This window comes from Mustela nigripes, chromosome 5 (assembly GCF_022355385.1).
Source record: "Mustela nigripes isolate SB6536 chromosome 5, MUSNIG.SB6536, whole genome shotgun sequence".
Lineage (NCBI taxonomy): Eukaryota > Metazoa > Chordata > Mammalia > Carnivora > Mustelidae > Mustela > Mustela nigripes.
Genome location: NC_081561.1, coordinates 89419109 through 89491197, shown reverse-complemented (window position 1 = coordinate 89491197; position 72089 = coordinate 89419109).

Sequence of the window (72089 nt, the reverse complement as noted above, 5' to 3'; positions counted from 1 at the left end):
GCTGTAATAGAGGTAACAGAATCTCCTGAAGAACAGCACAAAGAGGAAACCCGAAGTTAGGGGCACCTGGGTGGCTCAGTCAGTGAAGTGTCTGCCTTTGGCTCGGGTCATGATCCCAGGGTCCTGGCATGGAGCTTCATGTCAAGCTCTTTGCTCAGTAGGGAGACTGCTTCACCCTCTGCCTGCCTCTTTCTCTCCTTCTCTCTCTCTCTGTCAAATAAATAAATAAAATCTTAAAAATAAAACTCAAAGTCAAGCAAAAGCACTCAAAATCTAGCAAACTTTAAACTGCTACTGACTTCTGTTTAGGTGAAAACATACCCATAGAAAAAGCCTAAAAGCCTGAAAGAAAGGCTTACAATATGTGTGTGTCTGTATGTGTGTATATATCAGTATTGATTGACCTAAACTATACATTTTTAGCTGTCAAAAAATATATATATGATAGACAATTTTATTGTCTGTTTCATTATCTAAAGAGGCAAAACAATTATAAAACCCATATATACCTATGGTACAGATTTCGGAGCTACCAGAAGGGCATTTTAAAATACCTATGATTTGGGTGCCTGGGTGACTCAGTTGGTTGGGCATCTATCTGCCTTTGGCTCAGGTCATGATTCCAGGGTCCTGGGATTGAGTCCTGAGTCAAGCTCCCTGCACAGCAAGAATCCTGCTTCTCCCCCTGCTTGTGCTCTCTCTGTGTCTGTCAAATAATAAACAACATCTTTAAAAAAAAAATAAAAGTAAGATAAAATAGTTATGACTAGTATATTAAAGATTCTAATGAAAATGTTAGGCAACATGAAAGATCAAATTGGTAAAACACATAAATAAAGATTAATAATGATTTCTATGGATTTATTAGTAGACTCTAAACAGACGAGGAATACAACCTAGGAAAGAATTAGGCAGTTTGACAGTGAAGAGATCAATAGGATTTCTTCCCTACCCACCAGGGTGGGAGGTGGTGGACAACAAAAAGCAAAGGGAAAACAGTGGGGAAGAAAAAGATAGGGCAGAGGCTTTGAGACCTGGGGAATGATATGAATATCATACTTTAAGGTAAGTCCAGCTGTAACTTCTGAAGGAGAAGAAAACAGAGGGAAGTGGGATGAAGATATACTTGAACAAGTAACGTTCAAGTACATTGCAAATTTGTGACGGACACGAAACAAAATACATGGTACTCTCAGAGAGTAAGAAGTATTCGCAGTCACAGAAGTGTTTAGCAAAACAACACTAAAGGACTAAAATGAAAACTTAGTTATATCACATTGAAATTTCAAATACAAAAGACAAAGGAAAAAAATAAAGACAAGCAGAAGAAAGAGTCAAATTGCTTGGAAAGAAACAATGGAAGAATATATCAGACCTCATGCCTGACACCATGCAAATAAAAATACAAAGGAGTGACATTTTTAAAGTGCTGAAAGAAAAACTCATCCATTTCTTTGGTGGGAATATAAAATAGCACAACGACATTTTCAGTTAGTTTGGCAGTTTCTTTTTTTACTTTCTTTTAGAAAAAAAATTTTCTTTTGAAGTCATTATATTTTAATAAGAAGTTGCAAAGATATAAGGTAGTAGAAAGGTTCTGTGTATTTTTCACCCAGGTACCCTAAATCATTAGGTCTTACTAACTCTAGTACCATACCAAAACTAGGAAATTGGCATTGGTATAATATATGTATACAGATCTATGTTACTTTATAATGTGTAGTTATGAGAGCTCCACCAAAATCATGATAAGAAACAGTTCCATCCACAAATATCTCCCTTGTGCTGTCCCTTTAATAGAAGCCACAAGCTCCTCTCTCATGTCCCTAACACTTAAACACCACTAGTTTGTTCCCCATCTCTGTACTTTTGTCATTCAAGAATGTTGTATGAATAGAACAGCCCTGTATAACATTGTGATGTGAGATTCTTTGACTCAGCCATGCCCTTGAGATTTATCCAAATTTTTTCATGTGTCAATAATTATTTTTTTTTAATTACTCTTTAGTGTTCCACGTTATAGATTAACCTTAGTTTAACCATACACACATTATAGAGCATTTGGGTTATTTCTGTTTTGACTAGCACAGATAAAAGTACTATAAAAAATCAAATAAAGATATTTGTGTGTGTGAACTCAAGTTTTCATATCTCTAAGGATATATGTCCAGATGTATGATTGCTGAGTTAGATGGTAAATATATGTGTAATTTTTAATCTCTCAGAGGATCTGTACCATTTTACATTCCTACTAGCAATAAATAAAGAAAAAAAGTTGAGAAGACATTGGAAATTTAAGGTATATAAACTACTAATAAATTGATAAAAAGAAAAACAACTCTTCCAGAATGGAAAAATAATAGAAAGAGCAAAACAGAAGAGAAGAAAATAAAAATGGAAATTAAATGTATGAAAAGATGAGCAACTCAGTAGTAAGCAGGGAATCACAAGCTCACATACAATAAGATATTAATTTATAGTAACAGGTTGACAAGAAGTTTAAAATCCTTGCAATAGCGAATATTTGTAATGAGGTCAAGCCACTGGAACTTGTTACGTTTCTTGCAGAATTGTCTTTAGGCATCACCACCTTGAGGAGCAATTTGGAAGTATCTGTTAAGTTGAAGGTGCAGCTAAAAGACAATTTAATGGAAGAATCATGTCCTTTTGATGTACCTGTGTTTGCCTACTGCTACTGTAAACAGCTACTGACCTGCTAGTGTACTGACTTCTAACTTCACTTGCCTGGATCCCACTTTTCTGGTTGAGCCCTTCCATCAGCAAGAAATAGGATATCAGAAATGGATCCAGGAGCAATCAGGAAATGCTTGTGTTAACAATGCTGGGGACACTTTTTTTTTTTTTTTAACATATAATTTATTTAACAGTAAGTGCTTTTTTATTTTTTTAAATATTTTATTTATTTATTTGACAGAGAGAGATCACAAGTAGACGGAGAGTCAGGCAGAGAGAGAGAAATATAGGGAAGCAGGCTCCCTGCTGAGCAGAGAGCCCAATGAGGGACTCAATCCCAGGACCCTGAGATCATGACCTGAGCCAAAGGCAGTGGTTTAACCCACTGAGCCACCCAGGCACCCAGTGCTTTTTTTTAAAAAAAGATTTTACTTATTTGAGAGAGAGAGTGACCATACATGTCCATGAGCCAGGGGAGGGGCAGAGGGAGAACCAGACTCTGCTGAGTGGCGAACCTAAGAAACCAGGCTTAATCCCAGGACCCCGGGATTACTACCTGAGCCGAGGCAGATGCTTAACCAACTGAGCTACCCAGGTGCCCCTGACAACCCTCAACATAGGAGATGGAAGGGCAGTGGTTATGTGTTCCAGCCTCCTTGTGTTCTGGCAGAATAATCCTGAGGCATGTTCCATACAATCCCCAGAGGTTTTGCATCCCTGTTGCTCAGTGTGGTATTCAGCTTGTTAAAACATATTTTATTGCCCATTCTTTCTTTCCTGTTTTCCTTTCCCTACTTTCTCATTTCTGGTTCCTGGGATAGTCTCCAAAACAAATCATCTGTATCCAAATTCTTGACTCAGTTGGATTTGGCAGGTTAGAGGTTGGGGGGGAATGTCAAATTAAAACAGAGTAGAATTTTCACTGCAGCATGGTTTGTAAGAGTGAAAAAATGAAGATGTTTTATTTCGTTGTTTCACATCATCTTAGCAAGATAAATCAAGATTTTTTTTTTCATCTAGAAGAAGTAAGTATTTGTATCAGCTTAATACTCCCTGAATCTTTTAAATCAAATATATAACCTTCGAAGGGATCAATACAAGCTATACCAGTTTGGCAGAAGTATAGAGAACACATTCAAATGACTATCAAGTAATAGGATTAAACGCATGCTTAGAAATAAATACAGATACCAAGTTTTGAGTGAGTGACCATGGTAATATTCATTCCAAGACAATTCTGACAAATCAAGTAGAAAGTAAATTGTATTTTCTTTGGTGAATCAACGATTCAGTTTTATTATACTTTGTATTAGTCTGCTCAGGCTGCCATAACAAAGTAGCACAAATTAGGTGGCTTAAAAAATAAAACTTTATTTTCTCACAGTTCTGGTGACTGGGAGTCCAAGATCAAGGTGTCAGTATGGTTGGTGTTTGGTGAGAGCTTTCCCCGTGGGTTACAGCAACTGCCTTTCTGTTTCATGTTTACATGACCTCTTTGTACACACTTGGGGTGGGGGTAGGACACGAGGGAAAGAGAGAGGCAGACAAAGAGAGAAGGAGTCCATTACCCACTGATTGTGAAGAGGCTTTTAAAATTATATACAAACTACTTCTTTTGTATTTTTTTTCAGTGTTCCAAAATTTATTGTTTATGTACCACACCCAGTACTCCATGCACTACTTGCCCTTCATAATACCCACCACCAGCCTCACCCCACCTTCCACCCTCACCAAAACCGTCAGTTTGAGACAAATCATGAGAGACTATGGATTCTGAGAAACAAATTACCTTTTTAATCTTGATCTTGCCTTCTAAGAATTTATTACAAACTGATCATATGTGGAATATATGACTTGGAAGAAAACTTTGAGATTATCTACTCTAACCACCCAATGCAAGAGCTAGATTTATGTGTTTTCGGTAAGGTGTTAAAATTATATTATGTATCTAGGTGTAAGAAGCAGTGAATTATGTTTACTTGGATATTTAGAAAGTCATCCTAATATTGACCCATGACACTCTTATAACATCCATACACTAGATCTAAATCTGTCACCTATATCTGATAGGTGATATAATTTATGGTATTACCATAGATCTTATAATTTATGGTAATTCTAGCCCCAGAATAACTCAGGTACCCAAACTGAAGTGAACTGAACATGCATATTGCCTGTCAATTAACATATATCTTTCTATGTGTTTCTCATAAAGAGTGTTAAATCAATTTAGAAACTCTTTATCATTATATGCCATATCAGTATATCATTTCAAAATTGAGGTGGTTTGGTTGTTGTTTTGGTAAAAGTAAGAGAAAGAGTAAAATCGCTTGATTTTAGAATCCACTTCTCTCCTTTGGGATATAGTGTTGCTGCTATTGTTGAATTATTGGTATAGAGTAAGTCTAAAAAAATATGGTATTGTAAGAAAAATTCAATTATTATCACAATAGTTATCACTATTATTATTTCTACACTTCATTACTCTCAATTCAGAGATAGGATTCCTTTTGTATTTCGATGTAGTTCTTCTAGATAGTGTTCTTAAATTATCATCTCTAACTTTCTAAGTTATTTCCTATTTCCAATGGTGATAAAGACTGGAAACTACATATCCTAACTTAGTTGCCCTTGAGGTTTAACTGGTGAGAAGCTGTCTTATGAGACAGTAGAAGAGTAGAAGCCATTGCTCTCAGGTGGTAGTGGAAATAAATAGGTGGGCTTTGGCAGATGGCAGATGTGAGTTTTTATCCATTGGTTTAGGGAATCCTCCTGACAATTACCTTCTGTGGTGTGATAGGCAACTGAAATCGTGAATGGCTTCCTAAGATTCCTTCACTTAAGGATTTCTTGAAAGTAGCTTTTCTGACCTTCATCCCTTCACTTTCCAACAGTTGGTTTGGCCTCTAGTTTTGTGTATTAAACTCTCTAGATGTGAACTACTTATAGTGCCTTAGATTTTAATGACTGAGCCCTAACTGTTCAATAGTGGATATTTGGCATTCTTTGATACTGCTAGGAAGTACTTCTCTTTTATTCATATTTTATATGGTTCTGTGAGAAAAATCTCAGAATTAAAAAAAAAGGGGGGGATCGTGTTAACTGTGTACCTCCATCACACCCAAAGCTCTCATTGTTTTTTTCATTATTTCAGAAGCTCTTTTTTAGAATTTCAAAAAGCTGATGCTAGTGGAATTTGTAAGGTCAAAAACTGAGAAAATATATAAGAAAATAAAATTAGTATAGAGTCAAATCATTTTTATGAACACTCTATTCTGTATTCTTTATTCTTGATGAACATTTAATGAACACTGAAGTAAGATTACTATAGTGTCAAATCATTTTGATGAACACTGCCAAACTCTAGACTGGCTGGCTCCTATGAATCTGACTGGTCCTCATCCTTGGACATGTCCTCAGGAGTCCAGTTTTAGCTAGAATCCTGCTAAGTGGGATTAGTAAAAATCCCCCACCCTTGATATGTGATCACCCGGAATATCTGGTCAAATTCCTCATCTCCACTATTTCCTGAGTGATATCTGTTTACTCAAGCCTGTCCTAAGCAAGAATTGAAGAATTGTTAGGTCTATTAAGCCAGAATCCCTACTTACCTCTGATGTTTTATGTAGTAATTTTCCACCCATCAGTCCTCTAAAACTACTCTTTGGGTATAAATCCCCACTTGTCCAAACTGTATTTGGAACTGAGCCCAGTTATATACTGAGGTCTCTTTACCCCTATGATAACAGTTCCTAAGTGAAATTTGTTTTCTTTTGTTTTGTTTTCCTGCTTTAACTACTGTCTAGTTCTGGTTTTTCCTTGACAACTTAATTTTATATTATTTTCTTTTTTCTCAAACTTTATATTATAAAAGCCAAAAATGAAATTTATCCTAAATTGGGAAAACATTGAATAAATGAGATATCACCCTACGCTTGATCTTGGCAAAAATAATATTAGGATACGATGGAGCATGGAGGACTCTTCGAGTCTTCCAAATAAAATAGCAAATGTAAAGTTACATGGCATCACTTGAGGGTTGACAGAGGTTAGTGTTCTCATTCAAAACTAGAAAAAAAATCACCATCCAGTGAACACTTTTGTGGTTAAGCTGAAGGGCAAATATTTAATAAATGACAACAGAGACTAGCTCTTGCTGAAATAACCCTGGCTTGTATAGTGAAATAATTTTTTAAAACTCTGTCATTGGGAAAAGATAAACTTATTTTAAGATTTCACTTTACTCTCATATAATTGTTACCATTGCTGATTTCACCTAAATTATGGCAAGGATTAATTGTAGACCCTAAGCTCTGAAGGAAGTAGCTTAACTCTTTTTCCAGAATTCACTAACCACAAGTCCTAGAAAACTATGAAGAGCAAGTTTCACATTTCTGGTCTCATTTTAACACTGAAATCATTTTGGAAGGAAATTCGAAGAGCTTAGAAAAAACATCCAAAATTTCAATTTCTTCTTTGAAACCTTGGAATTCTGCCTGTTAATAATCTCCATGGTCTTTGCTTAGAATTTACCCGCAGCATCAACTGACAGGAAACTGCCCATCACCCTCCACCCTCCCAGCAAGATTGTGCCAAAACACTCATCAGAAACCACAGTCTCAAAAATAGATCCAATTGACGACTATGCAGTGAGTAAGAAACGGATGTACCGATTTAAGCTATCTTTATTCTTTTTCCCTTGTTTTGATGGTGGTTGTAAAAAGAAAGCAAGCTACGTAATAGCATCTGGGCCAACAGCTTGTATACCAAGTCCAGTCCTATGTAATTTCAAATATTTGAGTTCTTATAACATCCCTGAAAAGCATGGTTTACAATGCAAACAGCACAGACATACAGTACAGAACATCTAACTATAGTCATGCTGCTGGGCAGAGCTTGCAGCAACAGCAACAATAATAAAAGAAAATTCTCTTTGTACAGCTGAATGGCTGCACTAGAATTTTCAGTGTTCAGATGTAATTAGAAAACAGCTGTGAAGGAAAATCAATTGTTCTTGGTAGTCAATGGCTAATTTTCCACAATCAAAGTAAAGAATGCAATATGACATGTTTGTAATGAGCAAGTAATTGTTTCTCTTTTGTTTATTGTTTTAACATTTTTCCCTTTACTTGTGGGAGCTGTCATTTGCTCGCTTTAGGACAACTTCTCCAAGTCCTTGCTTCCTCCACCCATATTTAAATACTAGCAACTGCCAAGCAGGCTATATTGTCCAGCTCAGTTTACTCAAGAGTGCCTTGTTTATGATGGTGATTTGTGGACTAGCAAGGCAAGGCTGTCCTTGCTTTTATGAATTCACAATAAAGCTTCCATAAATGGAATGATTATTAAACACTAGCTTTTATTCATGGGACTTAACTTTGATTCATCCTGCAAAGGTCTCATGTGTCAAAAAGACGCAGTTCCCAGAATTCATTGACCTCCTGCTCTAAGTGCTTCTGCATTGCAAAACAAAACTAAACTAAAACAACCACATGACCCTTTTTTATATCCTTCTTCTATCATTAGCATAGACAGGAAGGGATTGCCACAGCAGATGGATAGAGAAGTAAACCTCTGTGGTGCACATTTGGAATAGAGATGGATGGGAAATAAACTAAAATGCTACAATAGGCTAATGAAAGTAAAATTGTTTTATCATGCAAAAGAGTCTGGTTGAGAAACACCAGGAGGAATAACACTCCTATGCTGTTTTCAGCTGATAAAAAAAGAAAAAAAAACTGGTATTATTTGGTGAAATTAACCTTTATATTATTCCTTTTTAATGCTTGTTTTTCTGGAGGATTCTTTGAAAGTGGAATATAATGGCAATTTAAGAGAGTGACATTGAATGGTAAATAAGAGTTGAATTTCAGTTGCTGTGTGATTTGGGGACCATGCCTAAATATTAGTTTCCCTCTATTTCTTTCTAAGAGAAAGATGATAATAAATAACTGAATGTGGAATCTTCCTTTTCCTAATAATTATGATATGAACTCCACTACTGTCTTAGTTAATATTTGCAAAAGTTTAGAGTTCTGGAGGAAAAGCATCCTTCAGTCTTTCAAAAATACATGATTATTAAGCAATAACCATTCAGTGATAACCATCTTCGTTATGCCCATTTATGCCCGTGATCGACAGATGTTTGAAAGTATAGTTGAATTTTTGTGAACTTTTTGTCTTCAGAGAGCCTGCTCCCGATTTTGTGTGGTGTTTATTAAATATACCATTTTATGGGCTCAAAAAAACCCCATTATAGACCAAAGTATCAGGAAAGTGTTTTTATGAAGCAGTCTAAATTATTGCCTGGGAACTAAAATTTTAAAACTACTTTTTATAATTCAAAGTTTGCAAATATTATAAATTTTAAACTGAAATGAATTTTTCAAATTGTTAAGGCACCATGAGATTTTAGGAGCCACTGTCCTCTGTGATTAAATAACTACCTACCTTAATACTTGCCATGTTAGGAGGAACACCAGTAACTTAATATTCCTGATACTCACATGGATCTTGAACTTCCACAGTTCTTGACCTCTGCTTTTCTTACCCTCAACACAGAATGTCCTTTCTTCCCACTTCCCATATTTTGGGAAAAGCACTGCAGGCAGTGTCAAGAGATGTTTGAATGATTTTAAATTTGTTTTTTAGACTGGAATGTTATATGTACGGTTTTAGACTTGTGTAAGAAAACCAATGGAAATTGGGTTTGAAGACGAAACAATAGAACAGAAGTCTAGGAAGAAGCAATATATTTGAAAACAATTTAGGTGGTATAATTAAAATATATTTTATAGAATCTGACAACCAATTGACGTGAAGGAGAAAGACAAAAGAAGAAATGGAGTTCTTAAATCTTCCAGGATAGTAGCTATTATATTATCACATATAACATTTATGTAGTATATCACATACTTCTTACATGTAACCAAGAGCTCCCCTACCTGCTGCCTTGGCTGAATATCTGGTCAAAATCTCTTCTCTGCTGGTCACAAGAATGTGACTGATGGTCTGTTCTTTACAGTTTGTCTTTCAGAAATTTAAAAATTGTGAGACAGTACACAGAGAATCAAGGCCCTTAGAGTTAAATTAGTTCAAGTTACTTCATGACAATCCGAAAAGGAGTCAAACATTCAACTCCTGCTGCTGAGATTCCCAGATCTTTCCTTTCCTTTACTTTTCTGAGGGACTGTTTCTTCAGTCCCTTCTTTGATTTTATGATCAATGCAGGAACTTTTCCAAAAAGTCCTAATGACTCAAATTTTCCCTTTATTTTATTCAATTGGTTTCTGGTACATGGAACTCACACATGTTAAAGTTGTAAAGAAATTAGTACCTGAGTTTGGGTTGCCAGCAATGGATCCTCAGTAAAAAGTATATGGCTTTGGTATCCTTCATATCAGACCAAGAGATGGCCATGAAGGAAAACGAAGTACAAATAAATACCCCCTGGATCGTAACATAATGGTCATTTTGACAGTGGCAAAATATCCAGCCGGATCTTGACTTCTAATCCTTCGAGACTATATCCCTACAGGCAGAAGCTCTTTGGAAAAGGTAGCTGTTTCCCAGACCAGTTTTTACAGGACATAAGCAATTGCAGAACCATGGAGAGAATCGCTTTAGATACATTGGAACATTGAACACAAATAATGACGCCCAAATTTTAAAAAAAATGTTGTATGAAATAATGGAATGAAACTTAAGCTGGACTCTAAGTAGGGACAAAAAATAAATATGGACTCCTTTGACAATAGAATAACATTCATAAAATCCAGACTCAGAGATTTGTTCTAAATGTTGTTAAAATAAATAATACAGAGGTTAGACATAGTACACAACTCAATTAGGTTTGTTATATAAAATTTGGCTGGTGATTAGAATACACTATCAATCAACTACATTAGGGATATCTCAGAATTTTTAGGTAATTTGGAGAGGCCTCTCACTTCCAATGACTTGAATTCTCCAGATGAAAAAGTTGCTATTTTATATTCTTTGTTAACAGAAGATGTGATTCTATGCTAGAAGGAGACAATTATTCTCTGAAATTCCATATCCACAGGGCCACATCTCTCATTGATACTCTTTGCTGGGTTAATAAAAATTCAATTTTAACATGGTCATAAAAATAAAATAAATGACTTGGGTAGAGGGGTTACATATATCAGTAATTATAGGAATTAGGTATAGCATGTCACCAAAAATCTTATAGGGTTTTGCTTAGTAACAATGAATATAATTTTTAAATGGGTTGGATTTTTTTTTTTCCTACACATCCTCTAGTAGATAATTATCTGTTATTTGCTTGGGAACCTTTATGGCTGAAACAAACTTGGAGTGAGTATTGATCTCCATTGTGCTCCGTATTTTAAAATTTAGAACTCTCCATGTAATACAGAGAATGCAGAGCAATGACAATGGAAAATGAGGGTTTTGAATTCAATCTTTCTTCTGCACACCCTCCTGGTCTGTATTCTGTTCCTGGATCCTTACCCATATGTCTTATTAGGTTAAGTTGAAATTTTTCTGTTCCTGCACAAGGCCAAATCTTCCATCTGTACTTTGGATTCCCTCTCATCTACTCAAGAATGTTTCCTCTGTAATTAACTTTTCACACTCCTTCATTATTAAGGTCTCCTCTCTATTACATCAGTTTTGTCATTTATAAAAATTTCCAATCTTAAAAAAAGATTAAAAATAAATCTCACCATGTAACCCCACCAGAAATTTCAATGCTGATTCTTAGCTTTTGTAGAGAACAAAATTATGTCCTCTACTGCCTCTCTTCCCGTTCTTTCTTGCAACCTATTCAATTCCAAAATATATTCTCACTACTCAATATGAATAATTCTTCTTAAAATCACCAATGATATCTGTATTGCCAAATTTTAAACTCAAATTTTAGTAATTTAAAACACATACCAGAAACTGGTGATCACCCTTTCTTAAAACAGTTCATGTGGTGTCAGGACATCATTCTTTCTTGGTTCATTATTCCTTCCTAACATCTTAACTTATTTTTCTTTATCTTATTGACTCTACATTTAGGAATGCTCCAAATTCTATCACTGATGATCATTTCTTTCTACATTTATCTTATAGCTGATTTTATCTAGACCCATTACTTTAATGCCATGCAAAAAATGATATCTTCTGGGGCGCCTGGGCAGCTCAGTGGGTTAAAGCCTCTGTCTTGAGCTCAGGTCATGATCTCAGGGTCCTGGGATCAAACCCCGCATTGGGCTCTCTGCTCATCAGGGAGCCTGCTTCCCCCTCTCTCTCTGCCTGCTGTTCTGCCTACTTGTGATCTCTCTCTTGTGTCAAATAAATAAATAAAATCTTAAAAAAAAAAAAAGTGATGTCTTCTAAACTTGCATTTCAATTTTTAATCTTTTTCCTGAAATTCAGTTTCTTATTGTCAAATAATATTTGCCTAGATGTTTGATAGGCTTATTATTGTTACCTTGCCTAACATCAAATTCTATATTTCTTTTCTTAAATCTCCAAATCTTGCCCCAAGAGTCAATATTCTCATTAAACCACATTTGTATATTCATTTACTATTGGGCTTCCCCCCACCCCAGATTGGGCTCTTACAAATAATGTTGATTTGAATATTTTTTTAACATTTTTAGAAAATATATATATGCTTTTGTCCTAGGGTTGCATCTTTAAGTGGAACTGGTAGATATGCACGAGATAAACTTTTATAGGTTAGGACCAAAAGATTTCTGAAGTGGTGTACAGATTTTGACACCATCAGCAGTATATGAACTCTTAACCTGAGGCATGTTCTGAACAATACTTGGTGCTTTGTATTTTTTTTTGTCATTCTGAGTAATTAATAGTATGTAGTTGTCATTTAATGCACATTTCCCTCATCATTATTAAAGTTTGATATCTTAATGTGGCTATTGACTATTTGGCACTCTGTAAGTACCTGTTAAAACTTTTGCCCAGCTTTTATAGGATTGACAATTACTTTGTAGAGGTTATTTAAATATTCTGGATACCAGACCTTTGTCAAAATTGTGTATTACAAACATTTTCTCTGTCTACAGCTTGTCTTGTCATTCTTTTAAATGTATAAATATAAATTTGTTTTCCCTTTATTGTTATTGATATTTGTGTCCTGTTTATCAAATTTTGCCTACTGCAAAGTCAAAATAATATTCACCTTTGTTTATATTTAGATATACAATCTACTTAGAATTAATTTTTGTGTATAGTTTGAGAATAGGGATTAATATTAATTTCTTTTCACTGGCATTACACTGACCTTATAGATCAGTTTAAGAAGTGTGGAAATACTAACACTACTAAGTCTTCAAATCCATGACCCTCTACCTCCCTTTTTATTTAGGTCTTCTGTAATTTAGCTCAATAATATTTTATAATTTCAGTGTAAATCTTGATTTGTCTTTCATTAAATTTATTGCTAGGTATTTAATGACTAACAAGCCCATTATAAGTTGATTCACCTCTTAGTTTTAGTTAATTTTTATCTATTGCTGATATAAATATAATTCATGCAAATTGGCCTTCTATCTAACAACTTGCTAAATTACACATTCTAATAATCTGTAGGTTCTTAGGAATTTTTATGACTATATAATTTCTGAAAAAAAATTATTTCTTCCTTCCTAATCCTTATACCTTTCACTTATTTTAATTGCCTTATTGTAATGTCAAAATGTTACCTAGAAGTGATGATAGAGAGTATATTGTTGCATTCCTGACCTCTGGGTAATGCTTTAAATATTTATTATTAAGTATAATGTTTGAAGTAGGTTTTCTGTAGTTATACTTAAAAGCAATAGCAGAATTTAAAAAAAAACAGTTTAAATGTCAAAAATAGAATTATGCCATGTTACATGTTTATATATACATATATAGTGCATGTATATATACACATATAGAGTACATCTTGTGTATCTATTCATCTGTTGATAGTCACTTGGACTGCTTTCATAATTTGATTATTGTAAATAATGCTGCAATAAACATAGGGGTCCATGTTTCTTTTTGAATTAGCGCTTTTGTATTTTTTTTTTTAAATACCCAATAGTGTGATAACTGGATCATAACATAATTCTATTTTTGACTTTTTGAGGAACCTCCATACTGTTTTCCACAGTGCCTGCACCAGTTTGCTTCCTACCAACAGTGTGTGTTGGTTCGTTTTTCGGCACATCCTCACCAACACTTGTGTTGCTTGTGTTTTTGATTTTAGCTATTCTGGCAGATGTGAGGTGATACCTCATTGTGGTTTTGATTTGCATTTCCCTGTTGATGAATGATGTTGTACATCGTTTCATGTGTCTGTTGGCCATATGTATGTCTTCTTTAGAGAAATGTCTGATCGTATCTTCTGCTCATTTTGAAATTGTATTATTTGTATTTTTGGGTGTTGAGATGTATCAACTCTTAATATATTTGGGATACTAACCCTTTATCGAATTGGTCTTCTCCCATTCAGTAAGTTGCCTATGAGTTTTGTTGGTTGTTTCCTTTGAAGTTTTTATTTTGATGCAGTCCCAGTAGTTTATTTTTGCTTTTATTTCTCTTGCCTCAGGAGTCATATCTAGAAAAATTTTGCTATGGCTAATGTGAGAGAGATTATTGTCTGAACTGTTCTCTAGGATTTTTATCATTTTAGGTCACCATTGTGGTCCAGGATCCATTTTAAGTTTATTTTTGTGTATGGTGTAAGAAAGTGGTCCAGTTTCATTCTATTGCATGCAGCTGCCCAGTTTTCCTAACACCATTTGTTGAAGAGACGGTCTTTCTCCCACGGCATTTTCTTGCTTTGCTATTTGGGGTCATTTGGGTTCCATACAAATTTTAGGATTTTTTGTTCTAGTTCTGTGAAAAATGCTGTTGAGATATTGGTAGAGATAGCATTAAATCTGTAGTTTGCTTTGAGTAGTATAGTTAATTTAACAGTATTTGTTTTTCTAATCCATGAGTATGGAGTGCCTGTCCATTTGTGTCATTTTCACTTTCTTCCATCAGTATTTTATAGTTTTCAGACTACAGGTATTTCACTTCTTTGGTTAAGTTTATTCCTACAATTTCTCTTTTTAATAATACTTTTATGATGTTTTAGCAATAAATGTATCCATTTTCAAACAATGACTTAGAAAGAGCTGCTTTTTTTCTATCTTGAAAGGAGTTATTTATAATTGCTACTACATCCTTCTTAAAATATAGATGCATTCCCCAGTTAAACTAATTTGTTTTGAAGATTACCTTCTGGGCAATTTCTTTAATAAATATTGTCTCTTTAGAATTTCTATATTTTTGGTCGATTATAGAGAATCATGTTTTTTCTAAAAATATGCTCACTAATCTAAATTTTAAAATTTTACATAAACATGATTGTACCTGCTTATTGTCTTTTGTCCATTGAATTTGTAATGATATATTCTTTTTCATATCACCTATTTGTGATTTGTGTTTTGATTTAATTTTCATTAGTCTTGCTATCAGTCTATATTTTGTTAAAAAGTATTTTTTAAACCGTATTTGATAACTTTTCATTTTGTTGACATGTTTTATCACCCATAGCTTTTTTGAATGTTTGTGGTCCCTCCTCTAAATTCTGATATTGAAACCTAATTCCCAATGATGGTGTTTGGAGGTGGGCCCTTTGGAAGGTGATTAGGTCATGATAATGGAATTCTCATGAGTGGGTTATGTCCCCTTCTAAAAGACAACAGAGAGCTCTTTCACACTTTCCACCATGTGAGGACACCCTGAGAATATGGCTGTCTAACCAGGAAGCAGGCCCTCACCAGATGCTGAATCTGCCAGTACTTTGATCTTGGACTTTTCAATACCCAGAACTGTTTATAAGCCACCCAATCTATGATATTTTTGTTATACTAGTCCAAATAGACTAAGACACTCATCAAGAGATATGTAATAAAGTTTCCCAAAGTGATTATATATTTATCTATTTAACTGTTTTGAAGCTATTTTCCTAGGTGTCTATAAATTCAGAATTATTTAATCATCCTGGTGAATTAACTATTGGACAGTGTCCTTATATATCACTTCTTAACTAAAAACTATTGTACTTAATATTAATCCAGATTTTGCTAGATTAGTATTTGTACTGTCATTTGCTTTCAACCTTTTTGAGCTCAGCTGGAAAATCTGCAGGGTACAGGGTTCAAGCTTACTTATTTGCCTGTTCATTCCTGAGATCTTATTTCAGTGTGGTGGCTTTACTGACAGTTCTCACCTCCAGTTTTGCCTATTTAGTCATGTGAGATGTCCAAAATTATTCTGGTTTTGTGGCTCTTGACATTGGCTTTCTGCAGCATATTTGCTGAGGAATCCACAAATCTGCTTTGAGAAACAGACATAAAATGTCAGCTTATCTCTCTGTGATTCCCTTATCTCTGAAACCTTGACACTTCCAGTTCTGTGAAACTCATCAGTTCTTTTATGTCTTCATTTAAAAAAAAATTATCCAGCTTTTCTTATTGTTCTTGATTGCAACATTGCTCTAATGCAACAGTGCCATCATGGTCAGAAGACAAAGTGTTAGAGTAATCTTTTAAAAATACATTCATCACATCAGTCCTTTATTCAAAACATTAACATTACACTCGAATTAAAGTCAAAGTCATTAGTAAGGCATAGAGTCTCTGTATGTTCTTGACACTCAGATCTAATATGCTAGCACTCATCTCCTACTTCACTCTTCATTGTGCTTCAACTATTTTGACCTTTTTTCCTACTCCTTGATATTCCAAGATTAGCATATACTGTTTGCACTTCCTGAAATGCCATTCTCAAATATTTGCATGACTCATTTCTTCTCTATATTTAGTTCCGTGATCTAAGGCCATTTTATACAAGACCTGCTACATCAGTTCATATCCTCCTGATGCTGTTTTATTTATCTTAACAGCCTGGTTTCCACTGTTATAATAGATGTTATTCGCATTTATTCAGTGTTTCTCTGTCTCTCTTTCCAGTAGATTTTACACTTCATGAAAACAGGCACATGCCTGCTTTGGTCACTGCTCAATATCCAGCATTTGCAAAATTTCCTAGTAGTGTATATGATGTATTTAATAAATATTTGTACATTATGTCAGCCTACATTTTCACCTTATTTTGCATCAATTTACCTAGAAAATTGTACCCTCTCTGTAGGCATAGAAAAATAAATTGATACGTGAATTGTTTTATATTAAAAACAAAAAGGAAAAGAAATAAATACAATGCATAATAAGAAGAAGAACTAAGACTCAACCAAACAAATGATCTTTACTATAGGATATGACAGAAATTCTGATATAGAGACTTCAATTAAACTGTGAGTTCCTGAAAAATATGTGTCAAGACATGTGATGGATCACATGGTAGGTAACAGTTTGAGCTCTGCAAGAGGAAAAAAGAAAGATATTTCAAAGTGACACAAGATTTGAGTCATAAAGCAGAACTTTGGAGAAAAGAAATTCCAGTATAAATTAGCCAGAAAAAGTATTTTATCTGTAATAGAATAATATTATGTAATACTTTTAGGATATTTAAAAATTAATACCTCATTTGGAAGTATTTTGAATGAATTTTCTCAGCATTGAAGGTAAAAACCAGTGAGTTAAGAGTTAAATAGAAGGTGCAGATGCAGAAAGAGTAAATGTAGAATACTCTCTTACTGAGTTTTGTTTTGTTTTGTTTTGTTTTGTTTTGTTTAGGAAAAAGAGTGGTGAAATCACTTTGCTAGGGGAGGAGTGGAGAGAAATTGCATGGAGAGTTTTTATTTATGGTGATTTTTAGGCATATGTTATAGGCTGAATTGTATCCCTTCAACTTTCATTGGTTGAAGTCTTAACCCCTACTGTCTCAGTATGTGACTGTATTTGGAGATAGGTTCTTTAAAGAGCTAATTAGTATAAAAGGAGGTTATTAGGATGGGTCCCAAACCAATATGACTGGTATTCTTGGAAGATAAGTAGATTAAGACACAAGGCATGAACAAAGGGAAGACCATATGAAGATACTAGGTGAAGATGGCCAACTATAAGCCAAGGAAAATAATTTGTCATCCATGATGGTACCTTCTTGGACTTTCAGTCTCCAGAACTGAGAGAAAACAAATTTCTGTTGCTTTAGATACCGGTTCTGTGTTACTTTGTTATGCAGCCCTAGCAAACCAATACAGCATGTTTTCAAAATAAAAGGAAAATATGGAAGAAACAAGATGAATTGAAACACTGTAGAAATGGAGACGATTTTTGTAGTAAAGTCAGAAAGGTAGTAAAGGGATGTGTCAGGAGGCAGAGTAACCAGGTAAGAAATGGAGAACATGTTTATCAAATCTTACTGCAATAGCTTTTTAGCAGGTGTAGTCATTAGCCATATCAATACACAAACTATACTTCAGTCTCTACTTACTAATCTTGAACATCTCAGGCTAATTTCCAACACTCCACAATTTACTTACTGATCAGGGAGTTTGGACTTTATAAACTATTTCACTTACATAGATGTGCCCACAAGAGAATTTCTTTTGTCTTTGATGACCCCTTGGTCATTTTCACATATATCTAACTCAAATCTATTGTCGTTACATTCATAGCTTTGAGTAGGAAATATGGTCAATAATAGTGAATTGACATTTTTAATAGTTACATAGATTTGTAGGAGAACATTTTCAAAAAGATAGCAATAAAAGTAAGTACTAAAGGAACCAGGACAAAAAGTAAGTAATTTATCTAAATTCAGTAAACTTTAGCAATTTGTAAAACACTACCACAAACCATAGATATCTAGAGATTTAGCAGAATTAATATGAGAACCAGAAAATTGTAGCTGACTGGAAAAAACAACATGAAAAATTTCAGCAAGAAAATATTATGGCTTTCTGTTTGGTTAGAAAGAGAGAGGAAAATCTGAGGATCTGGATATTGGGTCGAATAGACCATTGCTTTGGGCCAGTACAATATTGACCAGAACCTACATTCTCAGCAATGATATAAACTCCTGCTGGATAGACTAATTTTGGTAGATGTACATAGTGTACAGCTTTAGCAAATCTCTAGTTTTGAATCATATCAAGATGCCTTTTTTCTCATGTGGATTTTTCAGTAATATTTGGTTATGACTTGAGAGCTCCTAAAATCCCTATTTATTATAAATACTAAATGCAAAACTAAGATGCTTTCTTTCTTTTTTATTTATTTTCCATGCTGCTGATTTATGTTTACCAGTCTATTAACTAGACAGATGTGCCAGTGGTTTCTGAATAATTACTTTTGGAGAAAAAAATCATTGTTTATAGAAATGTTTAAAAATTATTTTCTGTCTTTTTAATTAATGACAATTTGTATCAGTCAGAGATTCCAAGGTCAAAGTTCCTAACTTCTTCACTTCTATTTTTTTCTTCTGTTTCTTATAGAATTTTGACCTCTCTGTCTTTTGCAGGTGATATTTAGATATTAAAATGCACAAGAGGGTATTGTAATTCTCTGCAGGCAGTGAATCTCTAGCCATTGAAATGTGTGTTATTTCACTAGGCTCTCAGGGACAGCAATCCTGGTATTACAGCAGATTATGAAGAACTGAAACAGCCTCACACTCTGATTAATAAAATGAACACTTCAAATTTGTTTATGTTAGATGTAGCCTGTAGTCGAACATGTATATTACATTTGGAAAATCAACAAAAACATTTAGTTAATCCTAGTAGCACTTGGAATGGTGGATTCATATATAGAATACTGAATTTAAAAATGCAAGTGTCTGAGTATAAATATTGAAAAATGGTGCAAAATGAAGAAAGCAAGGGTGGGGGTGCATAAAACAGACACTTGAGAAATTTTTCAAGCATGATTCTTTGTCTTCTTGAACTCCGATTTAAAGGTTGCTTAGCAACAGTGACAGTAACAGCTGGGACACCCTTGATCTTGTTGTGTAAACTATTAAAAATAGGTGATGGAAAGTGGCACCATGGAAACAATGACTATACTGAAGCAGGTGTCTGTAATGCTGCTTCTCAGTTTAATGTTAGAGGTGTAAATTACAACAAGAAAAAAATAAAATAACTCTACTTTCATTCTCTTGGACTTCGGCAAATTATATTTTCCCTTTTTTTCATATTGTTCTTGTGTCTTCCCAAACATGTTGATTCAATAAATTGTTGATATTTTAACTGACTTCTTGATACTGTATTTTGATTTCTAAATTCATTTCAAATTGCAATGAATTTGTTTCTAAGTTTATTTCAAAAGAGATTACATTTTTTTATAACCAAGTTCTCATGAAATCTAGATCCCAAATACCCACATAAATATGAATCAACACAGAATACTATATTAATGTCATTACATATGCATTTTTTCAGGTTTCTCATTTATTAATATTAAGTTTCAAAGCCTGAGAATCTTGTACTTGTTTATTTCAAATTAATAGAAATCACCCTTAAATAATCCCTGGATCTTGTTTTATAAATAAATGTTTTAATAACAACATAAAAATATACTCCTATTATCTATTTCCCACAGACTTCCTCTCTTACATTTATAAAAACAACAATAAATAATACCTCAATTCTCATTTTCAGATAGCTTTGTAGGATGCTTCACCTGACGATCTAGAGAATCTGCATAAACCTTGGTGCTGGTTAGAGAGGAGGAAGCCACCTTTCCAACAATGTCATCTAAATCAAGTTTTTCTGTTCTTCAAGTATATTTGCTTTTCTGAATATTCAATTGAGGCACCATTAAAAGGGTCACTGTTAAGAGAGCTCATATTTGAACATTTATGTATATTAATAACTAGAAGGGTCTGTAAGACCATTTCTGTTCTTGTTTCACAGATGGGTACTGAATATCAAAAAGGTATTAATCTTAACTAAGGACAGAAACTATAATTTGTAAGGTAACATATCTGATTGGTAATAAAGCTGAGATTTGAACCAGAGTATTTCTTTCTGTATTAAAATGCTAAATTTAGCCTATTATGCTGAAGATTTTGGAACATTGCAAAGATTTGATTATTATGGAATAATACATTTAAGTGATAAGTTTCATGGGAATTTCTGCTCATTTTAGTTTTGTAAATTCATGCAGTAAACATTTTTATTCATAAAACTCACAGAAACAAATATAAGATATATACATAAAGAATAAAATATTTCTTATACATAAGAAAATAATATTCTGTGAGATTAAGAGTTCACTTATGTCTTATGTCTTAATCTCACAAAACAAACTGAGGGTTGCTGGGGGAGGGGGTTTGGGAGAAGGGGGTGGGATTATGGACATTGGGGAGGGTATGTGCTTTGGTGAGTGCTGTGAAGTGTGTAAACCTGGTGATTCACAGACCTGTACCCCTGGGGATAAAAATATATGTTTATAAAAAATAAAAAATTATATAAAAAAACAAAAACAAAAAACTTCTTAAACTCAACACACACAAACGATATAATCATGTCCAAAAAAAATGGGCATAAGACATGAACAGACACCTCTCCAATGAAGACATACAAATGCCTATCAGACACATGAAAGAAATTTTAATCATCACTAGCCATCAGGGAGATTCATATTACAACCACATTGAGATACCACCTTACATCAGTTAGAATGGCCAAAATTTGCAAGACAGGAAACAACGTGTGTTGGAGAGGATGTGGAGAAAGGGGAGCCCTCTTACACTGTTGATGGGAATGCAAGTTGGTGCAGCCGCTTTGGAGAACAGTATGGAGATTCCTTAAGAGATTAAAAATAGAGCTTCCCAATACCCTGCAATAGCACTACTATACTATATTCACCCCAAAGATACAGATGTAGTGAACAGAAGGACCATCTGTACCCCAAGGTTTATAGCAGAATGGCCACATTTGCCAAACTGGAAATAACCAAGATGCCCTTCAATAGACGAATGGATATGAAGATGTGGTCCATATACAGCATGGAGTGTTATGCCTCCATCAGAAATGACGAGTACCCAACTTTTGTATCAACATGGACAGGACTGGTTGAGATTATGCTGAGGGAAATAAGTCAAGCAGAGAGAGTCAATTATCATACAGTTTCACTTATTTGGGGAGCATAACAAATAACACGGAGGACATAAGGAAATGGAGAAGAGAAGAAAGTTGAGGGAAATTGGAAGTGGAGATTATCCACGAGAGACTAAGGACTCTGAAAAACAATCTGAGGATTTAGAAGGGGTGGGGGTGGGAGGTTGGGGGACCCAGGTGGGTATTATGGAGGGCACATAATGCATGGAGCACTGGATGTTGTGCATAAACAATGAATTCTGTTACGCTGAAAAGAAATAAATTTTAAAAAAAAGATAAAAAAAAAAAGAAAGAAAATAATATTCTTGTTTGAACTCTAGAGAATCCATTGGCACTAAATTGAAAGGAGACATGAAGCAGTGAGTTGTGCTGACCTGAACCTTCTGGTCTTCCAAACTCCAAGTCTGGAAGCAGGTAGATGTGAACAGAGCTTTGGATTATACAGAACAATGGCCAAAATAATTCCGTATGAGATGGGCATTTGGAGAAAGGCTCAGTGTTTAAAATTGAAACACACGGTGCAATTCTTTATGCAAGAAGAGGGGTAGAAACCACTGCCCATGACTGTGGTTTACATTACCCACATAGAAAATGCACTAAAAAACTAATAATCATTTTAGCAAGGTTATTAGACAAAATATTAATATATAAAGTTCAATAGTTTTCATACCAGGTAATTTAAAATTCAAAATTGAGATATGGTATATGAAAATTGTATGCTTTTCAATATAAAGCATAAAGAATATGGAAATAAATATGATGTAAATATTATTAAACTTGTGTAGAGAGAAAATGATCAGACATGACTGAAGACATTTAAAAAGTCACATATAATTTTTATATGAAATAATACTTTAAAATGCTTTAATACTTTAATATTTTAAATACTTTAATGTTTTAAAATACTTTAAAATATAAAATATATTTAAAATAATAGTATTTACATAAAAATACTAAAAAAATTCTCCACCAAAAAATTATCTGTTAAATTGAATTCCAGTTAACCTCTCATTAGAATTTTCCTTGGAACTTGACCAGCCAACATTACTAAATCATAAAAATAAAGGATATCATTTTTTTTTTTAAATTTCAATCTTTTTTTTTTTTTTTTAAAGATTTTATTTATTTATTTGACAGAGAGAAATCACAAGTACACTGAGAGGCAGGCAGAGAGAGAGAGAAGGAAGCAGGCTCCCTGCTGAGCAGAGAGCCCGATGCAGGACTCAATCCCAGGACCCTGAGATCATGACCTGAGCCGAAGGCAGCGACTTAACCCACTGAGCCACCCAGGCGCCCTAAAGGATATCATTTTTAAATGAAGCTGGCAAGCCCTGAAGGGATACCTCTCACACACTAACACTGATAATAAAAAGCATACCTCACATTTGCCAACTAGAAGAAGCTACCTTACAATTTCTCCTTGTACATCAACAGCTCAGCCAACAAAACAGCTCTTCCCAGCTTCCTCCTTTCCCCTATAAAAGCAAGCCCATCTTCTCTGTTCCCCAGATTTGCCTGTAGTTTGCCATAGTTTGTCCTGAATTATAATTCCTCTCCTATTCCTGAATAAACTCATTTTGCTGGTAAAACCAAACAAAACAAACAACAACAACAACAACAAAAAAAAAACCTGTTTGTTTTTTAAGATCAGTAATTGTAAATGATCCCTAGGTGCCAAAGTAATTTTGCAAAAGGACGTGATGTGTGTAATGGCTCTACCTAACCCAATTATCAAGGAGATTCTTCCGGTTGGCTCTTTTATCATAAGTATGCTATCAGAAAAATTATTTAATTAGCTACATTTCTCAAATTTACTGATTTAAGAAAATATTCACTGAACTCATAATTATATTTTAAACCTTTCATTGTAGTTGTCAGTGAAAGTAAATTTAACTACTAAGCAGTCTTCCTGGCTTGGAAGAATTTAAAATAATCATCTATAATCATCTATTCCTCTCATATTGTAAAGGAGAGTTTTCAGTTTTTTTTTTTTTTTTGGACTAATTTTGAACTTTCCATTATTTTGAAGAAAAAAGTTAATATAATAACGACAATACTTTCCTCATGAATTGTTTTGTAAAATGTTTGGGTATTATCTTGTTCTAACTGTGCAGATGTTCCAGAAGAAACATTTTTGTTCTGTGTTACTGTTTTCAAATGTAGCAATCCTGTTTGCTTATGTATTTTTAAGGGGGACAGTTGTAACTGTTGCCTCTGTACTTCTCTCCTAGGCAGAACCCCTATTGCTTAAATTATCTAGGATGTCAGGCTCTGGTCCTTTCTGATTAACTCTCTATGAATCTGTGATCCATTTTTAACATAAATATGGTGTATATTACTAATCTTTTTATTCATCTTATTTTCTTTTTTCAGTGTTCCAAGATTCATTGTTTATGCAGCACACCCAGCGCTCCATGAATACATGCCCTCCTTAATGCCCACCACCAGGCTCACCCATCCCCCACCCCCTCCCCTCCAAACCCCTCAATTTCATTTCTCAGAGTCCACAGTCTCTCATGCTTCATCTCCGCCTCCAATTTACACCAATTCACTTTTCCTTTCCTTTTCCTAATGTCCTCCATGTTATTCTTTATGCTCCACAAGTAAGCAAAACCATGTGATCAAAGGCATATTGTTAATCTTATTGTCAGTCGGTTCAGCATCTGTCTTCTGCTCAGGTTATGACCCCAGGGTCCTGGGATCAAGTCCTGCATTAGGCTTCCTGCTCAGCTGGGGTCTGCTTCTCCTTCTCCCCTTGCTACTACCCCGTGTTCATGCTCTCTTTCTGTTACTCCCTCTGTCAAATAAATAAATAAAATCTTAAAAAAAAAAAAAAAAGAATCTAGCTCCTATGGTTATCCACTAGGATAAGCTGAACTTTTTCTTAGGTTTTAAATACTATCAAATTGCCTCATTCAGTGCTCAAGAAAAAAAATTCAGCATTTCCTAGGAATATTTTAATTGTTCCTGAAAAAGAAGTGACTTTGTTCACAGTTGATGTGGCAGTTTACTTTTGTGGGGAAAACACTGAATTCATGAGCCAAATTAGCTTGCTTCAAATCCTAGATCGACCACTTATCAGCAATGTGGCACTGGGCAAATTTTTATTCTTCAATTTTCTTATTGGTAACAAGGATGGAACTTCTCCACATGGTTCTGATGAGGGTTAAATGACTTGATGTACATGAATCTCTTATGAGGAGTGTCTGACAAAGCGAGCACTATCTGGGTGTCAGTTGTGATGATCTGGTTGACTGAGCTGGTGGTCTTGCTCAAGCTCCAGAAGTTCCCTTCAGAAGTACTAGAGATGTTTAGCGTAAACATATGAAGCCTAATGAAAGAAAATCAGAACTTCCCTGTGGTCCAAACTCCAGATATCTATTTTATTGAATCGGAGGTCTAATCTAGATACAAAATATAGGAATAAATGTCAATCATGTCAAAGAAGCCATTTTAATTTAGATTTTTACCCTTTTAATTTAACTAAAAGTCTATTGTTTATATCAATTCTTGTAATTTGAAAATTTTTAAGCACATGTCAATAGGAAGTATGTACACACATATGACTGTATGTATATGAACATGTATATATATACACACACACACAAAGCAGTGGTATTTACAGCAGGACAACAATTAGTAAGCACATATGCAAAATATTTTACATGTATATTTGCAAAAGAATGTTCTAAGGAAGAATGTCGTGTTTATATCTGATTTTTAAATACAATTTTTTTTCTTGGAATTAATATGGACTGAATATGTTCCCTTCTGAAACCTTATCAGCAAAATGAGTATTGGGAGATGTGGCCTTTGGGAAGTGATTAGATCATGAGGGCAGATCTTCTCATGAATGAAATTAGTGTCCTTGTAAAAGAGCAGACAAATTTCCCTTGCCCCTTCAGTCATGTTAATTGTAGCTAGAAGGCCATTTATGAACCAAGAAGCAGGTACTCACCCGACGCAAAACTTGACTATGTGGGCACTTTGATTTTGGACTTAGTGGCCTTGAGATATGTGAGAAGTAAATTTCTGTTCTTATAAGCCACCCATTCTGTAGTATTTTATTATAACAGCCCAAATAGACTTAAGACACAAGTAACTTTAGACTTAGAGAAAACTTGCAACAATAGTCAAAGAATTTCCATATCTCCTTCAACCAGTTTTCCTAATGTTAACTTCCTATGTAACAATGTATTTGTTGAAACTAAGAAATTAACATGGTACATCAGTATTAACTATAGGTTTTATTCGAATTTTACCAGTCTTTCTACCAATGTCTTTTCTCTGTTCTAAGATCCAGTCCAGGATATCACATTACATTTAATTATCATTTTTCCTTAGTCTCCCCTGATATTTGGCAGCTTCTCAGTTTTGTTTTGTTTTGGTTTTTTTCTTGTTTTTCATAACTTTGACAGTTTTGTAGAGTACTGGTCAGGTATTTTGTAGAGTTTCCCAGTTATAAATGACTTTTATGTCACTGATGGTATCATCAATTCTTTTTATGTTCTATCTGATCTCTTTTGATTGTCTTTCTTGTATCTGTATAATGTACTATAATTAAAATATATCACTTTTTCAATCATAGTGTTGAGCAGACATCTTATACCACATATCACAGTCTCTTAGCTCACCTTTTTTCTCTATTCCTGTGGCATCTGGCAGAACACAGGAAAGAGTGATAACCTCACAGCACCTCAACTTGGTCTTGCCGTCTTTTTTAAGGCTTCTGTACTTCCGTGCATGGGGAGCCTGCCACGCCTGCTCAGCTGTGTTGGTGCATGTGTACCACCTCACTCATCTTTAACCAAGAAGTGACAGGGGATACAATGGGTATAAATCTCCCATGTTTCAGGCAGAAACTCCTCAAATGTATTTTATGTGATTGCTTCACCCTGTTCTATTCTATTCTATCCTATTATTCTATTCTATTCTTTGTATAGCTATGCAGTGTCTCCAGAAGGATCAAGTCCCAGCAGATCAGAGTCAAAATCAGTTCAAAGAATACCCTTAGATTGGTTTTTATTCCTTTTTATTTCTTTTATGTGTCACTCTTCCTACTTCTGTCTCCAGTTTCCTTCTTATAAGCTTCATATAAATATATATATATATACTCACATGCAATTTAATATATATATTCACATATGTATATATGTATTCATATATGTATTCACATATGTATATATGTATATATATTCACATATGTATATATGTGAATATATATATTAAATTGCATGTGAGTATATATATGTATAAATTGCATGTGAGTATAAATATGTATATATACATATATATACACACACACCATATATATATATGAGCTCAGACACAATAAAAGCGAATAATTGAATAATTCTTAAATTGCATGTGAGTCCACCAGAAAATATGTGTAATATCCTTGACCTATATTCATATTCTATAGTCTTAATATTTACTGCATCTTCTTTCTAGGCATTGGAGAATACATTGGAACAAGGGGGAAAAAGATATCTGATGTCTTTTCACTTTACTCCCTTAAAGACCTACTTAGGGAAAATGGAAAGATTAGAAATTCTACCATTGAAATTAATTAACACAGTGAAATCTTTTGGGTCTATAAAATTAAATAAAGTGAAAATAGAAGAAAAAAATCTCAGTAGACATATTTATTTAAATGTTGGCCTCTAAAATTAATCCACAAGGATAATAAAACCATAGATTAGGAAGATAAAAATCGGTCTTTATTCTCTTATTTTATTTTGTATTTGCACCAAGAGACTGTTAGTGGAAATAGTCATAACAAATTATTGTCATACACAGGCATCCTTGTCTTTTGCTGTTGGAAGAACTCAGCAATAGCACAAAGAGGGATATATATTGAAACTTAGTGGTAGATAATTGTGAAATATTTCTTTCTTTTTTTTTTTGAGGAAAAGAGAGAGCTTTTTGAGAGGAAAAGAGAGAGCTTGAATGGGGTGAGGGGCAGAGGGAGAAGAAGACTACCCACTTAGCAGGGAGCCCGATTCAGGACTTGATCCCAGGATCCTGGCTTAACCAATTGAGCCATCCAGGTGCCCAACTGTGAAATATTTCTTATGTAAGAGAAGGTAACAAACAAGGAGTAGGATTTTCCCCATTGCTATGGACTATCAAATCCAATGTTCATTCATTTCTAGAAAACATCTTTCATACTCTGTACAAGACACTGTTGTAGACCCTGGGTAGAGGAGAATGAACAAAACGTGTATGGCCTTTGACATTGTGAAACTACAACTAGTGGGAAGGGAAGTCTGTACTCAACAGAGGAGGGCTCAAATAAGTAATAATTTTAAAAAATGTGATAGATGAATTAAGGAAACTATTTCAATAGAGTACTCTCAAAGAGAATAATACATGTGGATTTATATTTAAATTAGGGAAGACTTCTCAAGAGTTAAGATTGGAACCAACACCTGAAGGATGGTTGACTTTTTCATCTGAAAGAAAAAGAATTCTGAAAATTAATGAAGGGAAATTTGAGAAACAAGATCTTGAAGATATATTTTTATTGTAGGGGTTACTAGAAATACTGCATGTTAGATGTTACTGAGACCCTTAGTGTTCAAATGATAATAAATTTTGATCCCTTTGAGAGAATGAGGTGGTAAATTCTCAGAGAAGAAAAGGAGTAGAAAAGACTAGAAGTGTAGTTATGTCTCTTAAATCCAATGATTGAAAAAAAAATGAGTTTGCACAAAATATATTAGAGTTGTTTTGTTTAAAGTAAAAGGGGAGTTTATAAAAAGATTTATAATATCAATTGCTTTTCTTTTCTTGAAGTTCTATTTCAGTAGAGTAGCTTATATAAGTATGATAAATATTCAACAAAAATAATGTAAGCAGTAATAATTTAAAAATATACATTTTTCTTTACCATATGGCTTTCAGAAAGAGAAGAAGTTAAGCACATAAGTATTTATTCCATGATTTATGTTTTTATTGCCAATATTTGTGTGTTTCTCGACTAAGGCCTACCTCCAGTTGATGTATCTGACAAAGAGGTGTTTGATTTCCACCCACACAAGAATTATCCACGTAATAGAAACTTCTGTAAGTTTCATAATCAATTATTATTTTAAACTTTATTTATAATTTGGCTTACCCGCTAATTTTGTGATCTGCTTTGGAAAGTAAGCTTTATTTTGTTCAGTGCCATCTGCCCAGTGTCGTTAATAGGCCTTCATATTTCTTAAATGCAAACGTTTCTTTTTAAGATTTAACATTGATTTAACATCAAATTTTCAAAAAGTCAAAAGCAAATATAAGCATACATCTTAGCTTCAAAGCAAACTCAGTTTTAGAAATATGTGAGGAAAAGATTGTGTACCTTTGACTAAAGGAAAGGTGGTTCAATTCCTGTTATACTGTTAGGGAGACTAAAGTTTGAAGACTAATGACCCACTTGTGGTCCCTCAGTTTTAAGAAGTAAGGTTAGGAGAAGATGCAGAGTATTCTGTCATAGAGTAGGGTTATTTCTATTAACATGGTTCATCTGCATCCCATGAATTGAGTTTATATTGATTCTTATGCAAAGTTACAAGAAAACTGATTGTTTTCATCAAGTAGATTCAAGCCTAGTTATACATTTTTTTTCTTTTTCTTTTTACTATGCTTTTCCTAATTCATGAGGTCGCTGCATATTTGAGTTATAATTATTATAATTATACTTCTCTTCTGAACTATCTTTACTGTTCCCTTGATGACTGTTGCTTAATCAACATGATGAGACTTGCCTAATAAACTCCTCCTCTTGACATTATAGTTAGATTCTCAGTGGGGGATAGTGTATTATAGGGGTTAAAATTGCAGGCTCTGGCACCAGACTGCACAGATCCCACTCCTGGCTCTATAACTTAGCAGTTGTGCAACCTTCAGCAAGTTATTTAATCTCTTTGAGCCTCAGGTCTTCACAGGTAATAGGAACATAATAAAAGTATATAGCTCATATAGTTGTTGTAAGGACTACATAAGATAATTCATACTAAGAACTAGAAAAAATTCTGATATATTATAAGCACCACATATAATGAAAAGAATTAATCATTTAATTCCTCAGGAATACTTCCCTGATCTTCCTGCAAGGTTAAATAGACTGCACTGTAAGTTCTTAAAGCATAATATAGCTCTCTTTTATAGCACTTATAACACTTGTACATTTCACATTTATTTTGATGATTTTTATTACATTTTACACACTCCTAATACTATAATCTCCATGACTGTACTGTGTCTTTTGTCTTTTTCTTTTTCTCATTAGCACATTACATGACAGCCAGCACAATACCTAACACGTAGTAGATACTCATTATATAAGTGCTGAATATATTAAAGAATGAATGGATAGATGAGTGAATGAATAAATTTACATATTTGGTAATATCCTGTATTTGTATCGTCTTCCCTATTCCATTTTACTAAGACCAAGTTATGGTAGGCAAAGTGCCAATTACTTCCTTTCCCCTTCCTGGTCTCATGCTATTTTCTCATGCTATGATCTGACTTAATTTTATTCAAATTCAATCAAGAATTAAAAGATAAATATTTTTAATATTTTTATGTAATTTTGAATTACAAATATGCACAAATAATTCACATTCCCTCTAGAATACAGGTGCAAGTGACTTTTGATAAAGTGTATTTAGTGAAAGCAATAAAAATGATTATTGCTTCTATCATTATAAAAACAATGAACCTTGGTGCTAATGAGTGTATTTCTTAGAAATAGTGTTTAGGAAGTTAAGAGAAGTTGTTCTCTGGAGACATTAATTTAATTGTAGATCAAAGTTTAATTTTCAAACTTGAAGACAAGCAAATATATGTTTCCTTTCTTTTACTTATTTATGGCTGAATGAGATTCATTAGGTCAAGTCACATTTCAATCAATCCTTAACAGACTTTAAAAAAAATAATTCTGTGTTCTTTAGTAGATAGAAGTTCTGATGGGTATGCTCCGTTTTGAAAATCTAAAAATAAAATAAACAATATACTTATAATTAATTAGGTGTTAATTAGTTTTTCTAATTGAACAACAGTAAATATATGTTTCCTTTTAACTGAAGAAATACCTTACAAACTTACCTTCTCATATAAATTTAAAAAGAATTAAAATAAAAGTTAAAAAATGTTTCTTAATTTCCTTAAGATATTTTAAACATTGATATTTAGAATCCTCACAGGAGTATATGTGTATATTATTATATATATTTATATATTATACACACACACATTTTTATAGCAGAGAATTGATACATCAAAAAATCTAGTAAGTTTTGTGATGGGAAAGAAGAAAGTATTTTGACTCTAAAATTGTCTGCACATATTTATGGTACTTATTGTATAAGACTATCTTCTGGATTCACTCAATTAAAAATTAAGGATGTCAACCAATAAAACAAATCATCTATGACCCAGTTAGGTAATGGCCCATTTCTCTTGGTTTGCTGTAAAACATAGGTTCGTTAACTCTCAGAACCACTGACCACAAAGAGAATTAACTGTCGGAGCCACTGACCACAAAGAGGTCTTTGCTTAGTAAATTTTAAAGTATTACCTTTTTTTCCCCAAATAAAATTTTCTAAGGTACCCAGGGTTTACTAAAACGTTCTTCAAATTCTAAGGGATATGCACTACCAACTTTATCTAAATCAAAATTAAGCTTATTTCAGATTATAGTAAATAATGTAAAGTAGCCTACTCATTTTATGTAGTCAACATACCTGTTAACAACAACAAAGACAGACAGTAATAAGAAAACTAAAGATTTTTATGGACCAATTTTGCTCTATTAATACAAACAAAAAAAGCATATGTAAATAATAGAAAGCTAAATTTAATTGTTTACTAAAAGAATTATTGATCAGTATCTTTTAGATTTTAATAGTAGAGATCTTGTGTTTTTTTTTTTTTTAATCCAAGGCATTTCTGTAATAGTATATATTACTCTTTTTTTTTCTTTGTTCTTAATAACATACAACATACTATGGTGCTTCCAAAACTTAACTATTCTTCTATTGAATGATATCCGTGTTGTTTTAGAATAGAAGTGTATTCTCTTTATGTGTTTGTCAGCTAATATTCTTTTATATGCAAGTAAGAGAAAAACCAGCACAAACTGTGGAAATATGTTATATCATCTACCTGGAAGCTTTGATATATAGATTAATTATATGATACTGTTAATGCTCAAACTCCATTTCTCAGTTTTTCATGGCCTGCTGTCCTTGTTGGTAGAGTGGTTTTCATCATGATACCACAATTCCTGACAGCTGGGGGATAAGATACATTGCTATTTTTGTCTTTTGGGCACCACCTTCAACAATTTCCAGCTGTAAACTAAAATATCTTCCTTTGGTCTGGATAGAGTCAGCTTTTCCTATTTCATATAACTTGCATAGAAGACTAGATATCTGAACAAATATGTCATTCTCTTAGGGAAGGCGATTGTGTAAGTGAAGTCTAGAGAAGAAACTCACATAGACCAGAACAGCAATGATGATGACAACCACATTATCATCATGGTAAGACTAGTTAAGTAGAAAATACCATGCTCAATGCTGGAGTGTTAGCATTATTCTTTTATAGAATAATTATATTTCATCTGCTATTTCATATAAATTAGTGCACAATATCAAAACTAGATTTTAACTTTGTTCTAGAAGTGCCAAATAATGCAATAAAATGTAAAAAATATTAGTTGAAGTATTCAAAAGAGAAGATAGACATAGTCATCAGATGGAAATTAAAATGGCCCAGGAAATTTGGAATATTTCTTGGAAAAGATCTTCCTCTAGACTTTGCTCTTTCATCAGAGATGCAAGGATGATCTCTATTTCTCCCTTCTCCCAGGTCCCTCCTTCCCTTTTCTCTGAGTTAATGCTGAGGAACTGTAAGTGGACGTTGAGCACACTTAGAGCTTCTTTGACGTCATCATCATTCCCAGTGCTTCACAAATCTAATCATTGAATTGGATATAGTCCAGTGAATTCAGTGGGCTTTTATATTTTAGCTTGTCCTCTTAGACTGAGGGAAAAAAAGTCTTTCTTCACATTAGAAGCACTACTTTTGAAGAACCCATATCTCACAAACCCACAGCCATATGCACGCATAATTATATATATATATATATATATATATATATATATATATATAAAGGGGCTGTATCTGGAGCTAGGAACTGTCATAGTATGTCCTATAAATCTAAACATTAATTCTTCTGAATAACATGGATCAGACTTCAGGGAGAGGCTTCTTCATGTTTCTTGTCCTATGTCTTAGAAACAAATTTCAAAAAAAAAAAAAAAACAAAAAAACAAATTTCAATTACATCTAAATGGCACTGGGTTCTGTGGATGATGCTTCCAAGAATCTTGAATATGGATGCTGATATAAAGTGCAGGGAAAATTTGAACAGCAGAAATATCTTTGTAATTAAAATAATTAAAAAAAAAAACCCATGCAAACAAACAAACAAAAAAAACCCAAAAGATTAACTTCCAAATTTTCTACTCTGCAAGAATACAGTAGATTCTTGCATAAGAAAGTATCATTTCCAAGTCGTGCTAAATATCTATTTTCCTATTTTATTCTGTTACAGTTATCATTATAGAGGTATTTGAAAATTAGCAAATAATTTTTAACTTAGTAAATGATTTACAATAATTCATAGATAAGAATTATTTCACAATATTATATATTTCATATTATATAAAAGATTTATACTTGGGGTCTAGATTAAACACCTGTAGACTGATTCTGATTCTTTGTATTGGCAGCTAGATGATTATTGCCTGATAGAAATGTTATTTTTTACAATATGTTTGATGTGTTCAAAACAAAATATTTTGACCGAAAAAACCTATAAATTTTTCTTAAGTAATTTTGATTTATTTATTTGCTTTTTCTTCAATAATAGTTGGTAATTTTGAATATTTTAGAAAAAAGTACTTTTGAAGACATGAAATACATTTTTAAAATTTTACATCATCATAGTTTATATTTTTATGAAAGTCTGTGTATTAGTCTGCTCAAACATCTATAACTAAATATCATAGAGTGGGTATTTAACAACAGACATTTATTTTCTTATAGTTCTGAAGGTTGAAAGTTCATGATCAAGGTTTCAGTATAGTTGGGCTGTGGTAAGGACTCTCTGACTTGCAGACAAGACACCTTCTAGCTATGTCTTCACATGGGCATTCTTCAGTGAATGCTCAGAGAGGGAGAGAGATTGCTTTCTTCTTATAAGACCATCAATCATATCAGATTAGGGCACCGCCTCTATAACCTCATTTACCCTCCTAGAAGCCTTATCTCCAAATATAGTTATCAGAACCTAGGGTTTCAATATATAAATTTTGGGGAGGACACAATTCAGTCAATAACAAATATTATTTCCATCACTTTTCTTTATAGTCACAGAACTTATGTGACAATCTTAATTAGAACAGTATAAATAATGATTTAGCTGGAATGAGAAAATAAATTTAGTGAAACAAATGCAGAATAATGCTAGAATAATGGATATCTTCATTTTATTACTTGTGAAAATATATCTGTCCCATCAATAGAACACACACTCAGAGAATAATTATGTTCCATAATTGTAATATTTTGTAAACTCTTGGTCATTTTAAAATATTTTACACATATTATCATAATGCACATTTAAAGATAATAGAATGCAATTTATTAACAGTTTGTGAGCTTGATTTTAATGTTAAAAATACTTAGACATATGATATGAAGTCTTCCAACCGTACTCTTTTCTTGTTAATTACAAAATTAGGGGTAGGCCTGATTGCACCTTATGGCTTTAACTGAAACCAGTCCAACCTGTGAGAACACTTCTGTACTTGGAAGCTGTTTTCCTCTTTAGTTTTAATACCATGGCTTCTGAAACAAGGCATTGTGTTTCTTGCTGTTTTCATTGCTACTTTTAAATCATCCCTTCCCCTTTGTAATTCTCCCCGACAAATAAACAAACAAACACACACCACCACCACAAACCAAAGACACGCTTCATCACCTCCTGATACTTGAGTATAGCATTCAGCACTCATTCTTTTGGGAGTCTACATAGCAAACATTCAATTCACTCTTTCTCATTCCTCAAAGATTTGAAAATTGTTTTCTTTTTCTTTCTACCACTATTGTCATAATTTTTAGGGAGTTAATATCTAAATTAACTAAATGATCTAAATTACTTTTAGTTTGACTCTCCCTACTTCACATGGTCCATCTTAATCACTACTATAAGGATCATATTCTAGATCTGCAACATTTCCACAGTCTTAAATTAAGAGCCAGACTACAATGTCAACTTATTTCCTCCAGTTATCCAGTTGCAGTATTGTCCTTACACTTCTAGGACTTCTGATTGCCTGACTTACTAGGATGTTATTTTTATTTTCATTTACTGATAGTCTTACATTTCACCCATATTACACTGCCTCAAATTATATTTTAGCAAAAAAAATTACCTTATATATACCATCAATTTCTTATAACTCTTTCTCCTTTATGCTCAGTAAACTTGAACCTATTTCTATTAAACTCTGTACACATCACACCAACACCCAAGAAGCTGAACGTGGTTAGAGAAAATCATAACTCCATGTTGATTTGTTTCACATTAAATTATGACCACCAGCACTCAGCAGATGCTCAGTGCTGACAAATACACTGTTGGTCACCTTGTTTACGAACTAGTCACTCCTATTGATGACAGTCGTTCATCTTCTTTCTCTCAAAACTTCAGCTTCATGCCTCTTTTTATTTATGATCATCAACTGATAATCTTATTTCACTGGTAGGAATTTTTTTCTTTTTCTTTTCTTTTTTTCTTTCTTTTTTTGAGAGAGAGAGAGAAAGAGAGGAGATAGGAGGGATAGTGAGAGATAATCTTTGTCAGGCTCCATAACTAGTGCAAAGCCCAAAGCTGGGCTCCATCTCATGACCCTGAGATCATGGCCTGAGTTGAGATCAAGAGTCAAATGCTTAACCAGCTGAGCCATCCAGGCACCCCAGGAAGTGGTTCTACACTCTTCTCCCATCCACACCCATGCTTCACTGTATCAACAAATATTCATACATGCTTCTCGCATCTCTGTTTTTTAAAGTGAATTAAAGTGAACTTCCCCATTTGTACACCTGATTCTATCCTTTCCTGCTTATTCATTTTTATTCCATCTCTCCCACAAACCAACATTTTTGGCTCTCTACTGAATTATTTTTATCACCATAGAAACCAAGTATAACATCTCTCATCTTAAAATAAATACTTCCTTTTGCTCGCATCTTCCTCTGGTGACCACTCCATTTTTCTGTTCCATATTAGAACAAGACTCTGAAAGTATTACCATATTTTTGGTCTCTACTCCTGGTTTTTGTAACATCCCTTGAACTTAATTCACTAAGGCTTTTGTCTCACCACTTCATTGACCTTCTTCTTCTCAGGTCTTAGGGCACATTTGACCGATCCTGTTAGCAACACCATACAAGGTTCAACTCTCATATTCTCCTTGAAGTACATCCTTCAATTGACCATCACACCAACAGTTTTTGTATTGAAAACCATTACATTCTCCTTTTATTTAGGGAAACAAAAATTCCAAAGTCCTTACAGTGGTATCTACAAGATTTATTATGCTACTAATTCCCTCACCTCACATCTGTTTTTATTCCCCCCATGGTTCCTGTTGCCCTAAATGCCCTATATTCTTCCTATTTCTAGAATATACCCACAACCTGACTACAATTTCAAAGTCACTCACTTACTATTCGCTTTGCTTGATAAACATCTCAAGGAAAAATCTACAGAACCCAAACCATTACCTCCTTCAATCCCTATTAAATTCTTACCTTATTAGAAAACTTCCACTGATAGCCTATCAATAAAGCATTCCTGACAGGTCATTCTGTCTACATACCCTACTATTTTTATTTTCTTCCTAGGGTGAATACTACCTGTCCTGTCTTTTTTGTTTTAGTTTTTTGTTTTGTTTTGTTTTTATGGTAATTTTCTATGTCTTCCTACTAAAATTTATGTTCTAAGAGATCAATAAATTTTTGAATAAGTGTATGAGCACATACATGCTTGAAATTAGCACACACTTAGACAATCAAAATCTTTAACTTAGAGTTTTTAAAAATTCAAATACATTGAAAAAAAAAGTAAACCAGCATGTGGCATGGGCCACTGGGATGGTATACAGGAAGACAGATGAATCTAACTGTACTACAGATATTTGATATGACCACACTGAAGGGGTAGGAGAAAAGTAAACAAAAAATGCAAAAAAGAGCTTACCTATATAGTTTTGGAAGGCAGTGTTTTGACTGAAAATGGTAAAGCTAAAAACAAAAGGATCTATTTGTACACCCTGTACTCTAATTGGTAAATTTTGTTTTGATGAAGGTATGGGGTAGCAATTCTGAAACCATCACACATTGAGGTTGAACAAGTATGTAAAAGGGTAATTGATTTTAGGATCCAGGTTTCCCCTTTTCAGAAAAGGAAGTTATCAGTAGTCAAGAAAGAAAAGCTGAAATGAACCTCATTGTACATGATTACAGCCAGACACCTCTAATGAATTTATGTTTAGCTTAATATACATATGCAGATGGATAGATACTAAACCAGGTGTATGTATGTATGTACACACATACACATATATACATATATACACATATAGATGCAATGTATATATATATATATAAATATACAATATGTGAGTATATGTATATGTGAGTATATATAGATTAGTATAATACATTCTCTGACCATCAAGAGATCTTAGAAGTGATGACACTCCAGTGGCAATAAGCACATTGGTGCCAAGACTTGGTTTCTAAATTACATTCTCCACTGAAAGGAGCTAGAGAGACAGAGAAAATGCCACAATCTAGGACTGGAACAGGGAGAATACAAGATAAGCCCTGAGCATTAAGTAGTACTGGAAGGTAATGTAGTACTCAAATGACAGAACAATACCAACAACAATGTGGGAGTAGAAGAAACAATGTAAACTATTCCCCAATGGCTATAGCTTAACACAAAATTAAGCACAAAAATATAGTGTATATTAGATTATAACCTAATGTATAAAATAAATACATATGCATCTATACTAATATAATTATGTGACTGAATAAATAAATAAATGTGGGAGAAGATGCAAATCCTTTTAGAGAATAACCTCAAAAATATATCTAGATATTCCCCCTCCAAGAGGTAGAGCTTAACTCCCAGGGCGGGTGGATATGTGTGTGGTAAACTTAGGGACTCACATCAGAAGAATATAGAAAAGTAACAACAGTAGCTTTTTTTTTTTTAAAGATTTTATTTATTTATTTGACAGACAGAGACCACAAGTAGGCAGAGAGAGAGAGAGAGGAGGAAGCCGGCTCCCCGCTGAGCAGAGAGCCAGATGCAGGGCTCGATCCCAGGACCCTGGGATCATGACCTGAGCCGAAGGCAGAGGCTTAACCACTGAGCCACCCAGGTACCCCATAACAACAGTAGCTTTATTCCTAGTAAGGAAACCTATAAAACAGCACCTGAATCAAGTGATGAAGGTTAATATCACCAATGATATCATGTAACCCTAGAAATAATGTAATGATAACCGTTTGTTTCCTCCATGCTATTCCTTTTAAAGACACAAGACCCACATGTAGTTAAGACAAAAACCATCAAAGTGAAATTGAGGTATTAAGTGACAAAAAACCTGAATAGTACTTTTCAAGTGTCAAGGTTGTGAAAAACAAGAAAAAGCTGAGATTCCATAGTAAAGTTAGAGGCAGCTAAGGAGCCATGACGGGCAAATGAGATGTGATAACATAGATTGGATTACGGAACACAGAGAAGAAATTACTGAAGAACCAGCTATGTACAACTAAACCCAGTTTAATTAACAGTAATATGTCAATGTTGGTTTTGTAATTTCATAACACTGAAAAAGGTACCATTATAATATATTAATAAGAGAATTTAGGAGAATATATGGCAACCCTGCACTAACTTTGCAACTTTTATGTATATAGAGGATTATTTCAAAATATAAAGGTTATTAAAAATAATAGTTTTGTGAAATTGAGGTAAAATAAAATTATTCAAATACATGATCAAAATTAGAAATTAGAAATGTCACCAAATTAAATAAAAATAATCAGAGATAAATAAATAATAAAGATAAGAATATAAATGAGTGATATAGAAAATAGAAAAAAATTGGTCCTATCAGTGAAATCAAAAGCTGAGTCTGAAAAAAATCAGTAAAATTGATAAGCCTCTAGCTAGCCTTATTAAGACAGACTAGAACTGAACAGAATCAAGAAATATGGGTGAGCGAAAAAAGAAAAGAAATAAACTGACATAGTCAATCGATTGTGACAAAAGTACCCAAGCAATTCAGTGAAAGAAGGATAGCCCTTTCAAAATAATGTAATAAGACAATTGTGCATCCATATAGAAAACAAATTCTAACTCTAATCTTGGAGCGTATCCCCAAATTGACTTGAAGTGGCTCATAGACATAAACACAATAACTAAACCTATAAAACTTCTAGAAGAAAACTACTTTTGGAAATAGTTTGACAGTTTCTTACAATGGCAAGCATTTAATTACATTATGACCCATATTTCTAGCCCTTGGATGTTTATCCAAGACAAAAGAAACTATGTCTGTACAAGGAACTATATTCAAATACTCAAAGAAACTTTAAACATAATAGTTGAAAATTGTCCATGAACTGGAGAATAAATAAAGTGGTATATCCATAAAATAGAATACTACCCAGCAATGAAAATGAATCAGCTACTGATACTTGCAAAACATAGATGACTATCACAAAGATTATGTTCAATTGAATAAACCAGACAAAAAAGTGCATAAATATATATGAAACAATTGACATTACATCATATTAAATGAAAATCTAAAAATAGATAATTTAATTTCTATTATCAGAAAGTAGATTACTAGTGCTTACCACTAGTAAGTGAGTTTTTTATTGTGGAGTAATGGGAGGAATATTCACATTATAGAGACCTAATCTATTTAATCTATTAAACAATTAAACCTAATTAATTAAACGTATAGAGATTCTTATGTTCAACTTCAAATATGTTTATATTTCAAACATATCTGTGTTTTAATAAAGAATCACCACAATAAATTGTACTACACACGTAAAAACTTGCATAAAGTTTGGAAAGTCATTGTTTTTGAGGATATCAAGGAAAGAGGTAAATTTACACATTTCTACAGTGCTAAAAAAAGACAGGGTTTGTGAGCTAGAGACATTATCCATATATTGAATTAATGCAGGCAGAAGTGGGAATTCAGAGTCAGGTCATTAGGCAAACATCCTCCTTTCCTGAATATCATAGGAAAGTGTTTGGCTTTCAGGGAGCTCACTATACCTATGATAGAATATTAATGAATTTTGTTTAGGCTCAGTTGCATTTGAAAAAAAAAAAAGTCTGTGACAGTAGTAGTCTCTATACAGAAATTAAACCAGAAGCAACAACCCCCCAGTTTTACTACCTAATTAGTAATCATTGTTTCTATTTTTAAATTTTTATTTATCTATTTTTTAAAAGATTTTATTTATTTATTTGACAGAGTGAGACACATCGAGAGCAGTGACACAAGCAGGGGAAGTGGGGGACGGAAAAGCAGGCTTCCTGCTGAGCAGGGAGCCTGCCTGATGTGGGGCTCAATCCCTGGACCCTGGAATCATGACCTGAGCCAAAGGCAGACGCTAAGGACTGAGCCACCCGGGCACCCCGTATCTATTTTTTTAATTCAGTATTTGTGATAGATGCTAACTTGACATAACATTTTATCACTGGTATTATGGTTTATTGTTAAATTTTGTTAAATTTGTACTTATCTATGTTTTCCTCAAAACAAAACTATTCCTGCATTTTTTTTTTTTTTTTTTTTTTGGTAAAAGAACTAACATGTAGTTAAGTGGAAAAGATTATAGACTATATTATCATCTGATCAACTCCAAGATCTACCACTCCAGAGAACATACTAAACTGATAAATATTTGTTGAATACCTGCTATGTTCCAAGTTCTGTAGATATGGAAAAACCACTCTTAATCTATTTCCCTTTTTTTTTAACAATGAAGGTAAATCTCTGATTTACTCAAAGGATAAGCTAATACAGTTTACATTCATAATCTTAATTATTTATGCTAAAATAGTTCTTAAATATAATTTGCATATGCTAGGAGACAAATTCCTTGAATAATAGGCTTCCTTTATCTTCTTAAATGTTCCAGTATTATGCAAGTTAATAAAAAATTTAGACTATTCTGTTTAAAAACACCCAGGTACCTATTAATAGAATGTCAGAAATTCACTTAAGGTTTTACAAATTTGGGGGAAAAAAATTCTCATCTATGATACTCACAACAAATTCCTTTGAACTTAAACTGCACTCTGTCCAGTTTTCTGTAAATTTAAAACTGCTAAATATAAAGTCTGATCATTTAAAATAAAATTAAAAATTCTAAAAATATTAATAAGTTAAAACATAAAAGAAAATTATAAAATCTTTTTTAGAAGACTAATAATTTTCACCCACATTTTGTTGGAGAGAAATATTTCCCAGTTACACGATCATGCCTATCACTTTGTAGGGCATCTGGGTGGCTCAGGAGGTTAAGCATCTGCCTTTGGCTGAGGTCATGATCCCAGAGTTATGGGATTGAGTCCTAAATCAGGCTCCCTGCTCTGCAGGGAGTCTGCTTCTCCCTTCCTCTGCCCCTCCTTCCACTCATTCTCTCAACCTCTCTCTCTTGTGCTCTTTCTCTGTCAAATAAATAAATAATATCTTAAAAGTAAGAATATCACGGCATATTTGTAAAATATTGGCTGTCTGTCTTAGTCTGTCAAATCAGAATCATTTCGCAGAGGCCTAGAATTCTATTAAGTGTCCACACATTATTATTATTGGATTATTTGACAAATATTGGAAATCAATGGGAAGAAAATTTCCAGCAGCCCTAAATCAGTAACTGCTATATCATTACTATATATTATGTATTCCACATAATATCTGTAATATATAATATATATATTCCACATAAACATGGAATATCCCTATATAAAGATAATAAAGAGCATGAAAAACTTTAGCATTGGTTGCTACTCATCAAAATTTTGTTTTCCCTTTCTATGAGTATGGTGGGCTAATATATTCTTAAAACTTTTAAATTAGATACAGTCCTGTGATCTTTATATGGCTTAAGCAGTTGTGATTGAGGGGCACCTAGGTGGCTCAGTTAGTTGAGCATCAGACTCTTTATTTCACCTCTGGTCATGATCATAGGACCATCATCTCAGGGTCCTGAAATCCAGCCCCATGTCCAGCTCTGTGGTCAATAGGAAGTCTACTTCACTCCCTTTCCCTGTCCCCCTCCCTATGCTCCTTCCCTTGCTCACTTTCTCTATAATAAAAATAAATAAGTCTGTTAAAGAAATGAAGTTGTATAGTATTCCATTGTGGGAGAAGGGGGTGGGATTATGGACATTGGGGAGGGTATGTGCTTTGGTGAATGCTGTGAAGTATGTAAACCTGGTGATTCACAGACCTATACCCCTGGGGATAAAAATATATGTTTATAAAAGTCAAAAAAAATGAAGTTGTGAGTGAAAGGGGTGTGTGTCAGGGCCATGAAAGCACTTTGAAAGCCAGTGGGAGATATGCCAGTTAATCTTTTTCCTACCTTGGAAACTGTATCAGTTGTGTACAACATTTAGCTGAGTAGGCATAATAAGCAGGTAATTCCATATATAGCAAGAATGAAAAATAAACTCTATTTTGTGAAGTGCTGTGATTTGGAGTTGTTAATTACGGCAGCCAAATCTTTTTTTTTTTAATTTATTTTTTATTTTCAGCATAACAGTATTCATTATTTTTGCACCACACCCAGTGCTCCATGCAATCTGTGCCCTCTATAATACCCACCACCTGGTACCCCGACCTCCTACCCCCCACCCCTTCAAAACCCTCAGATTGTTTTTCAGAGTCCATAGTCTCTCATGGTTCACCTCCACTTCCAATTTCCCCCAACTCCCTTCTCCCCTCTAACACCCCATGTTCTCTATGCTATTCGTTATGCTCCACAAATAAGTGAAGCCATATGATAATTGACTCTCTCTGCTTGACTTATTTCACTCAGCATAATCTCTTCCAGTCCCGTCCATGTTCATACAAAAGTTGGGTATTCGTCCTTTCTGATGGAGGCATAATACTCCATAGTATATATGGACCACATCTTCCTTATCCATTCGCCCATTGAAGGGCATCTTGGCCCTTTCCACAGTTTGGCGACCATGGCCATTGCTGCTATAAACATTGGGGTACAGATGGCCCTTCTTTTCACTATATCTGTATCTTTGGGGTAAATAACCAGGAGTACAATGGCAGGGTCGTAGGGAAGTTCTATTTTTAATTTCTTGAGTAATCTCCACACTGTTCTCCAAAGAGCCTGCACCAACTTGCATTTCCACCACCAGTGTAAGAGGGTTCCCCTTTCTCCACATCCCTTCCAACACATGTTGTTTCCTGTCTTGCTAATTTTGGCCATTCTAACTGGTGTAAGGTGATATCTCAATGTAGTTTTAATTTGAATCTCCCTGATGGCTAGTGATGATGAACATTTTTTCATGTGTCTGATAGCCATTTGTATGTCTTTATTGGAGAAGTGTCTGTTCATATCTTCTGCCCATTTTTTGATATGATTGTCTGTTTTGTGCGTGTTGAGTTTGAGGAGTTCATTATAGATCCTGGATATCAACCTTTTGTCTGTACTGTCATTTGCAAATATCTTCTCCCATTCCGTGGGTTGCCTCTTTGTTTTCTTGACTGTTTCCTTTGCTGTGCAGAAGCTTTTGATTTTGATGAAGTCCCAAAAGATCATCTTCGCTTTTGTTTCCTTTGCTTTTGGAGACATATCTTGAAAGAAGTTGCTGTGGCTGATATCGAAGAGATTACTGCTTATGTTCTCCTCTAGGATTCTGATGGATTCCTGTCTCACGTTGAGGTCTTTTATCCATTTTGAGTTTATCTTTGTGTACGGTGTAAAAGAATGGTCGAGTTTTATTCTTCTACATATAGCTGCCCAGTTTTCACAGCACCATTTTTTTTCCACTGAGTATTTTTTCCTGTTTTTTCAAAGCCAAATCTTGACCATTGTAATTGATTTAGATAATGGGGAATTTAGAATCACCAAGAAGGAGCTGATTTCATAACAGAAAACATGAAACAAATAGAAAACAAACACTGAAGGATGGGGTGGTGTTGGTTTACAACGTGAGTAATGATGGTAAACATCTGTCATAGAAGTCTGAAATGTATAGTGATCAGTGTTTTGCAGTGGCCAAAACTGTAGCCTATAATCACTGTAGCCTATAATCACTTGGAAAACTTTTGTGTACTTGAAGAACTTGCATTCATTGATTAACAGTTTCGAGAATAAAGTTTTTAGCAAGGATTTTTTGATATTTCCTGAATAATGCAAGGCATTACATATGAGAAATAAATTTTAAAAAGAACTGACTGGTTTGCTAGCTGATATGAAGACTAATGGAGAGATTCATAGATACACAATCCCAGGAAATTTTAGAATTAGGTAAGGCAAATGCTTTTCAGTCAAATATAGTAAGAGATAAAATTTAAAAATGTTTTGAGTGCCAAATAAATTTGAAGACACTGTATGGATTAAATTAGTGCCAGTAATTTATTTTTATTTTTTTCATTTGGATTCCTGTCAGTGGGGGAGAAAATCTTTAAACTGTTGCTCTCTCATCAAAGACTCCCACAGTTATATTGAGAAAAGTATAGGGCAAAAGGAAGAAATGTAGCAATTATGACAATTAAGTCTAGAAAGGACTTATAGGTGTAGTTATTGTCCCATATTCTTTTTTTTTTTTAGATTTTTTAAATTTATTTGACAGAGAGAGATCACAAGTAGGCAGAGAAGCAGGCAGAGAGAGAGAGGAGGAAGCAGGCTCCCTGCTGAGCAGAGAGCCCAATGCGGGACTCGATCCCAGGACTCTGAGATCATGACCTGAGCCGAAGGCAGCGGCTTAACCCACTGAGCCACCCAGGCGCCCCTGTCCCATATTCTGATTGGAATCCAAAAGATAAAAAATTGAGGAGGTGTTTAAGAAAGTTATCCTGTCAAACAAACCAGACCCTCAAAGTAAGAAAGGCCTTGAGACTTAGGAAGACACAAGAGATCCCAAATTTATATGTGGAAATAATGCTAAAATTTGTCAGTCCCCAAGAAATGTTTGTTTTCCACTGCATATATTTAGATGTATTCAATGTAAAATATGGATAAAAGAATCTTCAATATAATAAAACAGGGGTGCCTGGATGGCTCAGTGAGTTAAAGCCTCTGCCTTCAGCTCAGGTCATGATCCCACGGTCCTGGAATCGAGCCCCATGTCGGACTCTCTACTCCGTGGGGAGCCTGCTTCCTCCTCTCTCTCTCTGTCTGCCTCTCTGCCTACTTGTGATCTTTCTCTCTCTGTCAAATAAATAAAATATTTTTTTAAAAAAGATAATAAAACAATGGTCTCAGGAAAAATTCGTCTAGGGAATCTGTTTCAAGAGAAAAAAGAAAGACTATTTTCAAGAAACGTTCCCCACACTTAAGGTAAAAAACGTCTCAAAATGTTCCTAGTAAGTTTCAGAATTGTTGCATATCAGTGTTTACTGTGTATGTCTTTTTAAAGATGCAAGACTTCTGTGAGAATTCAGAGACAGTTAATTTTACTTACTAATTAATTAATGTATTTATTTTAGTTTATCAAGAGAACACTTAGTTTTAGTTCATCAAGAAATGGTTCATTTGTTTCAATTTTCTTGGCTTAGTTAATCGAGAGGCGCCACTACCATGGATCACCCAAAATTAATGAACTTTGACTTGATTCTGTGATTGCACAGAATTTGAGATTGTATAGTTTGGGAAGATCTGAGTGTTTTTTTCTGAGATGCAGAAATTGGATTGAATATTTGATCCTAAAAATGCTGACCCTGGACATTATGGCTGTGTACCAAATATCTCTAATTCTCCCACCGTTAAGCACATGATGGTATTTCACTTTCCTGCCTGATTGAAATTTATCTTGATTGAATATCTTACTTTGATCAGTGCAAAGTGAAAAAACGTGATTATGTCTCACTTCTAGTTGGAAACCTTAAAAGCTAACATGTAATTCACCATATTCCCTTCATCTTGACCAAACACTGCAGATGCATGTGATAAGGGAGAGGCTCTAACAGTGTCTGTCTCATAGTGAGTGAAATAAACAGTTCTTTTTTAAACTACATTGGACACGTAGAGCAAACAAAAATTTTTTTCCTGTGAAGCCACTAAGATTTGGGGACTGTTTCTTCCAGAAACATAACTTAGCCCATCCTGATAAAATACTACCCATCCTGATTAATTATTCAAGAAAAAGAACTCACTAATGGATCTTTTTAATATTAATCTATCCCCTTAGTTCATCTAATTTTGTGTATACATATTGCTTTTTATTATAAAGAAAAAACAAAAATTAGAGGGAGAAATATGTGACAAACAGATTAGTAATTCAAGAAAACATATCACTGAGAGTTAAATATCAATCAGAAACTAAGATTCAGCTTTCATTTTAATTCAATGAAATTTTAATGCAATGGTCCTGGGAAACACACCTGATATTAGGCAGATGGTTTTTAAATACATTTGTTAGGAAGTGCCCATTTACTGCTTTCTTTGAATATGGTTGGTATATACACTTCTTCTCTTAAATTATCCTGGTGATATGAGAAAATGCATTTTTCCAACTATTATCTTAATTTAGTAATATTGAAACAGATGTTCTGTGAAGAATACAACTTAAAAAGAAATTTAGCATATGATATATTTTTGTGGAATGTGTTTCCTTTTTCTCTTATCTTGTGATAAAGAAATGTCTTATTTATAAATCTAGAAGGAATTATCCCATAAAAGAGCCATATTCAACATAATAATATAATATGAAAATATTCTCACTAGTCCTATCTTTTAAACTTATGAAGTCATAGAGTGCCTAGAATAACCCAGTTATATGGATGATCAGTAAATAGTGTAGCATATTCCTATGTAGTTGTCACATCCAAAGGACTTTGGCCTATACGTCAACTGGCCACGCAGCAAAAATGTTATGCTCCACATGAAGAAACATTGAGAAATATTCCTTATTTATAAATTCCCAGCATTGATGGATGAAAGAGCTAAGCATAATTAATGTAGCACTTTAAGCATCTGTATGTGTCAGTTCTGTCATCTTTCATTTTATTGAAAGAAAGTTGGAAGAATTGTGTTAAAGCAAAGGAAGGACAGATAAATTCTGGCTTAAGAAATTAAACAGTTTACTTTTGAGATCCTTTAAAAAATATTGGCAGAAGATTTCTTAACACTATAAAGAAAATACCATTAATCACAATCACAAGTCTGGTAAGTTATAATTTCAATTCTTGGATGTTAAAAATTAAAAGAATAAAACTAAAATTATGATTGATGAAAAGAAGCTAATTATTATGCTTATTCACTGGTTCAAGTAAGTATTAAAATATGGAGGTAGTTTAAAATATATTCTTGGGAAGATTATGTATTTCAGGAATATATTTCAGAGGATATATAAATTCTTAGCAAGTCCATGTATACATATATAATGCAATTCTGTGTGTATGTCTGTGTGTATAGATACACACACACAGAACTTATGTGTATAGATATATATATACATAATTAGTATAAATACTATATTTCTTTTAATTCATTTGACAGAGATCACAAGTAGGCAGAGAGGCAAACAGAGAGAGGGGGGCGGGAAGCAGGCTTCCCATTGAGCAGAGAGCCCGATGTGGGGCTCGATCCCAGGACCCTGAGATCAAGACCTGAGCCAAAGGCAGAGGCTTAACCTACTGAGCTACCCAGGTACCCCTATATATACTATTCTATAATAGTATTAAAAAAAACCATATATATATATGTTTGCAAAGGGAAAAAGTAGTATATATATCCCCTTTGCAAATGTTTGACTTTTTGTATTACTAAACATAAACCTCAATAATGGCAAAAGAGAGAACTCTAATTCAAAAAAGTACCAACCTATAGGAGGGACATAAAAACAGGCCAAATAATATTAAAACTAAGAAGCTTAAGTGTTTTGTTATTCAGTATGCCAGTGATCGAGACAAGTAGTGCTCTCCATTAAGTCATTTCCTAAGGTTTTCTCAATTTTTTGACATATATTTTTTTAAGATTTTATTATTTTTATCTGTATGCATGCATATGAGGGGGGTTGGAGAGTGAGAAGCAGATCCCCACTGAGCACAGGGAGCCCAGTGAGGTTTCAATCCCAGGACACCTGGGGTCATGACCTGAGTCAAAAGCAGATGCTTAAAGGACTGAGCCACCCAGGCACCCAGTTTTTTGATGTATCTTATCTAAATATCTCTGCAAATATCAATTCCATTCACTCTTTTTTTTTTTTTTTTACTAATGTCACTTGTTTAGCAAAGTTAATTACATATTTAGTTTCTTACTAGAAACAGAGGAGGTGCAGTTCAAATATAAACAAAATTTAGAGTTATTAAAAATAATTGCAATTTTGTATATAGTAAAGATGACTTCCAAGTCGATGATGAAAAGAGTTTTTGCTCAATAGGTGGTTTTCCAAAAACAGTCAACAAGAAAAAAAATGGCTTACTTCCCTGTTCCACTTTAAAAAATAATTTCCAGTTAAAGCAATGAATTCAATGTAAAATTAATAAAACCACTGAATTGCAAGAACTCCAGTGTAAAATAAGGGTAGTTCTTTAAGTAAGGTACAATGTCCAAAACATTTTAAATTATCCATTCAAACACACACTCACCTTATGCACACACTAAGATAGAAATATGGATTTTCAGTGCAGTGTTAACTTGAAATAATTAAAAATATCCCATACCCATGAATAAGAAAACTGTAACAAAAGATAAACACTTACAAATTATGAATACATACAGTATATATGTATATATGTGTATCACATCTGTTTGTGTGTGTATATATATATATACCACATTATGTTTAGTCATTGTTTATGTCTCTTTTGGTCACAATTTCAGTCTTCCCTAGTTTTTGATAACCTTGACACTTGAGGAATACTGCCAAATATTTTGTAGAATGCCCTTCAATTTTTTTTTCCTGATGTTTTCCTCATTTCTAGATGAGGTTTATGGATTTGAGAAAAAAGGTACCGCTCTCACAACAAATCTGTGGAACTTGCTAGCAAAATGATCTATCAGTTATGATGTTAAGCTTATTTGGCTAAAATAATGTCTGTCAGTTTTTTGTTTTTTCTTTGTTTGTTTGTTTTTCCTATTGTGAAGTTCTTATTTTCTGTCCTTCAGAAGAAAGTCACTATGCACAGCTGGCACATAATGATGGGAGTATGTTTCATCTCCTTGAAATAGAAATATCTGCATAAATAATTTGAAAGTCCTCTACACAGGAGATTTGTCTGTTCTCCCCAATCACATGTTTATATATGAACTTGAGGTTATTCACTTCATACTTTGGGATGTAGGCAGTCCTATTTTATTTATTTTATTGTTCAAATTGCTGCAGATTCAGCCAGTGGAAGTTGTTTAATTGATTCCCAAGTTCTTTTGACATACACCTGTCCCTGGTGTGTGTGTGTGTGTGTGTGTGTGTGTGTGTGAGAGAGAGAGAGAGAGAGAGATTGCCTTACTTTCAGGCACCCCATGATGCATCAAACTCATTTTGTATGTTTTTTACCAAACTTCAAAATCATTCAATTCTCCAAGTAGCCCACAAGCCTTTTTTTAGAGAAGTGCCATTATATGTTTATAAAAAATAAAAAATAAAAAAATAAAAAAAAAAAAAGAAAATAAGATTTGGGACTGCTAAAGTATGCTTGTTTCGACTGTTGTTTCTTTTAAGACAGCTATCTAAGTTGACAGAACAGGGAAGTATACAGATGTGTACTAATCATTGCATATACATATATTTTAAATATTTCTATATGTATCATCTATATCTAAACAAAGTTAAATATGAGTGTGTACACAAATCCATTACCACATGGATGATTCTGACTTCTTCCCTTACTTTCCTAAAGCTGTTCCTCTAGTGGTGATAAACCTGGCTCTCACCATCCACTGACCATTAACTTGTTGTTCAATTCCTTTATGCATGAATAATGGTTCTGTAATTATTAACCTATTCTCCCATGTGACACAACTTTATCAGCAGTAATACAGTGCTTATGTACTGTTCCTTTTGTAGTCTTATAGACATTGCTCATTTCCAGAATTATTTTCATCACATATTTTTCCCTACTCTCTTCAGTGAGATTATTTCATGAATTTTAAAGCAATTATTTTATGTTTTTGTCATAATCTGCATCCAATCCTGTGATACACCAACCTCCCAAATAACGCATAAATTGAGTCTCTTTTTGCACCTAAAAGTTATATAGTATCATATGTACACCATTGCAGTATTGTATGAAATATTTTCACCTCCATAAAATAATTCCTATGCTTTTCTGTTCAGTCTTCCACCCTTTGCAAAGACCTGGCAGCTACTGGTCTGTTCACTGTCTTAAGGCTTTGCCTTTTGCATAAGGTCATATAATTGGAATCATACAGTATATATAGCTTTTTCAAGTTGACCTCTTTCACTTGGCAGTATGTATTAAAAGTTCATTTATGTATTTTTGTTATGGTATCTGCATTTGTGTTTACAATTGAGTAATACTCCATATTATAAATGGATAGCAATTTTCTATAGATTCACCCATTGAAGGACATCTTTGTTTCTTCCTGTTTGGGTCAATTATGAATAAAATTTCTATAATATTCACACAATACTTCACATTATAAAGTTTCATAGTGTGGATATGTCTTCACATCAGTTGAGTAAGTACACAGAAAGCTGATCACAATATATGGTAAGACTGTGTTTAACTTTGTAAGAGACTGCCAAACTATCTTCCAAAGTGGGTATACCACTTGTATTCCCATGAAAAGTGAATGGGAGTCCCTTTTGCTCCACATCTTTACCACTTATTGATATTTTCAGTTTTAGGATTTCAGTCTTACTAATGGGTATGTAATGATATCTCATTTTTAAAATTTTTTATTTATGTAATAATAAAAATGGTATTGGCTATCTTTGTATATGTTTATTTGCCATCTGTATACATCTTTTGGTGAGATGTCTGATCATATTTTTGCCCATTTTCATTACTTTTGGTTCCCTGGGTTGTCTTATTATTGAATTATATGAGTATTTGTTTCCTTAAATTTTAATAAAAGTTTTAATTTCAATGTAGTTAATATAGTGTTTTTAAAATTTAATTTAATTTTGTTTTTTTCAGTGTTCCAAAATTCATTGTTTATGCACCACACCAAGTGCTCCATGTAATATGTGCCCTCTATGATACCCACCACCAGGCTCACCCCATCCCTCCAAAATCCTAAGTTTGTTTCTCAGAGTCCACAGTCTCTTATGGTTTCATCCCCCCTCTTATTTCCCCCAACTCACTTCTCTTCTCCATCTTTCAGTGTCTTCTGTGTTATTCCTCAAGTGAAACCATGATAATTGACTCTTTTAGTCCCAGATGTATAAAATAGTGATTCAACAGTTCCATACATTACATAGTGTTCATCAAGATGAAGGTATTCATAATCCCCTTCACCTGTTTAACCCATCCACCCACCCACTTGCCCTCTGGTAACCATCAATTTGTTGTTCTGTTTTGTTTTGTTTTGTTTTAGTTAAGAGTCTGTTTTTTGGTTTCTCTCTCTCTCTCTTTCTCTCTCTCTTCTTTCTTTGTTCATTTGTTTTGTTTCTTAAATTCCACACATGACTGAAATTATATGGTATTTGTCTTTCTCTGACTTGCTTATTTTGCTTAGGATTATAGGCTCTAGATCCATCCATGTTGTTGTAAATGGCAAGGTTTTGTTCTTTTTTATGGCTGAATAATATTCCATTATATATATTTGTGTATAGTAATTTTTTTTTTTAAATCTTGCCACTTTAGTAAATTCATCTATCAGTTCTAGTAGTTTTTTGTTGGAGACTTTCAGATTTCCATATAGAGTATCATGTCATCTGCAAATAGTGAAAGTTTTACTTCTTCCTTACCAATTTGGATGCCTTTTATTACTGATTGCTGTGGCTAGGTCTTCTAGTACTAAGTTCAATAAAAGTCCAGAGAATGGACATACTTGTCTTTTTCCTGACCTTAGAGGAAAAGCGTTTTGTTTTTCCTCATTGAGTTTGATGTTACCTGTGGGTTTTTCATATATGACCTTTATTATGTTGAGGCATATTTACCTCTAAACTTACTTGTTGAGGGTGTTCATCACGAATGGATGTTGTACTTTGCAAATGCTTTCTTTTTCTGCATCTATTGGAATGATCATGTGGTTTTTGTCCTTTCTTTTATTGAAGTGCTGTATCACAATGACTGATTTACAGGTAATGAACCACCTTGCATCCCAGGAATAAATCCTACTTGAACATGGTAAATGATTTTTTTAAGGTACTGTTGGATTCAACTTGTCAGTATTTTGTTGAGAATTTCTGCATCCATGTTCATCAGGAATATTGACCTGTAGTTCTCTTTCTTTGTGGTGTCTTTATCTGGTTTTTGTATCAGGGTAATGCTGGCTTCATAGAAAGAAATTGGGTTATCTTCCTTTTGTATTTTTTGGAATAGTTTGAGAAGAATAGGTATTAACTCTTCTTTAAATGTTCTTTTAATTTGTCTGCGAAGCTGCTCAATTCTGGGCTTGTATTTGTTGGCAGAAGAGCTTTTTGCATTTTTAGATACAAATTTGTATTAGATATGTGTTTTACAAAAATTTTCTCCCAGTTTATGGCATGTATTTTTATTCTCTTGATGTATGTCTTTCATAGTGAAGGCTTTAATTTTAATACAATCACATTACATTTTTTATTTTATATATTAAAGTTTTATTATTATACTTTTAAAAATCGATCACCAAACCCAAGATTTTCATCTAGATTTCTACTATGTTTTCTAAAAGCTTTGTAGTTTTGCATTTACATTTAGGTCCATGATCCATTTTGAGTTTATTTTGTGAACGGTATAAGGTCTATATTTAGGTTCATTTTTTTTTTGCATATGAATGTTCACGTGTCCCTGCACATTTGTTGGAGAGTATTTCATATTGAATACACTTTGCACCTTTTTGATCCAAAAAATCAGTTGATTATATCATGTGGTTCTATTTCTGACATCTCTAGTTTGTTTTATTGACCTATATGCCCATTACTTCACCAATACTATACTGTTTTGATTACTGTGATTTTCTAGTAAATCATGAATCAGGTAGTGTGAGCCCTCCAGCTTTATTGTTTGTCTTTCATACTTGTTCACTATTCTAACTTCTTTGTCATTCAATATATTTTTTAGAAATTGTTTTTCACCATTGACAAATAGGTTTCTGGGACTTTGGTTGAGATTAAATTGAATTTATCAAGTAAGTTTTGAAGAATTTATATCTTAAAAATACTTATAAACTTCTAATCTATAAGATATTCCACAGTATTTAGTTTTCTTGCAAATAATCTTGTTACTTTTAAAAAATTTAAATATATAAATTTTTGTGTGAATATTTAGGAATGCAGTTGACTCTTGTTTACTGCTCTTGAACACAGTCACCCTGTCATACTTACTTATCAGTTCCAGGACTTTATACTTTGGTATTTTCTTTTTATCATTTTCTCTTTCTTCTTCCTCTCTTCTTTCTTTCCTTCTTTCTTTTCTTCTTTCTTTCTTCCTCCTGCCTTCCCTCCCTCCTTTCCTTCCTTCCTTCCTTTTTCTTTGCTGTCATCATCATCATCTTCTTCTTCTTCTTCTTCTTTTTTTTTACTTTAGTATTTCTATATGATAATTAATTCATATGTAAACAAAGTTTTATATCTTTATTTCAATCTGGATACAATTTTTTAAAGATTTTATTTATGTATTTGACAGAGAGAGAGAAAGATTACAAGCAGGCAGAGCAGCAGGCAGAGGAAAGTAGGCTCCCTATGGAGCAGAGAACCCGATGTGGGGCTTGATCCCAGGACCCTGAACTGAAGGCAAAGGCTTAACCCACTGAGTCACCCAGACACCCCTCAAACTGGACACATTTTTTTCAGACTTTTGCTTTAGCTATAATTTCCACACTGATGAAAATAATAAGTAATATTAATAAAAGTGGACTAAAATAGTGTGGTTTTATACTATATTTATGGTAAAAATCACATTCATGTAACAATCACAGTAAGGTTTTTTTTTTTTTTTAAACTCTTTCCCTTCATTTGACAGATAAGTTTAATACATATATCTTACATAACACATATCATGCAAATTCCACCCAGCATGATAATTGCTAATAGTTCATCATTTCTACTTCAGTTGATTTGTTTATATATGAAATGAAACTTGTGTTCATCCTCATGCCTATTTATACTAGTTTTAGCTTTTTTTATACACAATCATAGTAGACTAAATATTAGTTAAAACACTGAGACATGAATTAGGAAGATGGAGTGTCATTATATAAAAACTGTAGCTTTGCCATTATTTGGATATGGTAGGTAAATATGATTGATTAAACAAATATATGTAAGGTTGTGAATTTCTGTGAAGATAAACAACATCTTGGTAAAAAACTCGAGGAATATTATAACTAGGTATAATTTTTCTACACTTCTACTGTTACGAAATTGTCTTGAATTTATCGGTACACTTTGGATAGAGTAAAACTGTAATCATGAAGTCCTATTTGTTTGTTTTTGCTTTTTTTCCCCTTGCCTCAGGAGACATATCTAAAATAAGCTGGTGTGGCTGTTGTCAAAGAGGTTACTGCCTGCTCTCCTCTAGAATTTTTATGACTTCATGTCTCACATTTAGGTCTTTAGTCCATTTTTATTTTGTTTTTGTGTATGGTGTAAGAAAGTGGTCCAGTTTTTCCAATACCATTTGCTGAAGAGATTTTTTTCCATGAGATAGTCCTTCCTGTTTTATCAAAGATTAATTGACCATATAGTTGTGGGTTCACCTCTGGGTACAATAAAATACTTCTGCACATTGAAAGAAATAGTTAACAAAACTAAAAGGGAACCTTCAGAATGGGAGAATATATTTGCAAATGACATATCTGATAAGGGTTAGTACCTAAAATCTATAAATAACTTATCAAACTCAACACCAAAAACCAAATAATCCAGTTAAGAAATGGACAGAAGACACGAATAGACAACTTTCCAAAGATGACATCCATATAGCTAACAGACCCAGATGCTCAACATCAGTCATCATCAAAGAAATACAAATCAAAATTATAGTGACCTCACACCTGTCAGAATAGCTAAAATCAACAACACAAGAAACAACAGGTGCAGGTGAAGATGTGAAGAAAGAGGAACCCTCTTGCCATGTTGGTGGGAATGCAGATTGGAGCAGGCACTCTAGAAAACAGTATGGAGGTTCCTCAAAAATTAAATAAATAGAACTACACTATGGTCCAGCAATTGCGCTCCTAGTTATTTACTGAAAGATATAAAAATAGTAATTCAAAGGGATACCTGAAGCTCAATGTTTATGACAATATTATCTACAGTAGCCAAGGTATTGAAATAACTCAAGTGTCCATTGACTGAGGAACAGAAAAAGAAGATATGGTAGATAGATATACAATACACTATTACTTGGCCATAAAAAAGAACAAAATTTTGCCTTGACATGGATGGAGCTAGAGAGTATTTTGCTAAGTGAAATGAATCGGTGAGAGACACAAAAACCAAATGATTTCATTAATATATGAAAATTAAGAAACAAAACAAATACACAAAGGGAGAAAAAGAGAGGCAAACCAAGAAACAGACTCTTAACTATGGAGAACAAACTGATAGTTATCAGTGGGTAGTTGGCTAGGTGGGTGAGTTAAATAGTGATGAGGATTAAAAACTTGTGATGAACACTGGATGTTGTATGGGAGTGTTGAATCGCTATATTGTACACCTGAAACCAATATTACATTGTATGTTAACAACTGGAATGAAATAAAATTTAAAAAAAAAAAACAACCTGGTAATCATGACCTATTCCACTTGATTGGAACTTATTCAGTGAAGAGCACTAATCACTGTACAACATCTTAATAAAAAGTCCTTCTTCCTAAGTAAAAATTATAAATGTACACTGAGATGCTTTATTCAAATATAAAAGACATTCTGTTAAATTATTCTCTAAGAAGACTCTCATCATTAAGAATTTGGGAGCCTCCTAGAACTACTACTGCCAAAGAATCTACTGCTGGTCAGAATATTTAGCAGAAAGCCTTTGAGTGCATTATGAAATAATCATGTATAGCTGAAAATGTTTATACCTCACAACCCAGCAATTCAACAGCCAATTACATGCCTGAGCGAACTGACAGTGCACCAAAAGTAGGAATATTTATGGGAGTAGTTGTTATGGTAAAACACTAAAAACAACAGCACAAATGTGAGTTGAAAAAGGATGGATTAATAAATTGTGGAATATTCACATATATATGTATATATACACACACACACATATATATATCATAACATACATAACTACAATTTTAAACAAAAATGCATACAACACAGAAGAATCATGAAACTACAATGTTGAGTAAAAAGAACATTTGAAATATTACACATCTTGTGGTGACACATACATAGAAATTAGAACAATGTTAAGCAGAGGAATGCAGAGGATTCTACGGGAAATGGTGGAGTCTATGGCTCCAAGAGTCTGCTCTTCTACGGAAGCAATGAGTAAGCTGGCAAAAACCATCAGAACCAACCCTTTCAAAATTCAAAAATCTGATAAAAACTTATAGCAACCAGGGGAGTGCTTAATGAAGAAAAAGGCAACTAAATATTGGTAATAAAGCATGATGGCAGTTTGTCCATGTGCCATCCCTTATCTGCAGCTGAATGGTAGTCATGGGGTCATGATTCATGTTTTTGGTGTGTATCATTGGTGCCACAGTGAACGATAGAGACCTTGTTCTCAAAGAATTATGATTTTGTGTTTTGACATTGGTTCCCTAATGATCTGCTTAGAGGCTTTCCTTTGTACTTTCCTCCTCAGAAAACTTCTAGGGTTGAAACACCCTCCGGGACAGCACTGGTTGAAACCATTTAAAAGTATATATTACCTGTAGCTATCAGGAGCTAAAATAGCAAATGTGGCAGCAAATAGCCTTAAAAGATTGGTCAGAGGAGGAAGATGTATGGAGGATTAAGGGTTTCAAAGGGTTCCATGAATACCAGGGAATCCTGGGAGCCATGTGTATAAATCATCCCCAGAGAATCCAGAGAGGACTGGAGGCTTGTACATATGGCTGGTCTTAGAAGTCTGTATAAATAAGGAAGAGGTTAGAGCTAATGCAGAGTTTTAGTCAGCTTTCCACAGCTCAGAGCCAATCTACAAAGATCAAGAAATAATCTTTGTTGTTGTTTTGCTTTTTTTGATTTGTTTTGTTTTTCTTTTTGACTTCAGATATTTAAGAAAATTTCTGTTAGGACACTGGGTGACCTGATATAATGGAGCAGAACAGTCAGTGGCCACATGTCAAAAAATACAACCTTTGCAAAAAGTAGTTTAGAAAAATCACAAAACAGCAGACAACTACACCTCATAAGCAACAATGCTCACCTTACGAAGGAGGGCTTGTGATTTTCAGAGTCACCACATTATAATATTCAAAATGTCCTGTTTTCATCACCAAAAAATATGAGACATGCAGAGAAACAGGAAGGTATGGCCCTGAGGCAACCCAGACATTGGAATTACTTAAAGACTTGAAGCAAGTGTCTCAAGTGTGCTCACCCTAAGGGAATCCATAGACAAAGAACTAAAGAAAATCAGAAGAATCCTATCAACAAATCAGAAATATTAGTAAAGAAGTAGAGATTATAAGGAAGGGCACCAAATATCAATTTTGGAGGTGAAAACTGCAAATCCTGAAATTAAAAAAAAAAAATCACAGTGGTTCAGCAGCACATTTGAGCAGGCAGAAGAAACAATAAGAAATCTTGAAGATAAGGTAATTGAAAGTATCCAATTTGAGAACAGGAAAAAAAAATATTGAGAACAAATTTAACAGAGTTTAAGAGACCTAATGGGTACCATTGAGGATACCAGCACAGACATTAAGGGGGTTTTAGAAGGAGAAGAGAGAGAGATACAAGTACAGAAAGAATTTCTGAAGAAGTAATGACTGAAAACTTCCATTTGATGAAATACCTGAATTCAAATGGCTAAAAAATGCAATGAGCTCCATATTGGTATATAGTCAAAGAGTTCCACATCAAGATTCATTATTTTAAAAAGGTGAGGGATGACACGCAAAAAATTCAAAATTGCTACTAACGGAGCAGTGTGAAAGGAAAGGAATGGGAAAAAATATGAATAGCTTCAATAATATTGGTAAAATGTTTTATAAGATATGTACTGGATTATAAAAATAAAGTAACCATACCTCATAGTATCTATATGTCACATATCATTTGATAATCAAATATATGTTTTGAAAAGTACCTAAATAGATCCTAATATTTTGTGATGAGAGCAAAAAACTAAAAATAGTTAAAATAAATGACACAATAGAGGAAATACAAACATCAATCATATGAAAGCTTGAAAAATCAGACAACACAAAGAAATATTTTCAACTGATAAATTGAAAATAAAATGACTGAAAATATATATAACAAAGATAGTTCATAAAAATAAATAGACCAATTCAACAGGAACTTATGCAATTTTAAATTCACATATCTTTATAAATTGAATTGACTTATGTAGTAAAAAAAGATGACTGAAATAAAAGTAGAGATAGACAAACCCATAGTAATGTTTGGAAAGTTTAACATATCTCATTCAATAAATGATAGGACCAGTTGTCAAAATATCATTAGGTACAATATACAAAGAACTCTTAAAACTCAACAATTAAAAAAAATTTTTTTAAATGGACCAAAAACTTTGACACCTGTTCAAAGAAGATATAGAAAGATGGCAAATAAGCATATGAAAAGAAGTTTCACATCCCCTTTCATTATGGAAATTTAAAGAAAAAAAACAAACAATGAGATGCTATTTGGAATCAAACAAGGTGTGCTTCATTAGGTGAATGAATAAACTATTTTACATCTAGAAAGTTGAATATTATTCAGCACTGAAAATAAATGAGCTATCAAGCTATGGAAAGATATGGAGGAATCTTCAGTGCATGTTACTATTATTTACTAAAGGAGTCCATCTAAGAAGGGTGTATCCTGTATGATTCCAACTTTATGACATTCTGGAAAAGGCATATCTATGGAAAAGCCAAAAATAAGTTTTCTGTAAAGATTTCTAAAGTTATTAAATATCTAGGAATATTGGCCAAGAGACAGAAAGAGAGAGTGAGTCAGAGACAGAGAGAACATACACAAACACAAACAATAGACCAATATCAGGAATTAAAAAGGTGAAAATCAATATGGATATTATGTATTCCTAGATTTGACAACATTTTTAAAATGAAAACTTGAAATATATAAGTTACATAAGATAAAAAAATAACACTAACTGAATCCCTAAGTAAAAACCTTTGCCTTTAAGGTTATTTGGTGAGTTTTGGATTGGCGAATTTTTTTTCTTTTCTTTTCCTTTTCCCTTTTTAAAATGTTTCATAAATAGGACCTACAAGTATGGACAAGAAGAAAATTATTGATAACACTGGCTATATTATACTTGCAACTTTCTGTTCTTCAAAAGACACCATTGAGAAAGATAAATAGCACCCCAGGCAGTAAAAGATGATATTCACAACACATGCATCTGATAAAGAATTCTTAATTAAAACATACAGAGATCTCAATTTAATAAGGAAAAATAACACAACTCATTGTTAGTCATCAAAGAAATGAAAATTGAAAATGCCATACCACACTTACACAGGCTCACCAGAATGGCTAAAATGAAACAGACAATGCTAAATTTGGTAAGAAACTAAAATTGTTAGAGGATGCAGGTGAAAAACTAGTTAGAACTATCTACAATTCATAAACCCTTAAGCAGTCTTTGCTAAAGCTCAACATATGCATATCTATGACACATTCCTGGCTATTATCCAAAAAAGTGTGGCCACACACCACTTAGAACACATCTTCAGTGTATGTTACTATTATTTACTAAAGGAGTCCATCTAAGAAGGGTGTATCCTGTATGATTCCAACTTTATGACATTAATTCTTAATTAACAGAACACATGTATTAAAATGTTTGTCATAGGGGCGCCTGGGTGGCTCAGTGGGTTGAGCCGCTGCCTTCAGCTCGGGTCATGATTTCAGGGTCCTGGGATCGAGTCCTGCATCGGGCTCTCTGCTCAGCAGGGAGCCTGGGTCCCCCTCTCTCTCTGCCTGCCTCTCCATCTACTTGTGATTTCTCTCTGTCAAATAAATAAAATAAAAAAAATGTTTGTCATAGCATTATCCATAATAGTCCAAAATGCCTATCAACAATAGACTAGACAAATACATGTTTATTTAATAGAATAGTATACAGAAATAAGAAAGAATATTTTACAAGTACATAAATAGCATGAGTGAAACTCACAAATAAAATATTAAGCAAAGGTACCAGATCAAAGGGTTGTATTTCATATGATTCTATTTACATTAAGTATTCAAACTAGAAAGATGAATTTATGTCTTTAGAAGCTTTATTTCGGGGAGAAGTGAGCTCTGAATGGGAATGGTGTAAACAAGTTGTCTGGGAATTTGCCAACATTCTGTTTCTTGATTTGGTTGAACTTAACCAGGCGTGCTGAGTTACATACTTATGATATATGAACTTTCAGTGTAATGGCTTAACAAGTTATCTCTGTCTGGAAGCAGTATGCTTGCATTATTAGCTTTGCTCAAATATTAAATATGTATGCATTAAATAACATCTCTATTGTAGATATCTATGTGCACATAGTCTTCTAATACTGTAATGTAGAGATGGTGGTTGTAGGTTTGAGGTGGCTGAAATCACCTTGAGATTAATGCAAAATCTCATTAATGTAAGAGAATAATGTAAAGGAAGAAATTCAATAATTGACTCCTTGGAAATAACAAGGAGAATGAAGTTTAATACAGAAACACAGCTACTATTTTTTTTTTTATTTTTAAGGAGATAGCAGCTTCAAACACAGACAAGTCATCCTCTGATAATAATAAGTTTCAATAAGCATATTCCAGCAAGTGTGATAAAGGAAAAGGAACTTCTTGATTCTACAAACTATCATTTTTAATATCAATTCAACATTCTGTATCTGTCCTATCTAAATGCAAGCTAATTAGATTTTCTGTCTCCCATCTCATTATTTCAGTCCATCTTCCCAGAGGATATTTTAAAACAAGTGTATGATCGACTCATTTCCAATATTTAAAATGCTTCAAATATTCCACTGTTGCTTATGGGAAAAGTTTAAATTCTACAGTCAATCCTTGAATGTCTCCGTATTTGGCCTTCACTTAAATATATAGTGTTAACTGCTTTTCCTATCTTTCTCTCATATTCAAGCTCCATAATTTTGAAATAAGAATTGCTGACATTTATATGAATCATGTATTCATTACGTTTATAGCTCCTAATATGAGGGCTGCTTTGTCTTGAATGATCTCTTGTCCACTTGGGAATAACTGACATGTGTCAACTGAAGAATGAAGTTTTTTGGACCTTAGTTTGTAGTACTGCACATTATGGGTAACATTGCAATATTTATAACTATTTACTGCACTAATTTTAATATTTATTCCTCAGATCCCAGACTGTAAGCTTCCTGAGCACAATGGGCTGTGACTTGTACTTTTTATCCCAATTTCCAGCTCCCTGTTCAGCACATAGGAGGTTAAATGAGCATCATATTAATTAGAATAGGTTAACTGCAAGGAAGGTAGAACTAAAAGTGGTGGCATTTCTTTCTTTCTTACATAAAAAACCTGAGGGTATGTAATGGGGTTTTAAAATGGTTGCTTAGTGGTGTGTCTCTTGACGTCTCTGTCTTACTTCTCTGCTGTATGTGGTTTCCATTCACAAAGTCACCCCAGGATTGAGGAAAATGGGAAGAGGGCCTGAAATGTCATTTAAAGGAAAATATCAAGAGTTTCATAAAACATTTCCAGTAACACCAAAATTTAGTCACAGGGCTTACCTGTTTGTGGTGGAGGCCGAGAATTCAGTGCTAACTCTGGGTGTCCTCCCCACTCTTCCTCAAGGACTCCTTCTACATCCACTTCTCCTTCTTCTTACTACTACTTAATTCCATTCCTTTGTTCCCCCAGCCCTCCTCAGCCTTTCCCCCTCTCCTAATTTCTCTTGACCACACTTTTCTACAGAGCCACACAATCCTTGAATAGAGAGGCATAAGTGGAACAGACCAACCAGAAAATACATCTGAGCATATTGAATTTAAAAAGATAAATGTTCACTTTAAACACAATGCACATAAATACATTTTATACTAGTAGATATATTACTATTTCTGATTTATATATGCAGATATATACCACGGAGTCAATTACCAATTACCACTCAGATTTTTAATTCTCTAATATTTGTTCTGTCAGAAATGTGTAATCACATGTAAGCATAAAAATTTCTATGTTGATTCACTTGATCCATATTTTTTTTTACCATACAGTAATTCAGTGAAATTATATAATGGTTTATATTTAATATTTATTTTTGTATATATATAAAATCCTCAATCAGGTGATTTATTTTTGATTCACCCATAGCAAGTTATATTTCTTGGATAAATGTATGACTAAGATGGAGTACTATTCTTCTTGTAATATTAATATTTCTGATGACAATTTGAAGATATTGGATTTGACAGACTTGGGCAGATTTGCCCACGGTCAAAAAGACTCAGCCAAAGTATCCGTTGCCATGGTATTTTACTGTAGGCTATCGTGGTACACTGTCTATTTTATTATTCTTTGGAAGCAAAGTTACTTTTTAAGAAATGAAAAACACTTTGAAGAATCTTGTCTTTGGAAGAAAATAAAAAGTAGGCATGAGCAGTTGAAATGATTTCTTAAATATTATAACATTGTATTGAAAGACCCCCTTGATAATGTGTGTCTCTCATACACACATATACAGACACACATACACACCTTGAAAATATGACATCTGTTTGGATGATTTTATTTCACTTTAAATAGCAGTCTGTGTCCTTTTTTAGAAATCGAAATTGTTTTGTTAATTCCAAACTAAAGACATACACGAAATCTTAATGATTTTACACATTCCATAAACATATCAAGCTGGTAATTCAACGAAAAAATTCAGTAAACTTTGTGTCAGTATAGCATATAAGTACATATCATAACCTTGTGATTTTTAAGAAACAAATATACCCATGGACTTGGATCAAGAAATAAAATAATAACTGTATCCTTTCTGCCACTACTCCCTTACAAAGGGAACAGCATTCTTGTCTTCTGTCAACATTTATTGGATTTGCTGATTTTTGAATTCATATAAGTGAGTTTATAAAATAGGTACATTGTGCCTGGCTTATTTTTCTAAATCTTATGTTTGTGAAATAAATTGGTGGTTTATATACAGCATATTTTTTTCATTCTCAGGACAATATAATATTTTATAGATCATATCCTCTCAAGCTTGGCACTATTGATATTTTTGACCAGATATCACTTGGACGTGGGGCTGTCCTGTGCATTGTTTAACAATTGTTAAATTGTTTACCCAGGATGTTTAACAACATCCCTGGTCCCTACCTTCTGGATTCTTGTAATACTATTTCCCTCTGCCATAAGTTATGACAATTAAAAATATCTCCCAACGTCACTAAATGTTTCTGTTTGAGACCCCTGGAAGAGATATACGAAAGTATTTATTCAATCATCAGTTAATAGACTTCTAGCTAGTTTCTGGGTTTTTCTTTTCTTTTTCATTTTTAAAATAAATACCAGTGCTACAAAATTCCTGTAGCTTTTTCTCTTATAACTCCTTTTGCCCATATTTTTACTCATACAAATTTTTCTTGAGTATATATCTAGGATTAAAATGCAGGGTCATAAAAGATGGATTTGTTTCCAGTAGTTTTTTAGAGTGTTTATACTATTTTATACCCTCACAAAAGAGTCTTAACTGCTCCAAATGCTCAGGAGCACTTGCTGTTTTAAACTTTTTTCCTGTGATAGGTATTTGGTGAATTATTATTGTTTTAACTTCTATTTCCCTGATACTCATAAACTTTTAGCAATTTTCTCAATGTTTAACTATTACTTGGATTTTCTTTGTTTTGAAATGTTGAGTTAAAGTTCCTCACCTGTTTTATCTGTTGGGTTACTTATCTTACTGATTTATGGGATTATGTATATATCTTAATTGAATTATGGGAATGTGTACACATGCTGAATATAAAATTCTTTATTGGATACACATATAGCAAATATCTTCTCTTTTGTTATTTGACTTTTCATTCTCTTTCTGGTGTCTTTTGACTGGGCTTTTTTCTATCTCTGGTTTACATTGATCCTTACAGTGTATCCTTCCAAGATCTGAACTGAGAGCTTGGGGTACTTTACCCATTGTTAGCTAGTTTTGTCTCCCTGGTAACTCTCAAATATTGCAGTCAGCTTTTCAGCTGCTTTCTAACACTGCATAGTAGAGAAAGACAAATGCCTCATGCTGTAAACTAGGGTAGATTTTTGGGGTCACTTCACTGGGCTTTTCTTATCTCTGAGATCTTAGCCTCTAAAGTTATGTTGACCTTTTTTCTTCAAACCCCGTCAGCTGACTTTTCTGCATCTTAGCTGCTTTCTACTAAACTCAGTTTCTTGTGTGGCACAACTCCAACTTACTAAGTGGCTCAAGGGCAAAAGTATGACATAGAAACTTAACCCACTTTAATGAGCTTCCCTTTTTATGAGCTCCTGTCCCCTCAAGTCCTGGCTGCCTCAGCTCTCCAATACCAGTAAAAACCTTTAAAAACACTAGGAGGTTTCTAGTTGTTCTCAAAGAAAATGTTGTTTTTCAATGAGTAGTTTTGTAACAGGCAAATTATTGATATGAGAGATAATTAAATTTGTAAAATTCCTACCACGTTATTTCTGTATTGGCAACCATTTTAATGTCAGAGAAATGAAAAAAAAAGTCAGAGATATGAATGATTATAATAGACTTCTACTTAATGTTCCTAAACAGATATTTTGGATTTTAATTTTTACAATTTTAATGTATATTTTAGCATTGTATCTGGGCTTTTGACTTTGTTGTTTGTGTGTGTATGTGTGGTAACAGCCTATTTAATATTCCCAACCTTAGAATTTCATGCAAACTATCTTTTCTAATGTAAAAATATGACATTATATAAAAGTGACAAATTATAGTGTGACAGCTCAAAAGAATATATGCCTTTTTCATTGGCATGTAATAAAGAACTATTTGTTGTCTCTCCGGTATCTGATGCTTTTTGTTAGGTCATGTCAACTGTCTACCATGCATTATGTTTAAATCAAAGTATAAAAGTAAATAGCAAGAAAAGAGAAGATGCATGAATCACCAATTCTCCAAATTAATAGCAGAGCTACAAAGCTGTGTGAAATAGATCATTGTATGACTAACTATATTTATGCCTCGGGAGATGAATTGTCCAGTGTAGCTTTGAAATTGTGTACATTTCCCTTTTTCCTTATCTTCTACTTTCAGTGTCATTCTTTTGTCAATGAAATAACCTTCAGCAAGCCAAAAGTGTTCATATAGGTATACCTTTGAAAGTGCTCCTAATGATTATAATTCCATTACAATTAGAGTGAAATATGTTAACATGTTACACTTTTAACTGGTGTATATTTATATCTATTACCAAACAGGAACCTCATAGTAATATGAATTATGGTCAGACAAAATGATTATTCATTTCTGTTTTATGGATAAATGTGCCTAGGTGTTTTAGGAAAGATCTAGCAGTTAATACAGGCAAAGGTAGCACTTGAAACAAAAGCCTCTGAGTTAGTAGGAAGAAAAAATTACATGAGAAACATTATTATATGATCAGCATGTGATCAGGATACTTATGTGTGCATTTTTCTTATAAGATGAAATAAAACATGGATATTTTAAAACATTTTTCTGATTGAATTATCACATCCAGTGCTCTGTTTTCCTCTATATGATGGGACCATAATACGCTAAGCCATGCTATGCTTTAACAAGTGAGGCAAGTGTTTGTTGTCTGCTGTCTTTTTACTTGTTAGCAGGGAAAAGAGTCCTTACAGAATGGAACTAAAAGAAAAGATGTGCTTATAAAAACATTATTTTTTCTTACATATTTCTTGCTGAAAATATAATGAATTAAAATATAATGATAAACTATAATGTAAATTGTGTTAACTCTAATGCACAAACTTTCAATTCCCTACCCACCCAACATCCTCATTTATTTTAATCTGCTCCAACTACATCCCTTCCTGTTCATGATTAATTGCATTAAATGTTGGCCCAAATTATGATAGACTCCATTGCTAAAAGAAAAAAAAAAAACTAAGTTGTACATAACTGCTAAAGGAAGGTTATGACACTTGAATGAAAGATCCTGTGTCATTGGTGTTGGGGTATACATATCAGTGCAATATGTGAACTGAGCAAATAATGACACAAAATAAACTGGGACACCCTGGATAATTAAAATCCATTAAAGATCTACATTTATTTAAAATCCTTTGCAATGTTCTTTTATTGCTAAGAACAACACAATTCCTTCAAGTCTTGGGTTATTTGCTCATTCTATTAGTACTGTGTAGTGTGACACATAGTGAGTTTGGGGAAACAGAAGTCACTTGGTAATGACAATTTAGTTGTTCCATATTCCTCATTTATTTTTCTGGTAACAAAACATTAAAGCTTCATATTATAGCAGTACAGAGTGAGTAGGTCCAAGTTTCTTTGAGAAATTAAGAATAACAGGCTGCACTAAATTTTAACTTTTCACAAATATCTTTGGATCATGTAGGCATGTCAAGTTCCCAAGCTACCTTAATATTTTGCAATCATAAGTGAAATAAATATCATGAAACAAAAATGAAAGATGCATAATTGAATGAGAAAATAAAACTTAAATTTGGTTCCAGAAAACCAAAGAAATATAACCTTAATAACAGCTGGTATCCTGCATTCATAACCCCCCACCAAAAGGAAAGATTTGATTCTTTTGTGATTGACATAAGATGGCATATCAATTCTCCTCTTACCTGAAACCCTTCTGTGGAGCATAGAACATCAACATTTATGTGAATATTTTCTTTTATAGAATTAGGTGGCCTTGATAGCATTTTCTTATTAGCTCTAAATTTAATGTTCTAACTTCTTCTCTTCTGTGTCATCTTTATTTTAAGTACTAGAATTCATAAGGTAGTTTATAGAAATAATAAGTCAGAAACATAGACATAATTTATTTATCATGCTATTGAAAGATAATGTTGACCATTCCCTTCTCCTCCCCTCCAAAATAAGAAACATAATTTGATTTTACTTAGGCTTTAAATAACTGAGAGAAAACAGAAATCACATCAAGGCAATGGATGAAATAGTTACCTAGGAATGATTTTTCACATAGTATATTAGTTATAGGTGATTAAAGTGAAATACCGAGTTCCTTATTCTATAAAGAATTCATTTCATAAGAAATAAATGGATTTCAATTTAAGCTCCCTAACTTCATGAAATTATTTATTCAAATAATGACAAATTTATTGATGGTAAATACAAATTTATGAGTATGCTGGTATAGGCAGTAAAGCTTTTTTGTTCTTTGATATTCCTGTCTCTTTCATCTTATATTCTTAGTTTATAAAGTACGCTGGCACAGAGAATATAAAATTATTTCTTCTGCTATACTAATTGAGAACCTAGTTAATTAATAACCTTAGTAAAAATATGCATGTATGGTAAACAGATGAAAAGTGGGTGAATATATGTGCAGATTGGTGGATAAACCAATTGTGTAAAGATACGGAACTACATGTTATATCTGCACCAAAAAAGAGAAAAAATATAGTAAACATTAATACATCTTTTTTAACAGACAGGATTTGGTTTTCGGAACTTGTTATAACAACTTTAATTCAAACTGGTCATAACTTCAACAATGAATAGATGATATAGGTGAGGCACATGTAGTCAAAATACTTCATTGTAATTACTATAGTTCAAAATAGCAAGGGTATGCTGATTAAGAAAATGCAGTGTATCATTTATTTATGAAGATGAATATGCATAACTTTTATATAGAGTAAAAATAACATAATAAATGCATCATTCTAAAAAGTGTACATCTTTTATATCCATTGTATGAGTAAGCTTTAATAAGCTTTTATTTTTAAAATTGTCAATATCTTTTGAAAACAGAAACTTAACTACCCTTAACATGTTTTAAATGATAACTTGGTATACTATTATGCAACTCTTAAACACGTTGATTATGCAGATTATGTAAAAATATGGAAAATGTTAATGAAATTATGTTAAGTGAAATAAAAATATATACATTGTGTTTGCACACACCATGCTAATTCTAGCCTACGTTTTTGCCTTTAATTTCATTAGACTTGGGATCCTGCAACTGACACTACATTCTGCCTACATAATTACCACTCACACTTTAAGATTTAGTTCAGGAATCAACCACTATTCTTTATTTCCATTTTGTGCTGCTATATTACCTGGCAAATAATTTATTATTATACTTGCCACTTGGCATAGTAATTAGCTATGTAAAGTCTCTCTTGTCTTCGGAATATTACTTTCCTGAAGGTTATAATTGCTTTTTTCAGAATTGTAACCCCAGTACCTAATATAGTGGCTGATATGGTCCAGAGCATCATGAAGATTAATCTATTAGGTAAAACATACCACTGCCATAGTCGTCCTCTGTAGTCAGAAGCCTTACTAGCCTAGTAAGGCTTCTGGCAAGCATGGCTATTTCCACTAGGGCGATTACGAATAATGTTAGAAAACCTAGAGAAGAGACAAGTGATCACCCTCTATCCCCACCCTCCATCTCTCAGATCATTCCTAGAATCATTCTTTTGAAAATTTTATAATTTGCTAAACCCACAGTGTATCACACTGCAATGATTTTTTTTTTTGTCATGGTCCAGAATGTAAGATAAGAATAGAAATAAATGAATAGAAAAGACTTAAAGTTACTTAAGAAGTTAATGAATTTACAAACATGTATCCATACAAAAAATTAAAATATAAAAGACTTATTTATAATAACCAAAAGTTAGAAATAATCCAAAGAACCATTAACAGAAGAATGGACAAATTGTGTCACATTCACAAAATGGCATTTTACTCACCAGTAAAAGGAATGGACTATACATCCTGTGATGAGCACTGGGTGTTAATCACAACTAATGAATCATTTAACACTACACCAAAAAACTAATGATGCACTATATGTTGGCTAATTATTTTTTTTAAAAATTAAATAAACAAAAATCCCCACTAAGGTTTAAGTTTTAATAATAATAATAATAATAATATAATAATAATAATAATAATAATAATAAAGAACTGGACTACAATTCCACAAAACACATTGGATAAATCTCTAAAACTGACTTATGGTGCTTAGTGAAAGAAACTGACAAAAATAGATACTTCCCATATGGATATATTTATATGAAAATCTAGACAAAAAGAAAACCATCTATGGTGAAATAAATCAGAATATTGATACACTCTCTGGTTTAAGAGAGGGGTTGCCTGGGAAAAGGACTAGCGAAATTTCTGAGGTAATGGATGTTTTTTATTTTGAGAGGGTTGTGGGTTGTTACATATGTATATGCATTTGTCATAACTCATCAATTTTGTGTGACTTTAATATCTGTGTAATTCAATATAGATAAACTATACCCTGTTTCAAAAATTGAAAATTAAATGCAAATGTGCTTAATATGTAGAACTTGAGAAGCTTATTCTAAAATGTATATAGAAATGCAAAAGGCATTGAAGAGCCAAAAAATTCTTAAAAAGTATATTTGCCAGACTTACACATTTGAGTTTTAAGAAGTTACAGTGATCAAATTTGGGCAAATAAGATTAATGAGCTAAAATAGAGAGTTGAGCAAAAACCTACACTAACAGGATGAATAGATATTTGAATGAAGGTACCAAAGGAGATTTAAAAGGGAAAAAGGACATGTTGTATTTTCAATAAATCCCATGGAATCATCTGTATATCTGTAAGAAATAAATATGAACTTCAAGGCCTACCTGACTCCATATGCAGAAAGTAATTTTAATTTGAACCTAAGAACAAAGCACAAAGATATTTTAAAAGAAAATTTATACAAATATTCTTTTTTTATTATGTTCAGTTCAGTTAAAATCATTAGTTTTTGATGTAGTGCTCAATGATTCATTAGTTGCATATAACAGATTCTTAATAATTGGAGTAAGCAAGGGTCTCTTATATGATACAAATTGAAGCCTTAGATATAAAAGAAAAGGTGCTAAATTAGGGTTCATAAATATTAAAAGTTTCAACTCTTAAAGGACACCATAAGGAACATAAAAAGTGCATTACAGATTGTGTGAAAATTCTTATTATGTATATCCAACAGTTATTTATACACAAGATATGGACACCTCTATGACTCACTAATTAAAATAAAACAACCCAATAACATAGAGGAAAAAAGCAGACAAAAAGGAACAGTCAATGAGCACATGAAAAGATGCTCAACATCATTAATCTTTAGGGAAAATTCTGTCAGATACCATTTCACATCTTCTAGAATTGCCAAACTAAAAAAACTGATAACCTATTGAGGAGACTATAAAGCAGTTGAAATTTTCACAGATTACGATTAGATTTGTGAGTGTGGAGAACTGTTCGGAAGAACTGTTGTGTTTTTTTGTTTGTTTGTTTGTTTGAATAAAATTAAAGACATGCCTATCATATTGCCTGGCAGTCCCACCACTACTTATTTGGGAGAATAAAAGGCTATTTCTAGAAAACAAAACAAAAAAGACATATACAGGAATGTTTATAGATACCTTATTAGTAATAGCCAAAAATAGAACAAAGTCAAATGCCCATCAATATCAAAATGATTAACTACATTGTGATATAAAATAAATACTTTTTTGCTATAAAATGTGACATCATATTGAAGCTTGTATTGGTATGGAAGTATCTCAAAAATATTATGACAAAAAATAGAAGCAGGCACAATAGAATTTGATTGCCTATATATTATGATGAATAACAAGTAAAATTAACCCATAATACTATATATCAAAATTGAAGTCTTTCATGATACTGGTGGAAATTGACAGGAAAAGGACAATAGTTAACTTTGTGCAGCCAAAGAAAAGTTCTATATATATATAAACTTCAGTGGTGCTTTCTTAGTTATATACACTTGTGAATCTTAACAGACAGTATACTACAATCTGTAAACTTTATCATGTATAAATTATACCTCAATAAAAATTTGCATACTGATTACACATTTTTACATTTTTTTCTCTACAGAATATGTTTAGTCACTAACTATTATTTCTTTTGATTACTCAGAAAACAAAATAAGCACATTTATGCAGAGCATTATTTTCAATCAAAAAGATAAGTGGATTTTCCTTGTTTCCCACAATTTTCCACCTTGTTCCTCTTAGAGGCCACTTTCAGTTTTGAAATAATGGTTTTAGTTGATATAAAGTGATGTTATTTTTGAAATCTAGTTTGAACTATGATAGTCAATGCATGAGATCTAGGTAGAACCATGATAGTTTTTCTCTGTGTTTTTATTTTGTGGTTTTGTTTTGTTTTGTTTTTTTCCTTTGTTTAAGTATTATTTTCACCATTTAAATACCACAGTATCTGTAGTCTCCAGAGTGAACTTTATTTATTCCTCTATCTGCTTTTACAATGGATTTGCTTTCAGAAAAACTAATCAGAATTAAGATGATACAGAATTTTTTGTAAATTAGTTAAATGAGGACTCTACAAAAGAGTCAAAGATGGCAGAAAGGAAATACAAAGGACAGAAATTCGTTATAAACATAGGGTCATCCCTGGAATTAAGCAAATTTTAGAAACTGACCTTTTACTTAGGGTGGCTTCAATGATTGACAAGCATTCTATGGTTGAGAAATGAGTACATGTT